Source organism: Ictalurus punctatus, chromosome 15 (assembly GCF_001660625.3).
Source record: "Ictalurus punctatus breed USDA103 chromosome 15, Coco_2.0, whole genome shotgun sequence".
NCBI classification, from domain to species: domain Eukaryota; kingdom Metazoa; phylum Chordata; class Actinopteri; order Siluriformes; family Ictaluridae; genus Ictalurus; species Ictalurus punctatus.
The window spans coordinates 1,409,441-1,481,529 of record NC_030430.2 but is presented as its reverse complement, the minus strand read 5'-3'; the positions used below and the strand labels follow the sequence as shown (position 1 = coordinate 1,481,529).

Below are 72,089 nucleotides of genomic sequence, written 5' to 3'. Positions count from 1 at the left end.
CAATCAAAATTATTCAGCCCCCATTGCAAATCAGGTTTATTGTCAAAATTATTCAACCCCCTGAATAGAATCCCTCACAACAGCACAAATATGCAAATCATGTGTTGTCTTAAGCATACCTGATGCAACTAATCAAGGGCTTCATTAGTTGCATCAGGTGTGCTTGAGCTAGAACACATGAAATACCTGAACTGACTAGGGGTTTGATGAGAGTACACTACCTGGATGGGGCAGAAAACGGATGCTATCAATGACTACAACCAGATTTCTGAGAAGGCAGGTTGTGAAAAACCCTCGAGTGACTGCAAAATGCCTACAGCAAGACTTGGTGTAACAGGCACTGAGGTTTCAGTGAGCACAGTAAGGTGTATACTAAATGCAGAAGGTTTCCATGCCAGAACTCCAAGACGTTCACCACTACAGCCCCAAAGCCCAAGAAAAGTTGGATCAGAAGCATACAAATAAGCCACAGAAGTTTTGAGATTGTGTTTCAGCACGATGGATCAGCGGTATGTCTGGAGGAAGAAGAATGAAGATAGAACACTCGGTCCACAGTCGAGCATGGTGGTGGCTCGGTGATGCTCTGGTTCTGCTTTGGGTCCTCTGGCACTGGAAACCTGCAGCGTGTGGAAGGCGAGATGGATTCAGTGAAGTATCAGGAAATCCTAGGAGAAAACATCACACCATCTGTGAGTAAGCTGAAGCTTGAGCGTCATCGGACCTTCCAACAGGACAATGATCCCAAGCGTACCTCAACTTCCACCAAGGTTTGGTTGCAGAAGAAGTCCTGGAAGATTCTACAGGGCCGTCACAGTCACCTGACTTGAACCCCATAGAAAATCTCTGGTGGGGTTTTAAGTAGGGATGCACCGAAATGAAAATTCTTGGCCGAAGCCGAAACCGAATATAATGAAAAGCTTGGCCGAAACCCGAAGACCGAAACCGAACTTTTCCCCATATATTTTGCCATTTTTTTCACCACTGCATAAATTAAATAGTCAAAATGTGCTTTTTACTATTCTGTCTTGCTTTTCAAAGAAAAAAAAATCAATTACAAAAACTACAATTTCAAAATATTTAACACTGAACATTTTTTTTTTCATTCCAGCAGGCATAGGCTACCAACAAGGCACAATATAACTTTAAATAAATAAATGAGTAAAATAAAAATATTTTGATGTGGTCATCTTTGAGCCCCCTTGAATAGCCGATGTTAGACCTATAACTGACTGCTGAAAGAATGGAACACTCTGTAGGCTACAACTAAAAAGTGCATTGACGAGTGCAAAAAATGGTTCTATTCGGTTATATACACGTCTGATTATATTGGGGATGTATACCGCTCGCGTCCCTGTACACCTCGCGGAGTATTAAAGTAGATATAGTATAGTTAGATACGTTGTTAAGGTTATGTTTCCTTAAATAAATACGTCTTTACCTGCTTCCGTATTCTACTCCCTTACGTCTCGCGACGTGACAGAATACTCCAGAACAGAAACAAAAGAAACGTGCACGTGTCCACAGTAAACAATGTCACGGTTGTCAACATCTGTAGAGCATGCGCTCGTGCACGTAGCTCACCGCTGCAAACATCTGAAAGTCTGTACATTTTCACAATAAACCTGATTTGCAATGGGGGTTGAATAATTTTGATTGCACCTGTATAGTATAGCTTCTTCGGTACAGTGTAATATATACTGTGAACTTGAGTGCTGTGTGGAACTGGCACCATACTTAGAGGAACATACTGTTTTGCAAGGAGGTATGTTTATGGAGAGAGAGGTTTAAATAATCATCAATAACTATTTCACAGATTTCAGATTAATTACTGAACTTAATGAACATCTGTTAAATCCCTGTGAAAGTCTTAATCAAACTTTAAAACGTGGGATGACATGAAGCACCATGACTGACATACGTTTGATGCATGTTCATATAATAGCATGTAAATTAATGTACATCTATCTGATTGCAAACCTGATTTGCTCAATTAAAAATTCCTCCATACCTGTGGCATTTATTGATCTGGTGTTTACAACTTACCACTTCGCTTAAACTTCTCTCCAGTAAGGTAGTAGGCAGCAGAAAAGATCTGTGTCTCTCCTTCAAACGCTGGTTTCTGTCCTTCATTGTAACCGATTTCAAATGGTGCTAGAAACTCCAAAAGACTCTGAACACCAGAAGAAATCAGTCAGCCTTGGTGACAGGACGTGATCTTGATGTTTAGCATGGTAGTAAAATTATACTTGAATCATCAAATTCATACATCAGAATTTTGTGAAAACAGAGAAACAGTGTAGAAGGTTTTCACAAACAGAAGGACGTTTCTCCCACCCCAAGAACACTGATTTCAAATGGTGCTAGATCACTGACAAAGACTCTAAGCCACCATCTGAAACCAGCTTCCAAGAGGAGTCACATTTCTCCACATCCTCTTTATGTCCTCCTGCTCAGCCGTTTGCTGAAACAAACACAAAACAGAAAAATGAACGTAAGACACATTGTTTAATGTTCTACACAATGTGCCATCAGCAACAAATTGTAACTTCACATGTTAAACAAATGCATAAAATCTTAACTCACATTTATGACTACCATTCCATACCATTCCCTAGTTTACATTTTTGACCAGACAGTGGATACTTGTTTCTCAACCTAGCTTGCACACGTTTCCTATATACATTCCAATGGATGCACAGGTACAAACCTCTACATTTCTCTTGTCTCCACCCAGAGATGATCCTTCTGAAATATGCAAAACATTCTGCCCCACCCAAATTTTCCCTACCCTTTTAGGACACAATGGCAAAAATACTGAGAATCAGAACGTCAAAATATAGCTATATAAATGACAATCATCGGGGTCTGAAACACTCCTTGGCAAGTAGCGCTGAATACTAGTTAGATGAGTGGATGAACAAACTATTAAAATTTTATAACAAATGGATATTGCTAACGCAATCAAATGCCTGATGAAAACTAATTTGTGCTTTGACCCCTAATAATTTACCATCAGATGTAGGTGCTGATTAATAAAGTAGAGGCCGGAATAACTATTGCAAACACTTTAATTGTACACTGGGCCTTCATTAATATTTATTAAAGCAATACTTGTGGACTGATGTAAAGAAAAACCTTCAGTTACCACTATGGCTCCACTATCCGAGTCTGTTGTATCTACAGTATATATTTAAAAGACGTGACCAGCCGACCACATCTCATGCTTTGTTCCTGTGGCCTATTTTGCTCTCTTTGACTGCTGGCCACAGATGACTGATCAGAGTCGAACTCATGATACCCAGGTGATCGGGCGAACGCTTTTCCGTTTTCTCTTCTATTTGGTCTTTTGGATGATATATTTACTGTTTCTACATATACAGTAGCATGAAACTGAATATTCAACTGCTCTTCAAATGAAGTGCTGGTGGTCAGTTTGCAATTTGCCTCCTTCCTTTCATGTCCCCCAACTATCACTGATTGGTTATAATATTGTCTGTGGCTTTGATAAGGGGATTTAAAAAAAATAAAATAAAAATCGAGCATGGCAAGATATATGTAACACGTATCAGCTATAGGTCATTACACCAAAAAAGGAAATTAAATGCAGGAAACGTTGCAGCTGTAACTGCAATCGCAAGAGTAGCCAGGGTATTTTTTTTGCTTAATTATGCATTAAGAAGGTCAGAAATGCTTGCAAAACTGAAGTTGAGGTCATTCTGAAAATGTTAATAAAACTGTATAAACTAGATGCGCATGTGCTTGTGGTGAATAGCAGTGAAAATACATACTAAACTCTTGAATAGCCAGACAAACAAAACATTGTGTAATTCCCCCCCAGTCTCCATTCATGTTTTGAAAGTGAAAACATTTGCGGTTTTATCTGTTTGGCAAGCGGGGACAAGAGAAGTGAAGTTACAACACAAGATGTTTTGTTACTCTGCTCTGAAGTCAGACAGCAGGTTATTAAAATTCGTATAGCACCACAAAATAGGTGAAAAGGAAATCGCACATTATTAAATAAAACACTTTTTTGTAAGAAATCTTAAAGCTGCAGACGTGCCGTTTTCTTACAGATATTTAAATCTTCCAACCTGAAAGATGCCAACTACTGTGAAGACTATATTCTGTATTGCCAATTCTATAACCAATTGTCCCTCAACTGTCAATCACAGGATGTTTTTCGGTTTTTGAAACATTCTATGTAAATTCTAGAGACTGTTGTGTGAAAATCCCAAGAAATCAGCAGGTTCTGTGATACTCAAACCTGCCAGTTCGGCACAACAACCATGCCACGATCAAAATCACAGAGACCACATTTTCCCCATTCTGAAGTTTGATGAGAACATTAACTGAAGCTATTCATAGCTTTCACGTGCTGTAGCATTCTTATAGGAACACCCAACTGGAGGGCAAAACAAGGCTTTCTTCGGCTGCCCGCCAGATTTGTTTAGCCAAAATGCCAGACAATTATTGTTCAGTTGGAACGTCAGCTAATTAGCACGCACCTTTGTTCCAACAATGAAGAATTTCTTGTCCTTCATGTCCCAAACGGAAGCATTATTGACCCACCCAGAACGAAATACAGCTAACTGTCTGCACTTTTGTACGCTTTCATCCTGGCGACAGTGTAAGGGGATGGATTCTCCACAAGATATACGTAAACATCGCCGAAGTGGAGCTCTGGCAGGGACTTGGCTGTTTACAGTGATTGAAATACATGCGGCGGGTGCTGTATATGGACCCACAAATACCCAAAACTTGCAGTTTGTTCAAATACCGTTGTTTCTCTTCTTTTGAGAGGTGATCAAAATATTCGTGGCTTAAAACACATAGGAAAATCGACAGGCCTGTGCTGCAGTTCCATGGAGTGTCCAGTGTTGGCTGCCATTGTTGAACGATGTTTTGCCCTCCAGGTCTTCACGCCAGTCACGTGACTGAAAACTATGAACTGACCTGCATCTGCAGGATTTTATGCAGTATGCTGCCGCCATATGACTGGCTGATTGGCGTGAATGGGCAGAGCTGTAAGTGTTCTTGTTAAATTGCCGGATGAGTGTACAGACCTAATATTTAGTGCCACATTCCCAAAAAGCCAGATATCAGGCTGAACCAGCATCGCTTCCAAAAACAAATGAATCATGAGCTGAGCCAGACCATTTCGCAACAAATTATTTGTGCATCACATGATTTGCCTGATAATGGAGTAAAAAGCTTTCTGCACCCTCAGTAATAAAAGTATCAAACTTTACTTTTCCTTGTTGCTGGGGTGGTACCATCAAGGGTGCATGTTTTATACCTTTAATATGCATCTGTTGTACGAAAGTACATGTGGCCTTGTACATGTGGAAAGTACATGTGAGTAGTGACCCTTAAGGTCCAATTACGTACAAGATATATAAAGGTAAAATATACATATTAAAAAGGTACAAACCATGTCCCCTTGATGGTACTACCCCAGTGACAAGGAAAAGACATGTTGATTTCTAACATATAAACAATTCATTTTCAGATAGACTCTTTACTGAAATGTGTGTGCAGGTAACTGCTCAGATTACATTTGCAAAACCAGCTGTTCTGCCTGCAAATTATGCGGGCCTGTTCACTGACAGCGTATTGAAATCAGTATCTGACAGATTATAATATCTCATATGGCAGAATACAAGGATAAGTGGCAGACAACTGACCAGTTAGCCAGTTCTTGTCAGGACTTGTAAAAAGGTAAAGGTAAAGCTACTGTAGGTAAAGGTACATTTCTCATGGTTTTCCCGTTCCGAACCAGATCCAAACTCAAGACAGATATACAAGAACTTAGTTCATTTCACTACTTTGCTGTTTGTGGTCACTGAAATCCAAAACCCAGCAAAATATGCATGCATTGTCCAAGTCACACACATCCAGCAATGTATATTTTATAGGCTTACAAGGTCAACGTGTATGAAAATTGTTATATACTTATATCAACATTAATTAAAGGTTTATACATCAGGCCTCAAACTTTGATACAACATATTATAGAAAAGTGACAACTGTTTAAGAAGATGACGGGACAACATGCAAATGGAAATTAGGAAAAGTTACAGTGCAAATAGACTAAAACACATTAAATACATGCTGTTCAGTAGAACCAGTACGGTACAACACGACAGTTACAGGCATGGCCGTGTAGAACATACAGTACATGCACTAGACAGCAACACTGTGTTATGAGTAAAGTGTCTATTGTGTTGTTTTTGTATTACAGGTAATCAGAGCATAATGTGTGGTGGACTGCGAAAATCCTTTAAATTTTGACGCTTCTACTATATGGTTTCTCAAAACTGCAGGTTTTTCTTCTCTTTTGCATGTAACACAATCAGAAGTTATAGTATTTTAAAGTGTGGTTATCCCCGAAAGCGAATAGGGAGAAATTCTGTATTTACAGATTCCAATCTAATTTCACTCATTCCAAGACATCCCTCCTACCATTACATTTGCTCCCCAAGTTACTACATCAGTCTCTGCCTGCACACCAGAAGTACGCAACCGTTGGCAGCTGACACCCCAGAGACTCGCTTCATTTTAAGAACTTTTTTTCTGCCGTCATCGATACAGCATGTTTAAGCGCTCTTCTCTGTTTTGATGTTGATGTGATGGCGCAGAAACAACGCAGATGATGTCGAAGACAGTGTCACAAACTGAACTGATGAGGAGTATATCTGTTTTGCTATAACCTTAACTATCCAAGAGCTTTATCAAATCATGAGAAAAGCACGGCCATCTAGAAAAATCTTTAGATAAAGCAACTACATTTACCATATTTACGAATCTGGCTCCTTACTTGACGTGATCTGTGCCAAGACAGCCAAGGCAAGGTTAGAGAAATAAACAACCTATATTAAAAACATTCCTGTCATTTCGGTCAAATATATTTGTTTTAAGTAGAATGACAAAAGTATATTACTGGCAGAAAAACTCATTTGGTCAAAACCTAAATGTCTTAGGGAAGCTCAGACCTTTGTCATTTTTAAAGCTCAATTTCGCTGTAGTAACTTCTGATGGGTTTTTCTGCACCCACTCACATATATGGTCTACAAATATGGTATGAAAATAAACATCATGATGTGAATATGATATGATGTATGAATATACCACAGGGCAGGATGATGAATGATAAGTTATTAGGTCCAGCATCTCTTTAGATCAGCTGCGCACAAAGTAAGTACCTGGTCCCCAGGTGAGGGGTAGGTGTCTTTGCTGGAACATTGCTCTGTGCCTCAACCTAGAATTCATTCAACATCAGAGTGGGACACTTTACCGCTCCAGGTATGCACTGTGACCTTGCGGTACATGATGGATTGAATACTCTGCCACATACATTGTTTATCCCTGGTGTTTGGAAAGTGGCCACAAATCTTCTGAGCATTTGTGTACTTTTCCGCTTTGACACAAGACGAGACAGGTTAGACCTCCCGAGTCCTGCCATGTCACCCGATCTGAAGGCAACATCACAAGCACTAGGCAAAGGCGGCTTCTCGGCCATGAACCATGGTTTTTGGTTTGCTCTTACAGGAATGTTCTCAGTGACAGTAGCCAGTAACAGATGATGTGAACTCTTCCAAGACAGTGGTATTGGCATTTGCAGCGGTTTCTTCGAAGACAGAACAGTTTGGTATAATCAATGCAGTCCTATATTGCTGGGGTGGCACCATTTGGCAATATTTTTACATGAAAGCTTTAGAATACTGGAGATACGGATTGAGCAGCCAAGGTGGGGATGATCTATCCTAGTTCAACATTTGTATACGTCATGTCCAATGTATTGCTGCCTCTGGTTGCAAACTTGATATTTTGGCAATATTTAGGCAGAACCAGCCTGAGCTTTGCTGATTAAAATCCCCAGCAACGATGAAGCAACTATCTGGGTGTTCAGTTTGCAATTTGCTCACAGACTCATAGATTTCCCTAAGTGCTATGTTTGGATTAGAGCGAACGTAGCGTTTGACTTTATAGCATACGTCTGTGAAAGAGTAATGGATCATAATTGCACTATCCGGTGTCGCCCAGAAGAGGATGGGTTCCCCTTTTGGGTCTGGTTCCTCTCAAAGTTTCTTCCGCATGTCATCTCAGGGAGTTTTTCCTGGCCACTGTTGCCTCCGTCTTGCTCATTAGGGATTTAAATCTGGATTTCTGTAAAGCTGCTTTGTGGCAATGTTCACTGTTAAAATTACTTTATAAATAAAATGTAATCCAACTGAAGGTACAAAAAAAAAAAACCCACCATCACACGCTTGTGGCAGGCAGAATGCCTGACATTTTACCATTAAAAACGCCACCACTGGTGAACAATGATACATAAACCACCATTTCCGTGAAAATGAAAAAAGCAGCAGCCCCACCACTCAGTGTTCAGTAGATTACCATAGTCAGAGATAATCCATTTTGTCATCAAGTGAATAGATATTGGCAAGTAGAATGGTAGGGATGGCCAGAGTGCTTAGGTTAGCCTTTAGCTTAGTTTGGATACCAGGCTTCATATGCAATATATACATTTCTCAGGCCTGCTGTTGACTCAATATTACTGCATATCACAATTATTGAATACTTGGTTAACAGAATATAATCTAATCCCCTCCACCCCTTGCACATGTACATGTTATTTAACAATTTTTTACTTATTTTGAGTACACAATTTTATGAAATTCTATTAAGAATGCATCTTATCATTTTAACAGAATATTGCCACAGCAGATTATGTGTGCACATTGGTCTCATTCACATAACTTTAAAAAGCATTTCAGAGATGTAACACAAATTTTCATTTTGACAAAGAGTGCTGGAGGGAAATGCTAATGAAAAAGAAACTATGGTACTTCCTTAAATAGTTAAATTAACAATCAGCCTATTGCTGCTATACATGTTCTCTCCATTCATGCCCTGATTCCTCTGCTCTGTCCAATTTTGTGAATCGTTCGGAGTTATACCTTTTAAACTGAAGATCAACCCCAACCCATGTCCTAAATGAGTGAGTTAAACACAAAGAAACCCACACACACACGCACACCACCCCTTTCGCAAGGAAACCCAACACCAGTTCTTCCTCTGAGGACTATTACGATGATCAGTCCAACAACTCTAGAGAATCTAGCAAAAGCAAAGGAAGGGCAGTTTAATCTTATTCATCTCCCCCACCAGACATCGATAATAGCCTCCCACAAGTGCTGAGAAGCAGGTTTACAATGTTCATTGTATAACAGGAAATATTTAATGTGACTTTAAAGAATGATTATTCTCTGTAAGACAATACACTGTGCACTGGCTTAGAAAAAATCATAGACAACTCAATTCCAAATTTATTATGGACAGGTTTATGTAAAAAAAAAATAAAAAAATAAAAATAATAATAATAAAAAAAAGCACTATACACTGAGCATCTAATTAAATATTTCTGTGTAAAAGCCAAAATGTTCGATTCAGGATACTTTGCCCCCATTTTGGTCATTTGCCACTCCCCCACTTACATTACAAATTTACTGTTAAGAAAACAATATTAAGTAAAATGCATTTTAAAAATGGATCACGTTTTGTCCAGCTACCAGGGGCGTGACCTGGCCTGGGCAATCGGGGCTGTAGTCCGGAAGATTTATTTCTTCAGCCCTGAATAATGCTCCACTTGAGTGGTTTGTCACTAAGTAACTGCATGTCAGTAAAAGAAGACGGCAGTGTTGTAATTTTATATCTTCGTTGAACAGAGGCGAGACCGATCAGACAGGGTTTACAGGAAAATACGTGGAAACACCCATGTCTTATTGGCTGACAGTCTCTCAATACTGCCGACGCTAGCTCACAGTCAATGTGTGACGCTTTTCTAGAAATCTCATTACAAAAAATAGTTTCTGCATCTGTCTTCCTAATCTTGAACTAAAATGTACTTCCAGTGTTTTTTATTTATTTTTTTTACCAAACATTTAGCCCAATTCTACATTATGGAGTATTCAACAATCCTAGGCCCTAGGGTCTTTAAGAATACTTTCCAGCAATGCACAAAAACAGCTCCTTTCACTAATGAGCTTTCTATGAATATGAAAACAGAACTGGATCAAGGTGGCACAGGATAGGGGCATACAATGCCGTTTCTGAACAGGTGTGAGGTGCAAACAATAAAAATAATTGCAACTGAGAAATCAAAATGGAGATGATAATGCAAACGATAGACTTCATCTAAGAACACAATCTTACCATGACTTATTAATAAATCAAAATTATACAATCAATATCCTAAAAAAGGCACCAAAGAAATAAATTAGAATAAACTTAAAGCCAGGTCCTAAAGTGTCAGATCTTAAAATCTCTGTACTTAACAGCAACATATGCTTCTTCAATGAATTCCCGTGCGATCACATGCATAGCGGCATAATCTGAATCACTATGGCAGTAACGCAAGGAAGCCTTGTGGCAAGGCCTGAAACGCAAAGCTGTACTACGGCAGGGCCTTTGGCTCACAACACTGAAGGCAAGTGTGTCTCAGCATACAACAGACAAAAGAATGCCTACCCCAACAGGTGAAAAGATTACTTCAGCTCACCCGAGGTACCTTGCACTAAAAGATGTTGTGCAGTTTCCTTCTGACTCTTATACACTTGCTTCAGCGTCCAATGTGTTCTTCCTAAAATGGAGTGAACTAGGGAAATGGAGAATTCTGGTAGATGCCAGTGCACCGTACCGGTGTAGTGCAACAGGTACTGGAGTCAAAACAATTTACCTGAATGCCTCGGAATGCCAAATCTCACGATACAGCACGTACATAGCACCAAAACTTCTGGCAGGAAAAAATGGACACTTGTCTTACCACACCCCAAGCCACTGATTTCCTCCTAGCTTTTTTTTTTTTTCTTTCTTTCTTCGCTCCTTCAGTACGGTGCCTGCTTAGAACACGCTTTCTGCTCTATTGAAGGAGATTGAAGGAAGTGGCACAAGTTGGTAAAAAATATTTCCCCTCCCTTTTCTGATCTGTTCAAACACTACGTGTTTGCTTTGGGCACGACAATAGGAGGAAGGACAGAGAGGCACACTGAAGGCTTTATCTGCTGGATGGGACAACGTTCAAGGGAGTTTCCTGGGCTCAGAGCGTAGAAGAGCTTGGTGACAGTTGCTGTTTGGAGGTATCTGGTTGCTTCTGGAGCTTAGCCCCCCTCTTGCTTTCTCGCTGCTGGGTTTGTTTGTTGTAGCCTGGCCCTCAGTGTGTTATGTAATGTTTATAAAGGATTTAAAGGAACAGTGTTGTTTTTTTTTTCCACCTCTGAAAAGAAAAAAAAAAAATCAATGGAACCAGGCTGCAGCAAACCCAACAGGTCATTAACAAGCTAAAACATTAAGCTGAAAGGAAGTTAAATCTGAAATGTTATAAATCAGTTGAAGGAACAGTGTTTTTTTTTGTGCAGAAGAAAAAAAAAGAAAAGAAAAAAAAATCAGTGGGATCAGGATATGGGAAAACATAACAGCTCATTAGGAAGCCAAAACATTGAGCTGAAATGAAACTTAAATATGTATTCTGTACTAAATATGCTATATATCTAAACATAATAGGTAGTAGATAACATCTATTACGTTAAACTACTGTAAACAAAAAGTTCTTGCCAGGGATCAAGAAAATAATATATTTTGGCAAATATTACCTTTTGGAATCTACCAAGCACATTTATCAAGTGTTTAATATCCTCGCTGATACGGTTTATCTTTCCTACTTCACCAAGTTCCCATGTCACCCTTAATCTTCAAACAATTAAAGGCAAACACAAAATCCCGACAAGAGCACACAAGCACACACACGTCATGGGCACGATGAACAACCCTAGCAGATTCAGGAAAATTACCAGCTTTCATTCCTATGTACATCAGAGGCCAAAGCCCTCAGCACACCACCCACAGGTTAATATTTATCAGTGGCTGGCCTCATCCGTAAGGAATGACTCACTTCTGTTGACCATGGTGCCACCACATTAAGCCAGCATGCCAGGCTGTGGCGTTGACTATAGCAACAACTGCACTGCGGGTGACCGGCATCAACGCAGACCTGTGTCTGACCTGCACTTGGCACTACAGCTTTCCTAATGGAATACTCAAGTTCTTGGGATGATGAGGGCATTCTGACAATCGCCACATTTATATATACAAAAATATAAAATAAAAAATGTATTTTAGTCCCAAGATGCAGCATTGGTTGGAAGAAAGCATAAACTGGTCAGAAGACCAAGACTGCAAGGAAGCTTCTAGAAACCCCTGTGGCCAAGGGTGAAGGGAGGGGAGGATCTCTCTGCTTTCCTTCCAAATCTAATATGTGGATGACGCAGTGCTTCTCTAAAACTGTGAAACAAATAAGCAAAGTGATAAAAAGACGGCATTCTAAGAAATCAAGGTGCAAGCAATCAGTCGCTCTAAACAGGAAGCGCAGTGGTCAGCCAGCAGAGGAAGAGGGGAGCTGATAAACACCAGAGCAACAGGCACAGATCAACTGCGTCACACTTCTCGCTGCCTCACGCAGCCATGTGACTGGCAACACAAAAACAGTACAGCACTGCACTTATGCTCTCATCAAACCAGCCAGAGGATGTCCACAAAATCTCAAACTTCTTCCAAGTAATACCACACCCAAAATCAGCTGTACGGCAAATTATATAAACCACATTACATTTAATATAATGCAAATCTAGTTATAATCTCCAACCTATAACAAAAAGCAATTTAAAACTCCACGTGTGTCAAAACAATTTATTCAGTATGAATTTTTGTTTTATTCTCCATTTAACCACTGAACAAAAACTGTAAACGAAAACATTACCTTGTGGCCAATGAGAGGCACCCCTCCACCTGTTTGTTTGAGCTTGCCCAATAGAATTGCTTCTGCAAAAGCTCTTAGGTAACCTTACTGGATGAGAGAGCTGTCACTCAGCTGCCTGACATGGCTTCTTTCTGGCCACCAGCCAGGACTCAGTCACCAAGAGAGCAAGGTAAACAATTTCTCTCGCTCTCTTTCTCTCTTCCTGATCTGCTGGCGTGACATTTAGAGCCTTTTCAGCACAGTCCTGTTTTCTCAAGGCATCCTTGCATTTCATTGGAGGAGGGAGACAGACAGAGAGAAACAAAACTGACAGAGAAAATACGTACACACCATGCACTGGAGTCTGAATGCAGCGGATATGGCTGAGTCACACACATTGCTTCCAGTAGCTATGCAGAAATGAGTGCAGTTGAGGGACATGCTAGAAGAATGAGCCGAAGTCCAATTCTGACGAAACCGCCCCAATTTACCAGAACATTCTGCCCTCTTGTGTGTGCCAAAAGATCACAAATGTAGCCCTCACAAGCTTAGTTCTTGTTCACGACACTTCCTGACACTCACACTTTTAACCCATTACAACATATCCCGACAGAACATCATCTAGCCTATACCTGATCCCCAGCTAAGATTGTAATGCCACAGCCCCAAATGTGAATGATTTGCATGGCAAGGCCAAATGCAGTATGAAGTGCTTCTTCCTCAACAGGCCTGGACTGTCAGTGGGCTGTGATGAAGTACGGCTCAACTGTTACTAAGAACACCTATTTCTATACAGATCACGAATAGCCTACACATCCACAACAGACTTACACACACAGTGCTCAAGGTACCAGCACTTGTTTCCTCATTGGTCCAAAATAATGTTGAGAGATAGGGTGTTGCGATACTATTTTGTACTTCGCTATCTGTCTTTGTGAAGCATGTTCATCACCTTTCTCCTCGAATATAGGAATCTTCCAGAACAGCAGCTCTCGTCTTCAACCCTTCACCTGCCCACCTGCTTACTAATACACATTCGACGCCATAGCATGCATACACACAAATATATATTTGCAAAAAAAGCTTCCTCAGCATCGGTGTCGGAACCCAGAGCTGCGATTCCGAAGTGCGGACTCGGGCTTCAGCGGCAGAGAGAGAGAGAAAAAGGTGGTTGAGAATGAGGATGGAGAGGAAAAAGAGTAGGATGAGAGGCGAACGAGTAGACAGAGGGCGGAGGCTCACTCACGGCCGCTCTTGGGCAGGAGAAAAGCATGCGACATGGACTCCTGTCCTCCTAGCTGCTGCTTTCCTCTCGATGTGAAAAAGTGACGTAGCAACTAATCCAAAAATCTTGCCCTCCCTGTGTGTGCGTCTCTCTCCTGCTCTCTCTCGTCACCCTCCCTCCTTCCACAATCACTCCTCCCTCTCCTGCTCACTCTATTTTCATTGGCTTGAAACACCAGAATAACTTGCTGTTTTCTTATGGATACACATCCATACAAATAGATGTCAAAGTCTTTGCGAGCAAATAATCGAATATCTGCTGCAAACACTCATGCTCCCACAATGCCTTTCTCCCCTGCTCTATGTCTCCTTCTTTCTCTCTCACTCTTTCTCTCTCTTATGCACACAGTGTGACGCAGCATTTAATTCTCCAGGCTTTTCTCCCCTCTCTGTTATGGCTGCACAAGCCATTCGTCATGAGAAGCTCAACCCAGCATCACAACGGCTCTCGTGCTACAGTGTTAAAAATGAGAAAGTAAATAAAAAATAAATAAATAAAAAAAAAGGGAGAACGCAATCGCTTGTTTACAATTAAGCGGACACGGACATCTCCCTCTCTCCTCTCTCTCTCCCTTCCGCTTTCATATCCTCCTCTTCCCTCTGCCCTCCTTTAACTGGGTATCTGCCCATCTATCTCCCTCGTTCTCTGTTCTTCCCTCTCTTCCTACAGTGTCTCATCTTTTTGTGTGATTACACACGCACGTCTCGGTGAACTGAGATGACTGCGCTTGCCCGATCACCTGACAACCCACAGCTTTTAAAGGCACATAGCTAAGCTGAGCATCTATTACGTAACAGCTAGGCTGCTCTGATTATTCTGTCCCTCTCTTGGGTCACATCCTTGAAGGACAGACACAATCTGTTAATATCAGACCTGCCATTTGCTGTTAATAACTAACGTAAGGCGAGACAGGTAAGGTGGAAAATCACTGCATTTAGAGTATAAATAAGAAGGAAACAAACCAGTGCAAAACTGCACACGTCAGTAAAATGTAATGCTCTGCAGGCTAATAATAACAATGAAATCTAACACCGGTCTCTTGAACAAAAAGTCTTTGTTCCTGTATGTGCCTAAAAACCAGAAATAGATGGGTATTATACAAAAAAAGGGACCTGGGAGGTATTGATTTTGACATTCTGAAGAGGGTCACTGAGTGTCAATACCAGGGAAGCTCTGCTACCATGGGACATTCCGTGAACTTTCCATAGACTTCCTCTTCCTATCCTGAGACCATGAAAAGGCTGTTGCATGACAAAGGACTGCGAAAGGATATCTTACGCAGTATTTACCTGTAGTCATTTTCCAAATAATAGCTTTGTTAGGGTTAGTTATAGCTGAGTTATTGGTTGAATTACTGGCACAATGTATATGTGGTGCATTTAGTCACATGATCTGCCAGTTAGGAGAAAATACAAGTCATTTCAAAGCAGAAGACAAGTATGCTCATTTGTTAAACAGACAAAAACTAATAAACAATTAGTTTACACTTTATTACAGTATAATATAATAATGGTACAATGCATAATGAAAACAAACCCTTCCCAACTCTGGGGCTGACACCTTTGGCATGACTACACTTCCCAGCATGCTACTCTCTGCGAGATTATGTTCAGAGAAGAGGCAGGGCTAGCAGGAGCAGGTCAGCAAGTATGGCAAGCAGCAGGCAGATCACACACCAATAAGCCTCTTAACGCTCAATTTAAGTATGACACTGCAAGCAGCACACCAAGGGCTCATTACCACAATGTCACACCAGTGAATTGAGAAATAACTTCTGCCAGTATTACAGGAAGTACTGCCAGAAGTCTGCTGTGTGTTGGAGCAGGAGCTGTGGCTCTGTATATCCGAGCAGAGAACATCAAAACTCTGCTGTAATAGATTTTTGTTGCGATTTATTTATCTGATGCCTAAAAGAAACCGATTAAACATAATGAATCTAGGGTGTTACACTGTAACCTTAGAAAAAAGCGTGCCCAAAGAGCTCACTGAGTCTAGCTTTATAAAATATGTTTACTACATATAAACTTTAAGGGTCAGAAGAAGCTTCTAGAGTTCAAGGTTAACCATTTTTTCTAGAAGTACATATCAGTTTAATTAAACTAGCTAAATATGGAAAGGCAAGAGTTTAGACTTGACTTGAGCCCTTTTTTTTTTTTCTTTTTTAAAACTGTGGAGGCTTTCCACCACCACCTTCACGCCTGTCAACATTAACGATGATATATTAAACACACGGTGGCTTAGTGGTTGGCACGCTTGCCTCGCACGTCCAGGGTTGAGGGTTCGATTTCCACCTCCACCCTGTGTGCCTGGAGTCTGCATGTTCTCCCCGTGCTTCAGAGGTTTCCTCCGGGAATTCTGGTTTCCTCCCCCAGTCCAAACACATATATTGTTGGCTGATTGGCATCTCCAAATTGTCTGTAGTGTGTGAATGGGTGCGAATCCTGTCCAGGGTGTCCCCCACCTTGTGCACAGAGTTCGCTGGGACAGGCTCCAGGCTTCCATGTGTTGGATAAGCGGTACAGAAAATGGATAAATGGATGGATATGCTAAACAACAAGATCCATGTAGCTTTGGAGTGATACCACACATGTTGAGCCGAGGTCAACCATCCGCAGCGCCAATGCTGATCACAGGGTCATCAGCAGGAGGCACCTGGTGCATTTCAAAGTTACACTTTTAATTCATTTTAAATATTACGTTACTTGATAGAACGGTATTACTTATTCTGACTGACAGACATGCCTTGACAGGACTGTGTTTTCGATCAGTCTGAGGCAGCAATACATTCGGGCACTAAACAGTCCCAAGTTGGTAAAACACTCTTCCCAAAAAGAGCCAGTCATAACCACCTAATTCTCCTCTCTTTGAAACTCATAAATTCTAATAATTTATTCTCCAGTGAGGGGTGGCCTGAAAAGGGAAGAGTGTATGGGAAGGACATATACACTAACCATCCAATCCAGCCAATCATGTGGCAGCATTACAATGCATAAAACCATGCAGATACAGCTCAAGAGCTTTAGTTACTGTGGCATGGTTGTTGGTGCCAAATGGGCTGAGTTGAGTATTTCAGAAACTGCTGATCTCCTGGGATTTTTACACACACAATAATATCTAGAGTTTACACAGAATGGTGCAAAAAACAAAAAAAACATCCTGCACGTTGAAACACCTTGTTGATGAGAGAGCTCAGAGGAGAATGACCAGACTGGTTTAAGTTGCTTGCCAAGAACAGAAATCTGAGGCCATCATGGGCAGACTTACCAAAACTGGACAGTTAAACACTGGAAAAAGACCAGGAGATGTCCATGGATGAGATTATATTTTCTTATGCTTACAAACATAAGACTTAAGGATGCAAGAACGGAAAACACCATACTACAGTGCCTTGTGAAAGTTTTCAGCCATCTTGGTATGTTTCCTATTTTGCTGCCTTACAACCTGGAATTAAAATGGATTTTGTGGGGTTTGTATCATTTGATTTACACAACATGCCTACACACTTTGAAGATGCAAAATATTCCCCTTAAACCACTCGAGTGTTGCTTTAGTAGTATGCTCAGGGTCATTGTCCTGCTGGAAGGTGAACCTCTGTCCCAGTCTCAAATCTCTGGAAGACTGAAACAGGTTTCCCTCAAGAATTTCCCTGTATTTAGCACCATCCATCAGATTCAATTCAGACTAGTTTCCCAGTCCCTGCCAATGAAAAACATCCCCTCAGCATGATGCTTCCACCACCATGCTTCACTGTGGGGAAAGGTGTTCTCTGTGTGATAAGAGGTGTTAGGTTTGCACCAGACATAGCATTTTCCTCGATGAAAAAGCTACATTTTAGTCTCGTCTGACCAGAGTACCTTCTTCCATATGTTTGGGGAGTCTCCCACGTGCCTTTTGGTGAACACCAAACGTGTTTTTTTTTTTTTTCCTTTAAGCAATAGCTTTTTTCTGGCCATTCTTCCATAAAGCCCAGCTCTGTGGAGTGTATAGCTTAAAGTGGTCCAGTGGACTGATAATCCAGTCTCTACTGTGGAGCTTTGCATCTCTTTCAGGGTTATCTTTGGTCTCTTTGTTGCCTCTCTGATTACTACCCTCCTTGCTTGGTCCATAAGTTTTGGTGAGCAGCCCTCTCTTGGCAGGTCTGTTGTGGTGCAATATTCTTTCCATTTTTAATAATGGATTTAATGGTGCTCCGTGGGCTGTTCAAAGTTTCGGATATTTATTTTATAACCATAACCCAACCTTCTCCACAACTTTGTCCCTGACCTGTTTGGAGAGCTCACTGGTGTTTCAGACTCTGGGGCTTTTCAGAACAGACGTGTATATATACACTGAGATCATGTGACACTTACGATTGCACACAGGTGGACTTTATTGAACTAATTATGTGACTTCTGAAGATAATTGGTTGCACCAGATCTTATTTAGGGTCTTCATAGCAAATGGGGTGAATACACATGCATGCACCACTTTTCCATGTTTAATTTTTTAAAAACAAGTTATTTTTTCCATTTCACTTCACCCATCTGGACTATTTTGTGCACGTTCCTTACATGAAATCCAAATAAAAAAATCAATTTAAATTACATTTTTTTAATGCAACAAAATAGGAAAAATGCCAAGGGGGTGAATACTTTCGCAAGGTACTGTATATGAACAACTAACATTTCATAATACTGAATCCCAAAAGGCAAGCATGAATCCCGAAGGCAGGATGAGAGACTAATTGCCATAGTGAACTTGTCATCCTGCAACAGATGCAGTGTTGAGCAGGAGACATTTCTGAGAAGTTCATAAGGAGCACCTATTAGAGAAGAGCAGAATAAAGGTTGGAACTGAAAGTGGAATTGAAGGTTTATGAATTCCTTTATGGAAGTTAATGAACAACTGGGCAATGTTGTAATTGTTAGGCCTATTCTGCACAGAGGAATCATTGATATGACAGACATCCAAATGAACAGCCAAGTCTGTCTCATTTACTTCCATCACAGACCACACAGACATTTCAAACAACGGAAGCTTCCGGCAAGGAGCTTTAATCCAACAAAGTTATTTAGAAACAGGAAATTTACCCTCCATCAGAAATAAACATCTATAAATAATGAGGTCACACATGGACCGTTATTTCCTCTATTGAGTGCCTTGTCAATAAAACACTCATTACACGCATGTTATTTCCCCTTTTCAGTGGGTCATTTCCCACTCTCTGCTGGGTTTTTTTTTTTTTTTGATGCAGCTCATGATAGCTAATGAGGCATGTTAACCCAGGGCCTTCCTTTCTGCTATTTCTATACTCGGTCATTCAGCAGGACGTGACAGGCCGGTTAATTTTAGCTGTGTCATCTCTCCACTTTCTGCAGCTCAATTCGTCAGCAGTAGAAGAGCCTCAGGACTTGGTGAAAGAAAGGCACTTCTTTACTGCCTTACTAAAAACCCAGGCCCCAAATGACGCACATGAACAGTCTCTGCCTCTGCCATTCAGAAAAGCCATGGACCATTAAGTTCTTAGTCAACATTTAAAATTCAACAATTCCAAATTGTGAGATTCAGCTTATTAGGCTGAATCATATTTATTTATCTATAATATATTTATCTTATTAGGTCAAAAATGAATAAACTGGAGACAAAAAAAAACAAATGGCACACTCCACAGGTTCATATTGCAAAGCTTAATTGCGTCGTAATACAGTAGCACGATAAAATAGCTGTGCTAGTGCAGCAACTATGGATTACTTCGATAATCCAGTATTCGACCAATTATTTGTTTGAATTCATTGAGTAATTGACTGAAAATATTTTTTCACATGGTAAGCAATTGAACAGTGCACAAACCACTTTGTTTCCTTTTACATTTTGATTTTCATGACCAACATATTTCAGAAGCATTTAACCCCAGCAATGTTGAAACAAATAATACAAACCATAATAAGTACACGTTAAGGATAGATTGGTGCATTTTAAGCTCTAACTGCTACTTACATCACTGTACATTATGCTTCTGTAGGTATTTTGGAGTGTGTGTGTGTGTACACATGTATGTATTTTGGAGTGTGTAGCCAGGCTGTTTGTACAGGAGAGGATGCTACGTCCTTGATTAAATGCGAGTGTGCCTCTGTGTTGTCATACTAACTAAGAAGAATTGGGCTCAAGATTTCTCACCAGGGTTTTGCCATCAGACTCACGCTTTCATGCTTCGTTTCGAGCCACGGAAAATAAGACTGATGAACAGATTTCGATGACATCTTGTGCCATATATCGAAAAAAGTGATTACAGAATCATTACGGAATGAATAATCTCACACCAGAGTATCTTTCAAAGTCAGCAACTGTGCGCTCTCAAACTGACTGCCACAAACTAACAGATTTAGTCTCATGCTAGCATGAGTAGACAATCCTGCTTACTATAGAGCAAGCTACTTAGTCATAACTCAATGCATGTTCTTAGTGTTGACTGGTGGTTCTGTTTTTATTTTGAACCTTCTATAATATAAGCCTCTACATTCTTTCAGTTATCTAACGCTCTCATTCTGCGTAAGTGCTGAAGCATACGTCATACCGTTGTGCTACGCTAGCTCCAATTTGCAGTATACACATTGTAATTATATATTGTTTAGTTTTGAAAGAATTCCAAATTACCGATAAATATTCGTCTTTTTTTTTAGCACCTCCCTCTAGGGTTGTTTCTTCATCAGTCATCTTAGTACGTATGCACGGTAAAAGCAAAGACTTTTATTTCGAAGAGTTTTTGCAAATAAAGTACTCGAATAATTCGAGGAATCGTTTCAGCCATAAAGACGTGTATTATTAAAGGACACTTACCCCGTGTGCCTGGAAGTGCTCTCCACTTCTGATCAACTGTAAAACATGAAATGCATCAAAGAACAGAGGAACCAACAAGCTTTCATAAGACATGAACAATGTGTTTAGTTCTTTCCTGTTATATTAATTACTAATGTTATGAGTTAAAAAAATTGCACCGGACTAATTTCAATAATCTATTAACAGCCCCCTTCCCCCCCCACACACACATTTCATTTCTCTACTCTTCCTGCCTTTTCCACCCATTTGGTATCATCAATATTTTGTGTAGCTTCAGATGTCAGTGTAACATACTGACATTACCTAGGGCAACAATGTTCACCTCTATGGATACTTTCCTAAACACAACGAATAGATGTCCAAGTTCTATGAAATATGAAACTTCAGGCGTGTGGATTGGTTCCAACAGCTCAGATTAAGTCATTACATTAGTATGCATAGCCTTTTGGTACATTCCCACCTGTTTTTCAACAACAGCACAGAAACTGAAGATAGACAGACCTGGCAGAACAAGTGATGAGTGCGAAAGTTTCCATTCCCCTGTAAAAAAAAAAAAAAAAAAGAAGACGACAACATTTAAAAATGTAATTTAATACCAAGAAAACTTTTAGCTTATTTAGTTTCACAGACATAAGAGATAAAACTAGTTGTTGTATAAAAAATTGATGTATAAAAATAAAAGTTAAAAGGTTTTGCAACTGTTTCTGTAATATTTGCCAATGTCTCATTCTTAATGACATCGGCATTCTTCAAGTCAGGTATGGAGACCAAGAGGAAATTTTTTCTTTCGTTTTATTTATTTTAACTTTAAAAACAAACAAACAAACAAACAAAAAAAAAACACTTTTTTTGCTGTATATTACCCTGTTGTTTTGGATGGTCTTGTTACGGGTTTGGTAGACAATAGTGAAATAGTTTTCACTCAAATCTGGGAGGATGCAAAGTTTTTCAGTCGACTGTCTTGACCCACACTGTGCCCAAAACCCCCTTTGAGAAACTATTCTTTCATAAGCAATAAATATATACACCACTTGTTTAGCTTTTTTAACACGAACTTGTAATGATTAGGAGTGTAACAATATGTCAGTCGTTAAAAATGAATGTATGAATGAACGTAGGGAGAAAAATACGTCAGGTACTGTATGAAAGACTTTTCACTCTTTCGCCATATTATAAAAGCAGGCATAAAAGTTTAGACAGAAGAGACTTGTGTGTGTTTGACCGATGATTCCTTTATAAATCAGATGCCTTCACCTGAAAGGATTCAGCCCAATATACTTTTCAAACTAGGCCTTCGGTGTCAAAATACAGGTCTTGATTGTATCAGGGAATCAGTGTTGTCTCTCGTTCTTGCCATTCATCCTGGGATGTTTTGTACTGTTCAGTTTATCACATGAAAGCTGACGTAACACAAAGTGTGCCAGAGGTTACGCACAACAGCGACACCTAGCGGCACGCCGTCCTCCACTCCAGCTTTGTTTACATCGGAAATACAAGGTGCGCACTTATGACCAACAATTTGGCCTGGACTGAGCATTTAGGTGAGCACTTCGGTGTTACTGTCCTGACATCGCTGCAGGGTTCAATAAAACATTATTTAATAATATATATACTTAAAAATAAATAAATAAATAAATAAATAAATACAAGCTTGTAACAAAAGTACACACAAACAGGTTAGGTTACATAAACCACATATATACACAGGCTATAGAACTTAATACCATGGCAGTATCTTTGACAAGATAAATCATCTGCTTTATAACTTAATAAAGGAAGCATTTGAGCGAAATGTGCAAAATGTTCCAGTGAGGAGAAGAGAATGGGGGAAATATGAACTGCGTAACACGCCATCAAAGCCGCGACAGGCATAAAGCACACGCGCGCGCACACATACATACACACCTATGTCGCAGCAGCAAACCCCACCTATAAGCGTGTTTTTATCCCCCGCTAACCAGATAAAAACAACAAAAAGGAAGAACACAAACTTACTCAGGGGCTTCCTTTAAAAACATCAGTGATAATCCATTACATTACCTACAGAGGGGATTTCTGCACTGCACTGACTTTGATGCGGCAAATGATAACAGGCTACATAGCGGGCGAAACGTTGAACAGTTCAACGCTGTATAACTCGAATCAAAGGTTTTTTTTTATTCTTCCAACCCGTATATAATTAACATTACATGTCGGTTACTATGCGAGCATAACTTTACCCACATGTGACTCTACAGTGTTCCTTCTTGAACACGACAGCCAGGAATATTGTGTCTTGTTTCGCACAGCAACATTTTCCACTCACCTGAATAACCTTGTTTATTATTATTATTATTATTGTTATTTCCTGGACTTCCCACGGTCATTTCACGTGCTGGCTTGCTCCCACGGCGTCGTCGCTTCTGCTCCGGGGTCCGTTCAGCATTTCCGAAACGTCCGAAACACCTTGTGAAGCGCATCAGAATTTCCACAGCGCCACATTTGAACCCCGCCCCGCTTTCACACACCCCCGGTTCCCTATTCGTCGCCACCTTTGACGTCATCGAAATCACATGCTTTGGACGCGTGTTTACAAACACTCGACTGGATCACGTGTCGCGGAGCCATTTTGACATGCGTGAGGCGCGTGCGGTGGGGGTTTCACGACATTTCTGCCCCGCAGCTGCGGTAGTAGAGCATCTGCACCGTGCTAAAGTGCATACTGATACACTGAATCGAGTTCGGTTCAATTCTATTTCATTTCTATGGCGTTTTAATCATAGACCTTGGCTTAAAGAAATCTAGTTGTAGAGCTACACTCACCGTCCACTTTATTAGGAACACCTCCCTGCTTGGGGGAAAAACAACAACAACAACAACAACAACAACAACAACAATAGAAACACTCATAGACTTTGTAAAGGTTTTAATGATTAGAATGGGGATTGTATTGGTTTAAATGGAAATTGTAATGGTCCCTGTGGATCTCTAGTTGGTAATTTGTTGCCATCGATTGGGTGGTGTGTTATGTCTAGTGGATACCATTAAGTACCAATAATGGTAATGGTTGTAATGGTTAGCTGATGGTTTTAATGGTATTTGTAGTGGAAAGCATTAGAATTTCTGTGATGTGTTCTGTTGGTTTTGTTGTTGTTGTTGGTTTTGTTTTGTTTTTCAGCAGGACTGTATACTTGCACATTCATACAGTTATCTAATAAGCCAATCATGTGGCAAAAAAGAAAACAATGCAGAGAGTCTGCAGATTGAAAGCCTACCACAGATTTCTGTTCTTGGCCTCAGCATCCGGTTCCTGACTGACAGGAGTGGAACCCAGTGTTGTCTTCTGATGTTGTGGCTTATCCACCTCACGGTTTGATGTTTTGTGCATGCTGAGTTGATTTTCTGCTCACCACAGTTGTAAAGAGTGATTATTTATATGAGTTACTATAACCTTCATGGCAGTTGAACGAATCTGGCCATTATCCTCTGATTTCTCATATCAACAAGGTGTTTCCACCCCACAGGACTCAGTGGGTTTTTTTTTTATTTATTTTTTTTGGTGCACCATTCTGTGTAAACTCTAGAGACTATTCCATGAGAAATTCCCAGGAAATTAGTAGTTTCTTAAATACTCAAACTAGCCATTCTGGCACCAACAACCATGCCACAATCAAAGTCACAGAGATCACATATTTTCTTCATTCTGATTTTTGATGTGAATATTAACTGAAGCTCTTTTCCTGTATCTGCAGGATTTTTTGCATTGCACTGCTGCCACAAGATTGACTGATTAGATAATGGCACAAATGTGCATTTGTACAGGTGTTCCTAATAAAGTGGATGGTGTCTGTAGATCCTACTGAGCCCCTAAAGTATCTTTAAAAAAAAACACACACACACACACAAACAAACAAAAAACTTTTGCTGTCTTCATTTCCTCTGTAAAGGCCCTCTTGGATCCAGCTCATTGATAATCAAACATATACTATATAACCAAAAGTATGTGCACACCTCAACATCACACCTAGTACAGTATATAAGATTGTTGGATGTCCCATTCCAAAACCATGGGAATTAATATGGAGTTGGCCCACCATGTGCAACTGTTACAACCTCCACTCGACTGGGAAGGCTTTCTACAAGATTTTCAAGAGTTTCTGTGGGAATTTGTGCCCATTCAGTGAAAGAGCATTTGTGAGGTCAGGCACTAATGAAGGCCTGGCTCGCAATCCACGCTCTAATTCATTCATGTTTCAGTAGGGCTGAGGTCAGGACTTTGTGTAGGCCACTGGATTTCCTCCACAGCAGACTCATAAAACCATGTCTTTATGGAGATCGCTTTGTATACCAGGGCACAGTCATGCTGGAACAGGAAAGGGCCTTCCCCATACTGTTGCAACAAAATTGGAAGCATACAGTTGTCTTAAAATGTCTTTGTATGCTGTAGCATTAACATTACCCTTCTCTAGAACCTTGGGGACTAGCCCTGTAACCCTGAAAAACAGCCCCAGACCATTAATCTCTCCTCCAGCAAACTTGACACTACTGTTGGCACTATGCATTTCAGCAGGTAGTGCTTCAAACACAGATTCGTCCATCAGTCTGCCAGATAGAGAAGAATGATTCATCGCTCCAGAGAAGCAGATTTCTACTGCTTCAGAGTCCAGCGGTGGCATGATTTACACTCCTCCAGCTTATGTTGGCATAGCTCATACTGATCTTCGACTCGTGTGCAGCTGTCCGAGCACGGAAACCCATTTCATGAAGCTCCTGACGCACAGTTTTTATGCTGATGTTGCTTCCAGAGGCAGTTTGAAACTCTGTAGTGAATGATGCAACAGAAGATAGGTAATTTTTACACACTACACACCTCAGCACTTGGCAACCCCACTGAGTGACTCCATCATCAAGATCACAAGTTCTTTTGTTTTAAAAAAATCCCCTACATTGCAGATTGCACTTTAGTGTTTATTAACTATTACATGACCATGTGTATTAAAGAATGATCATATATCTCGATATTTTAATCCAGCTTCAAAGTAAAATTTATCCATCATGGTATTTTACACTACTGGGTGCATGCCACGACAATGTCATGCATGCGGGGACTACAGCAAGGCTGGCAGAGGAACACAAATTTATTTAAAGAGAACACAATTATTGTGAAATAACTGAAAACTATTGCAAGCGGATGCAGACAAAATTTTCAAGGAAACCCATAAATATTGCAAGAGAATACAAAAATACTGCGAATGAATGCAAAAGTATTAAAAAAAATAAATCTCATTGTGACTCTTTAGGGGTTCAGTAAGATCTCTGCTGGGCAAACCAGAAAGAAAAACTTCATGAGGAAGAAACTCTCAGAGGAGCCAGACTCAAAAAGGTACCCATCCTCAGGGGCAGACTGGGAAGAAAACAAAACAAGCTCCTTAATCACACGGTTTGCCAAGGTTGCGGTGGAAGAACTCAAGTGACCTGCACAGAGCCTCAACCCCAATGAACCTCAACCCCAATGAACACTGTTGGGATGAACTGGTACACAGACTGTGCACCAGGTCTTATCTCAGGTGCTCAACCTCACTAATGCTCTTGTGGCTGAATGAGCACATATCCAATGTAAAGAAGAGTGGAACAAATCTGTGTTAATGCCCATAGTTTTGAATTGTATGTTCAACAAGCACACAATGGTGCTTATGATCAGGTGTCCACAAACTTTTGGCCATATAGTGCAGGGGTTACCAAACTTTGCCCTGCTGAGGACCCCCAGATAGCAATGGCCTCTAAACAGGGTCCCTGCTGTGAAACATCTCTATGAATCATTTACATTACTTGCATAGCAAATTTATTTAACAATCTTAAATTTTCTTTCAAAGCATGTTTTGTGGTTCATTTAATTTCTCATGTATTATTATCTGCACTATTTCCATATTCCACAATTCTTTCGTCATTATTATTGTACAATATGTGTTTGTGTGTTTGTGCTGTGTCTGTCTATGCATAATCTCACCAATGGGAATGAGTTGGCTTGAACGCTCCTAGATAGTTTGCCTTCCCGTATTCCTATATATTGTATGTATTCCGGATCATACTTGCAAATTTTACCAGCTTTTCTGTGTTGGTTTTCCAGGCTGCTCAGTTTCTGGGTGTTTTCACTTCAGAAACTTTGTACCATATCTAGTTATAGCTAGCTCGCTATATCTCAGGCAAGTTAAGATGGACACGGTAACTCAGTAACAAACACCTTGGAAATGTGATGCTGTCACACTGTTACAGAAATTGCACAAAACAGTTATTATTATTCTTATTTATTGTATATTTGTATTTTTAATTATTGTTCATTTGTCAATTTTATTTTGTTTATTGAATTTCTCTCCAATTTTCACGCCCTTCCCAAGGCTCTCTGGCGCCCAGTTTGGGAACCATTAATACAGCAGTGGTTCTCCAACTTTTTCAGCATGAGAAACCCTAACCCTTTTTTTTTACATGCTAAGTTCTTCTATATTAACTTTCTCAGCTAAGAGACTTTGTCCTCTATCTGAAAACGTATCCATTTTAAATAGTCTTAGGTTTTATCAGTGTGTGGCTAACAATACTGTACACTAGTATATCAGCGGACATCTCAGTTTGGTGTGTGTCTTAGTGTGGTGTGTATAATGTGTTTAATTTATTAATATTTCTCATTTTTATGTACTTCATAGTTCAAAGGTTGACAATCCCACCTTACATACAGGTCAAATTAAAATAATAATAATAATAATAATAATAATAATAATAATAATAATAAAGTTCTAGAATTTCTATGCGGCCCCTCTGGCGGCCCCCAGATCGATAACCACTGCTGTACAGTATATACCTGCTTGTTTAAGTTAACAGATATCATTTGGGACTGTTGGTAAGTTCATGTCACAGACCAACATACAGTATTTCTGTATTCATTTTAACTATTGCTGTGTATTAAATAATTCCTCATCAATTTGATATATTATACCCCTATAGTGCACCTATTATGTTTTTTTCAAATATTACCTTTCATGTAGTGTGTTATAGAGATGTTTGTGAATGTAAAAACGTCTGCAAAGTTTCAAAAATCAAAGCGCACAACAAAAGGTGTGATTGACTCCCAAAAGAAGGAACCGATTCTGAACAGCTTAAACGAGTCCTTAGTGATTCCAGACTTACTTCCTGTACAAACCTGTAGGTTTGTAGCAAAAAGCCCCGCCTCTGGTCGTCATTGGCTCCTCGCTGACAGCGGTAGACCAAACACAACAGACTGGGACGTCTGACCTCTGTATGCTCTCTGACAGGAGGAGTTTAGAATGAATCGTTTATAACGGATCATTTAACGAGTCGTTTGTGACATTGGGGAAAAAAAGGTAACGCTGCAATTTAAATTATGAGTACATTAAAGTGTTTTTTGACCTCGGATGTGTGTAAATCTATTGTATGCGACATTTAATACAAAATTAGGCACGTTTCAAAGCCATATTAGGTGCGATTTATGCAATGTTATTCTATATACGACCGCTGCACATATTGCAATTAAACAATATGCCATACATAAAAGCAAGTTTTTCAGGTAATTTTTGTATACTTGAATAATATCTTTTATAAAGTATTGAGTTGAATGGTTCGGGATGCCAGTTATATATATATATATATATATATATATATATATATATATATATATATATATATATATATATATAACTGGCATCCCGAACCATGTATATATATATATATATGTGTATGTATATATATGTGTATATGTATATATATATATATATGTGTATGTATATATATATATATATATATATATATATATATATATATATATATATATATATATATATATATATATAATATTATTATACATTATTATTCTTCTTGAATATGTTTCACCTTTCGACTATTCTATAATTTGACCAGTAGATGGCGGGCAAGTAGTTATATTTTTAGCGGCACACAGACAGGCCTGTGACGGCTTGGGATGGGAGATACCACATATTTTCAGAGGGGTGGGCACATATGCTAAACCAAAACACCGCGTGATCTGGACAATTAAATTAATAAGCCCGAGGCATTCGTGTATTTTGGGTGGATGCAAGATAACATTAAGAGCTGTGACAGAGCGAATTTATTTGAATTATTTAAGGTACGATCTACCGTCATCCAATATGACCATATTAATAAAGTCGCCATAAAATACCTGTGTAACAGTTCTACTGAAATGATTATAATGAGATGATAGTAATAGGAAGGAGATTATAACTGATCTTATAAAACCTGAGCTAGAATTATTTTTCTCCTCCTGCAGTTAAACATTTCATACGTCACGTGTTGTAATCTCCATATGGAGTATAGAGGGTGTGCATTGACGTCACTTTCCCGCCAGAACACGCCCCCTCAGTTGGACTGAGTGGCACAAGATCCAGCAACATGGCTGGTTTTAATAGAGGAAACTGTGAAAACGCTATTATAACTAATGATTATCAGCTTAAATTAAAGGCAGTTGGACTTGACAGTGACCCTTACAACTTGTCCAAGAACTTGTATATATAATATATAAATACATACATATATACACACACACAGTCAGAGAATGAATGAGCCCCCGTTATTCATCAGTGGAAATAGCCAGTGTTTAAAAAGAAGTATGCAGCAAATTATTCATCATTGTACAACATGAATACCACACGCCAAAACAACTTACACTGCTTGACTTAGTAAAAAAGGACTGAATGTTTTTTTGTGAAAAGATAGCGCTGAATTCTTGTTGAATCTGTTAGCACAGTCAACCGCACAACAGCTTTTTCCCATTTTAGATACGTTTTTTCTGTGTTTTTGCGGAATTCACGCTTTTTGCCACTCAGTGGGCGTGACCGCAGTGAGTCACAGCTACTGTGATGTCACATGCATACCCTCTATAACTGAAAAAAAGAGTCTAGTTTTCTAGCAAAAATGAGAGGAAAAAAAGGTATGTATTCTGATTGGCTAATCCTGTTTGTCTTCACAGTAGCTAATAGCCAATCAAATATCCATCCATCCATCCATCCATCCATCCATTTTCTGTACAGCTTATTCTTACTGGGTCTCGGGGAACCTGGAGCCTATCGCAAGGGGCATGGGGCACAAGGTGAAGGGAAATCCTGTACGGGGTGCCAATCCATCACGGGGCACACTCACACACATACACACACTACGGACACTTTGGACATGCCAATCAGTCTACAATGCATGTCTTTGGACTGGAGGAGGAAACCCCCAAAGCACAGGGAGAACATGCAAACTCCACACACAGGGCCACGGTGGGAATCAACACCCCAACCCTGGAGGTGTGAAGCAAATGCGCTAACCAAAAAAAAAAAAAAAAGGGGGGGGGGGGGATTTATTCGGCGTTTTGGGAAGGTTAAATAGAGTAATGGTAACTTATTGAACATCATTTCAGCGCAATTACTGTGCAAAACATTTACGTGACATTGCATAACATGTTTGCGCATTAATTTTGCTGTTTATAATAGGTGTATGTCAACCATCCATTCCGACGTTCTTTTACAATTATTACTTGTCACGCTGTACGACAAGATCCCACTAAGAATTCTTTCATAGACTGTGCAATAACATGTTCTTCATGTTAGATTAAATGATGATGATAGCTACTATTCTCTGCCATACTGGGTTTGCAGCAACGCAACACAGGTTTGTAGCTCTTTCACGTTGTCATTTGTAAACAATATGAACAGAACGTTTGCGTGCTAATTAGCTAACTACACACCTGGAAGCTGTAATTCATCCTCTGTTTCTTCCAAAGGTTGTCCTTTATGATGTGGAATTGTGCCTGTGACAGCAAAGTCACAGTGTAAAGCCGGTGCAAAATCCTGTAAATTCAGGGGGGATGTTTGTATCCTACTACATCTCCTGAGTTGTGTAAGTTTACGCATGTAATTTATGATTAATGATGTAAACCTCGACTTGGTCGACTTCAATTCATATAATTTGCATGGATTACTGCACTTTCATACAGTGCCCTCCAAAAGTATTGGAACACCAAGGTCAATGCTTTTTTGTCGTTGTTGTCATACACTGAAGATATTTGAGTTTGAGATGAAAATATGAATATGAAACAATACAGCAGAATTTCAGCTTTTATTTTCTGATGTTTACATTTAGATGTGTTAACCCAATTTAGGACATGGCACATTGTATTGGAACCCACCATTTTTTCGCAAAATGATAAAAAATATTGTGCAGTTGACTGGCAGGTGTTTCTTGTTGCCCAGGTGTGTCCTGATATATTGATTGTTTAAACAGTTATTAGCTCTGAACATCAACAGTACTCTTGGTTTGAGCGCTGGGTTTCACCTGTGAAGACTGCATTTGCTGGTAAAAAGAATAACCAATGTGAAGTCCAGAGAGCTGTGTATGGGAGAAAATTCAAGCCATTATAAAGCTGAGGAAAAAAATAGAAAATCGTTCAGAGCCATTGCACAAGCATTGGGCATAGCAAATACACCAATTTGGAATGTCCTGAAAAAGAAAGAAACCACCGGTGTACTAACAACCAGACATGGAACATCACAATCCACCATTCGTAGAAGACTTCGAGAGGAGAAATATAGAGGTCATACCACAAGATGCAAACCACTCATGAGCAGTAAAAATCGGAAAGACAGATTGGTATTTTGAAGGAAATACGGAAATGAGCCACAAAAGTCTTGGAACCAAGATGACCCTCTACCAAAGTGATGGAAAGGCCAAAGTGGGGATCTAATCATGATCCAAAACAAACAAGCTCATCTGTGGAACATGGCGGAGGTAGTGTCATGGCTTGGGCTGCTTCTGGAACAGGCTCACTAATCTTTATTGACGATGTAGCTCATGATGGCAGCAGCTGAATGAATTCAGAACTCTATAGAAACATTCTGTCTGCTAAGTTACGGAGAAATGCATCAATTTAATTGGGAGGAACTTCATCATGCAGGAAGTCAATGACCCAAAACACACTGCCAACACAACAAAGGACTTCATCAGGGAGAAAACATGGAACATTTTAGACTGAACATGTCAATCATCGGCCCTTAACCCAACTGAGCATGCATTTCACATTTAGCAGACGTCCTTATCCAGAGAGACTTATAGAAGTGCTTTGGTGTTTATCAAAAACACATCATCATGCTAGTTCACTAGGTCACGGACCACTAAGAACATTTTGTGAAAAGCGATTATTTTATATTATTGCCGTCAATTAAAGAATATAAAAATTAAAGAAAGTACAAACCCATAAATGAAGACAAATGAATCATTCAATCACGACAAAAGAAATGGCACAGTATAAACAGAAAACAGGCTGGTCTGTCTTTGCATAGACATAAGCCATAAACAAATGCCTCAGCTGATAGTAAGATTTCACACTCGCTTATTATTATTATCAATATTATATATTATGAAATATTTTTATTGGCTCAGAAATTAGTCAAAATAACTTCCCTTTCTGCCTGTCAGGCTTTACCATCACCGTTCATTCTGTGCTCCCAGCTGTCTGTGTATGTGACCTTTTATGGAGTTTTGATGGAGTCACATGCAAATTAGCTGTATTAGGAACATGCTTTTACTTTACAGGTCATCAACATATGCATACGAATGCGGAAAAAAAAGTGAAAATCAGTACAAAAAATAAAGAAAATGTAACATAAATTCCAGCAGTCAACATTTACACTCAATAAAACCTACATGTTGAGGAAAAAATTGCTGTGGACTGTGGAGTGACTTGTTAACCCAGGGGTAATCAAAGCCTCACCCGAATGCAACCCGCGGAATGGTTTTAATTATCCTCTCTCTTAGAATGTATGATACGTGGCTGGCCAATAGGTTGCGATTTTCCCTTTCGCTTTACACTGGTAAGCTTTACGGTGGTAGCTGCACCGTAAACTTATGTTGTGTTGCGCCACACTGTGTTAGCATGGTTAGCTACAATGCAATATGAAAAATAAATAATTAGTCATTGCTGTAGCCAAAAAGTGCACAGTTGGTGAAGATAACAGGTGATTTCAAGAAAGCTGGAAATCAGAACACGCAATTTTTTCATAGCACAATAGAAAAAATGTGTGCCTCATAGAGATCCAGATCCTTTCTGCCTCTGGATGGAGTTCAAATCTTCTTTAATTCCAGACTGCTGGGACTACGGCTGCTCCTAACGCCATACAGACTTCATATAAATCCATCATGAACTTTTTCACACTAACTGTTGTTACCCAGATGAGGATGGGTTCCCTTCTGAGTCGGGTTCCTCTCAAGGTTTCTTCCTCTTAAAACATCTTGGGGAGTTTTTCCTCGCCACCGTCGCCACTCAGTGGCTTGCTCAGTTGGGATAAATTCGCACCTTTAATATCTGTATACCGTGTCGATATTTCTGTAAAGCTGCTTTGAGACAATGTCTATTGTAAAAAGCGCTATACAAATAAAATTGAATTGAATTGAATTGAATACGTGAAGAGGCTGTTGCAGTAATCAAGCAGTTTAATATGAAGAGACTTTATAAAACAAAGCATGGGCATTGCATTAAACGTTAGATAAAGTGGCTAGAAGCTACCCTAGTAGAAGCAACTTTCTAGTTAGTTAGAGCTAATTAGTGGCGATGCTAAGCACATCTTGAACTGAATTTGTGAAAGAATGTTTAACTAAGTTAGTTGTTAATTTAATGTTATTCACAAGAAAACCTCATCTTGCTGTCCATTCATACTCTACTAAAGTTATTCCACTGACATTAAATGCTATTTGCTAGTCTTTTCCATGTTTTGCATACTGGAAATAAAACTCCACTGAGGGTCTGTTAGAACAGTTAACAGCAGAACAAGACATGGCTTAGCTATAAAACTATCAAGAGCTTTAGTTGTATATTGTACGTTCAAGGCTCAACTGTCATCGCTTCATCAAGTACCATGCGTTTTATTATCAAATAACTGGTTATAAAACGCTTTTATCATACGAAAAAATACTGAAGAAGATATATTGACAACTGAACTTGTAGAAATGACAGCACACTACTCCTAAATATTAGTTTGTGAAGATCTAACTTCAAATGTAAGTGTAGGTCTATTGCCATTCACTAACATGGGAATGGCTGGGGTTAAAAATTGTAATGCAGCCAGCCACTAGAGGACCTCAGAGACATTTTGGGTTCACTTTTGAATCCCTTTTTAGGATGACCACCCGTATGTACAGTACAGTTCAGTCCAGTGTACAGTCGTTGGTTTTTCACTGTGCCTAAAAAAAAAAGCAGAGGGACATAACAGTGGGATTTATGGCGTTCTTTTTTTTATTTGTTTATTGAAATATTTCATTAGCAGACAGTGTACACATTCGGTCTGATAAATAAATAGACATATCATAGAGATAATGTTATGTTAAAATCAATTCTTAAAAAGAAATGCCAAAAAGAAAAGGTACTTTATGTAATTGTCTTGCAACAGTCATTTAGGTGCATCAACTGAAGCTCTTGATTGTATCCGCATGATTTTTTGCACTGCGCTGCTGCCACATGATTGGCTGATTAAATAAATGCATGAATGCAGTTAAAGGTGTTCCTAATAAAGTGGATGGTGGGAGCAATCTTTATAGCGTTATCAATTTACGGTCCAGTGATAGCATAGAGTAGTAACCGAAGACAATATAAAGTGGCAGTTTTGCCATAAAACCATACAGCATCCCATTTTAATTTGAGTAACTCATTTGCTTGATAATAGATGGACGTAGAAATGCATACACAATTATTTATGCCACCTACACTGTATTTATGAAATTAAAATGAAAAATTAGTATGTAATAAATGTTGCACATTATAAATACTGAAATTGCACAAGAGTATGGTCTAATTGTAAAAACTACAGTACAGTATACACACACACAGAGCGAGAGAGAGGGATAACAATACTGCTGCCTAATTTATAAGTAGATGTATTTTCTTTCAAATAAAGGTTAAAAAAATGTCCATATTTTTGTACGCAGTTGGAGTTCATCTTACGTGACTAATTGGCTACAACTAGGTTTCTGCTTCCAGCAAGAGAAAAGCTGCAAAGAATAAATTCCAACAGAAGCAAAACAACATCACAAACAACAGAGTTGTGAGAGCAGCTTGAATGATATAACTACACCACCACAGATAATTCCCAGATATTTGACAATGGGGCTATGTCTGTGGATGACTGGGAACTAGAAATCTGGCTCAGGGTAAAGTGGTTTGAGCCGGCCCCCTCTGCCTTGATATCTGTCATTGATCTTGCAAAAGTGGAATAGATGTAGATTGTACATTTTGTGCGCTACTTATTGAGAGAGTGGAGGGGACATAAAAGGTTCAAACAATAGCTATAGCCCATATCTAACCAAACATTAACCATAGCAAATATCTAAACCTATGTAACTGCTGGTCAATTAAATGAAAAAGAAACACTTAATTATGACATCATGATATAGAAGACTTATAATGTATTAAACAGATACTGCAGTTAATCATAATCAAATAGCTATAGTTAGGTCTTTGCTTCTAGAAGCAAATGATTGGGAACTAGGAATCTGGCTCTGGGTAAGGTTGTGCTTAACTTTGTGCTCTGTTTTATTGAGAGAGGAGGGCACATAACAGGTTCAAACACTAACTATCATCTAGATCAGGGGTCGGGAACCTATGGCTTGCAAGCCATTTATGGCTCTTTCGGTGATTGGCTATGGCTCAATGGCAGGAAAAGAAAATAGGTAGTGTGTCAATTCAGTCCACATTCTGCATATTACATATTTTAAAATATTACATAATTCATAATCGATTCCCGTTTGTCATGCAGACTTCAACCTGCGGCACAACATGCTCAATTTCCAGTGTGAAGCAGAGCGGTAATTTCCCAGACTAATTCATAAATCGATTGAAAACTACATAGCCAGTCTGTTTTCTTTCTTTTCTTTCCTTTTTTTTTTAACAAAGGTGAAATGGCTAAAAGAACAAAAATGACGAGTATCGTTCTTTCTAGACCGAATGGACAGACGAATCTGCATATTTGGAAGTTGCATTTATGGTAAGTAGTGTTCAATTTACTCTTACTTGGGTACTGCATCTTGTATTGATTTACCATTTGATGAAATGATCATAACTGGTTAAATGATGTTCAAGTGCCACCTACAGGCCTATTAGGTGAAGTGCAGGCTGTTAGGTCAAGAACTCTCAAACTGCCTGTATTACATTACCACTTTTTTATTTTATTTTTATAATTATGCAATAATAGTAAAGATAATAACTATAATAATAAGAAGACATATATAAAAACATAAACTTTTATCTGGCTCTTTAAAGAAAAAAATCATAACTTTTTTTTTTTTTTTTTTTGGCTTTATGGCTCTGCCAGCTGAAAAGGTTCCCAACCTCTGGCCTATATCTAACCCTAAGCAAATCCTACTCCTAACCGAACATTAACCATAGCCAAGCTCTAACCCTATATAATTTCTGGTCGACTGAATGAGAGAAGAAGCACTTCATTATGACATCATAATATACAAGGAGTTTTTCCTTGACACAGTAATTGTACAATTGATATAATCACATTTGGGCCAATAACCCAAACTCAGGATCAAACCAGGGACACTGAAACTGTAAGGCATTAATGCTACCAACCATGCCACCATACCACCTTATTATAAATGACAAGTAAAGCTTATATAAGTCAACTTCATTCAAAGGGAATGCACATGGTGCCCACATGTGACTCTTCTGACAGCTAAAAATGCGTCCTTGTGCAGTGGGTGATATTTAGCAAATGCATCTCTTACCAATACAGTATTTCATCAAATTCCTCATGGGTCAGTGCTACGAGTTGAGCGTAAAAAGTTCAGTCTGTTCCAGTGTTAATTAAGATAAATCCAGTTATTGATATGTTACACACTCATATGTCTATTTGCAAGTGTTTCTCTGCTTGGCAGCTGAAATGTCTTGTGTTCCATGAATAAATAATACACATTGTTATGATTTGATTGCTAATGTCTGGAAACAATAAACAATATGAGTTACGTAAATGGAGCTGGGAGCAGTGGAGGACTGGGCTGAAGTGACGTTTGTCTTGAGGGAGTTGCAGCGAACAGGAAATGAAAGCACATTGCATCATGCTGAAAATGTGGGAGAGACCATGTTTTCCAGATTCCTCTGGCTCCCACATTTGAGGCACACACGCTTAGCTGTTCTTTCTGTTAGTTTAATGACATCAGACATCTTGTATTTGAGAAGGGGAAGAGAGTGGAGAATGCCTTGCAGTGAACTTAAACTATACTCTTGGGCAATAGTGTTATGACAACCAATAAAACCTCAATCTCAAAGCACTATTGCATTAAAATAAATAAATGAATTATATATATATATATATATATATATATATATATATATATATATATATATATATATATATATATATATATATATATATATAGTGATGGAAAAAAGTATTTGTTCCCCTGCTGATTTTGTACGTTTGCCCACTGACAAAGAAATGATCAGTCTATCATTTTAATGGTAGATTTATTTGAACAGTGAGAGACAGAATAACAACAAAAAAATCCAGAAAAACGCATGTCAAAAATGTTATAAATTAATTTGCATTTTAATGAGGGAAATAAGTATTTGACCCCCTCTCAATCAGAAAGATTTCTGGCTCCCAGGTGTCTTTTATACAGGTAACGAGCTGAGATTAGGAGCACACTCTTAAAGGGAGTGCTCCTAATCTCAGCTTGTTACCTGTATAAAAGACACCTGTCCACAGAAGCAATCAATCAATCAGATTCCAAACTCTCCACCATGGCCAAGACCAAAGAGCTCTCCAAGGATGTCAGGGACAAGACTGTAGACCTACACAAGTCTGGAATGGGCTACAAGACCATTGCCAAGCAGCTTGGTGAGAAGGTGACAACAGTTGGTGCGATTATTCGCAAATGGAAGAAACACAAAAGAACTGTCAATCTCCCTCGGCCTGGGGCTCCATGCAAGATCTCACCTCGTGGAGTTGCAGTGATCATGGGAACAGTGAGGAATCAGCCCAGAACTACACGGGAGGATCTTGTCAATGATCTCAAGGCAGCTGGGACCATAGTCACCAAGAAAACAACTGGTAACACACTACACCGTGAAGGACTGAAATCCTACAGCGCCCGCAAGGTCCCCCTGCTCAAGAAAGCACATATACATGCCCGTCTGAAGTTTGCCAATGAACATCTGAATGATTCAGAGGACAACTGGGTGAAAGTGTTGTGGTCAGATGAGACCAAAATGGAGCTCTTTGGCATCAACTCAACTCGCCGTGTTTGGAGGAGGAGGAATGCTGCCTATGACCCCAAGAACACCATCCCCACCATCAAACATGGAGGTGGAAACATTATGCTTTGGGGGTGTTTTTCTGCTAAGGGGACAGGACAACTTCACCGCATCAAAGGGACGATGGACGGGGCCATGTACCGTCATATCTTGGGTGAGAACCTCCTTCCCTCAGCCAGGGCATTGAAAATGGCTCGTGGATGGGTATTCCAGCATGACGATGACCCAAAACACACGGCCAAGGCAACAAAGGAGTGGCTCAAGAAGAAGCACATTAAGGTCCTGGAGTGGCCTAGCCAGTCTCCAGACCTTAATCCCATAGAAAATCTGTGGAGGGAGCTGAAGGTTTGAGTTGCCAAACGTCAGCCTCGAAACCTTAATGACTTGGGAAGATCTGCAAAGAGGAGTGGGACAAAATCCCTCCTGAGATGTGTGCAAACCTGGTGGCCAACTACAAGAAACATCTGACCTCTGTGATTGCCAACAAGGGTTTTGCCACCAAGTACTAAGTCATGTTTTGCAGAGGGGTCAAATACTTATTTCCCTCATTAAAATGCAAATCAATTTATAACATTTTTGACATGCATTTTTCTGGATTTTTTTGTTGTTATTCTGTCTCTCACTGTTCAAATAAATCTACCATTAAAATTATAGACTGATCATTTCTTTGTCAGTGGGCAAACATACAAAATCAGCAGGGGATCAAATACTTTTTTCCCTCACTGTATATAATAGCAGCACTTAATCCTAATTAGCAATGTTTGTAGTCTAGTGCAGTATTACACTAAACAATATTTACAGAATGGCAAATATTGAAGAATGGCAACAGCGCCAATTTCCACTGTTAATCTTTTACTTCATTGTTATAGGGCAAGACAGAAACCCAACATGCATAAAGATTTAACCATCCAGCTAAGAGGCTACAATGAATGATCTAATTTTAAAAAAAGATGAAAGGATCATGTGACTGTGTCTTACAAAAAAAAAAAAAAAAAATCACAAAAGAAGGGGTATGGCGTGTATGCGTGTATGTGGCGACGTCTATGTGGCTATTAAACTAGCAATATAATATATATTTTTTTACACACAATGAAATTGAAAGCCCAAAGTGGACCAGCAGATGTCACACAGACCCTTGTGTGCATATATGTTTCCTGGATCAGATGTGTTTGTGTGTTTTTTTTTGTGTGTGTTTGTGTGTAGCCAATTCAGGACACACCCATGTACACTGAGATCACCCTGGACTGATATGTCTGTAAAGGAAGGACAGAATTCTGCTCACGCCTTCCTTTAATGTGCCAGTAGGGACATCATAAACCACTGCACACACATGTGTGTGTGTGTGTGTGTGAGAAATTACACATATGGATCCTCAGCGTGTGAATTTGTGAAGCAGGAACAGCCAGGCGATGGCTACCACAGTCGGGTGCTCTACAGAAATGTTCCACTGTATGGATTGCTGTAAGGATACTTACGCCATATTTTACCTACATGTTAAATATGCTTACTGGTCACTTAAAGTATATTTAAACATTATATACTTGTATATTCGTCATCCTGTAATCTATATGCTACAAAAGTCTACCAGGTTCAACCTGCATCTAATGCAAACTCTTGCTTATCTCAACCTTTCTGAACTTCTCCAACCCTACACACCTGGGCATACTTTCAGGTCCTCTGGCACTTGGCTCTTGGTTGACTCTAAGTTACATTTGTCCAGTTCACTACCTATGTTATGGGAGGCAGGTCTTTTAAACTACTTCAACTATTAGGACTGTTCTTTTAAAGCTGAACAGAAACCTGTCCTGTTCTCTAAACACCTTCTCATCTCATTAGTGTTTTTGTCCTCACCTTACTAAATTATTATTATTATTATTTTTGCTTGAGCGTTTATCTTTGATACAGTTTCTCAGGAACTTTAATAGTGATTCTCATTTGTTTCTGAAACTTAAAATATATATATTTTTCCTCCTTATAACCTACTCAAGTTATTTTTCAAGTGTTGGCTGTAGAGTTTCTCCAAATACAATTAATGGTTGATAAAATCTAAATTGGGAGGGCGCATTGTGGCTTAGTGCTTAGCATGTTTAACTCACACCTCCGGGGTCGGAGGCTCGATTACTGCCTCCGCACTCTGTGCCCAAAGTTTGCATGTTCTCCCTATTCTCTGGGGGTAGCACTCCAATTTATTCCCCCTGTCCAAAGACATGCACTGTACGCTGACTGGCATTTCCAAATTGTCTGTAGTGTATGAATGGGTGTGTGATTTTGCCCTGCGATGGGTTGGCACCCCGTCCAGGGTGTCCCCCTTGTGCCCTGAGTTCCCTGGGACAGACTTCCTCGGGACCTTGTGTAAGATAAGCGGTATGGAAAATGGATGGATGGATGGAAAATCTGAATTGTAACTAAATCTGAGGGTTTAGCATACCTTAATACTCTTCATACCTGTATTATTAAAAGTAAAATAATGCTCTTAGCACCTTTTGTACTTCACTTCAAGTATATTTCAGTAGTTATAATTGGATATAAAAAGTAAGCTAGTGTTAATCTGTCCAAGTACTTACAGTGCTGTGAAAAAGTATTTTGATTTCTTCTGTTTTTGTGTATATCTCATACTAAATAGTTTTAGATCTTCAAACAAAATACAACATAAAACAAAGGCAACCTGAGTAAACACACAATACTGTTTTTTTATTTTATTGATGCAAAAAACTTATCCAACACCTATCACCAATGTGAAAAAATAATTGCTCCCTTAAACTTATTAAACCAGAAAATCTGATTGTGCCACCTTTAGCAGCGATAACTGCCACCAAACGCTTCCAAAAACTGGAGCTCAGTCTTCCACTTACTTCTAGGACTAGGATTTACTCCTATGCTTTGGATGATTGTCTTGCTGCAGAATCCAGTTGCACTTGAGTTTCAACTTACGGACTGAAAACCAGACATTCTCCTTTAGGATTTTCTGGTAGAGAGCAGAATTCATGTTTCCCTCAATTATTGCAAGTTGTCCAGGCCCTGAAGCAGCAAAGCATCCCCACAGCATCACACTTCCTCCACCATGCTTGACCGTAGGGGTGACCTTTTTGTGGAATTCTGTGTTTGGTTTAAGAGAGATGTAACGGGACCCCTGTCTTCCAAACAGTTCTGCTCTCGACTCAACAATCCACAGGACATTCTCCCAAAAGGTTTGAGGATCATCAAGGTGTGTTCTGGCAAAATTTAGACGAGCCTAAATGTTCTTCTGGGTTAAAAGTGGTTTATACCCCAATATCTGAACCCCATTATGAATGCAGTTTAATAGATTTGGGGAATTAGTAACTACGGGGGCAAATACATTTTCACACAGCCCTAGTTGGTATTGGATAACTTTTTTGCTTCAGTAAATAACATTATCATTTAAAAAACTGTATTGTGTGTTTACTCAGGTTCCCTTCGTTTAGATTTTGTTTTCATTTCTGAAACAATTTCGTATGATATATACACAAAAACAAAAGAAATCAGGATGGGGCGAATACTTTTTCACAGCACTGTATATACACAGTAGGGTCCAAAAATCTGAGACCACGTTGAAAATCTGAGATTTAAAATGGGAAATAAACAGAAGGGTTTTTTTTAACCTTGATATTTTGAGATATTTAAAACAAAGAAAGTCAATGTTTAATAAATATAAGATTAATATTTATTAAATATAAGCAAATTTGTGATATTGACCATGTTAACTGCTTTGTACAAAAGGTCAGATGTTCCTCATGCTTAAGCAGCATAATTTAAGCACGTGTTCAGACGACCCTCTGATAGATTTGATCTATAATGGATCATAAGGTTTTGCACAAACTTGTGGAGTCCATGCCAGCTCGAGTGCACAGCTAGGCAAGGCAAGGTAAGGCAAGTAAGGTATTGCCTTACCTGACTAATTTAAATGTCTTTAGAACCTTGTGAACGTATCATACAAAAGCCAGATTATTGTTTTTATCTCAGTCGATGCTATAATAATTGCTATAATTGTGATGATTATGAGTTTCTTGATTGTGTATCCGCTTGAACAACAGTTTTGCCATTTTATCTAATGAAATTAGTAGATTAGTTAGCATTAGTAAATAGCTGTGTAAATGAGAGAAGAACACACGTAATGACAAAACTGTGATGCGGTTAATTACCACCGTGGCCTTTTAGTTACTACTGTTAAAGACAAGGAATTGTTCTAATTGATTAAATGCTTTTGCTATTTAGATGGAAAATTCATTATGTGTGTTGTCCTATGGAGATTCCAAGTCAGTGAATATTGCAGTCATGGTTGAGGCATGGTTATGTTCCATGGTTATTTGTTAATTTATTGTGTAGTCAAACTCTTGGATCCAAACTGAGTTATAATTTTGGAAAAAAAGTTGTTGCTTCTCTGTTATTCAAAAAGGGAGTACTCACTCGAGAGCATTTGAATCATGAGAGAGGAACCCAGCTTACCAGACACTTTCCTGCTTGCGTGCCTAAGGCAAGATATTTGACCTTTTCCTGAGTGCACATATAAGGGCTATGTCAATATGCAGCTGGAATGCGTGATATACACAGGAAGTTTGGAAGTGTTGTGAGACCAGTGGGATATTTCTGTGAGTTCAGCCCATCCATGCGACTCTAACGAAGCCTATAACTGGCAAGTTAACTCTATCCACCTTTTTCCTGGGGGTGCTGCTGTAAAATGATTATGGGTATAACTTCCGGCGGAAGTAGTAGCGCAGAGATAACTAGCTGTTGTTTATATTGTGATTCGTGTGTGTTAAAACTAATACTGCTTCAGGCGGGAATATCATTCGTTCCACAGTATTGCAGCTGTGTGACTACAAGAGCACCCCGATGTCTGTATGACACCTGGCGTCGACACTAAAACCCAAGCTTTATGGTGTGACACGTTCAGGCTTTTGATTAGGCGCGATGTCAGCTTTTAAGTACACAAAGTCACTACCCACATCCTTCAGTAACACACGACTGACTTTATTGCTGTGAAGGTACTGCTAAGCCTCCGAGCTCTTCAGATTACTCATTGCCTTAACGTCACAAGCAACTGGATCAACAAAATAGCTAAATATGCTACCGTAAATGATCAATGGCCACGTTTTAAATTGTCCTCACATTCTCTATTAAGGAAAGGACGGGTATTCTGATGCCCTTTATACGCTCTGTCAGTGTGCGATTCCACATCTTGATACGAATGAATTACTAGTCACACTGCAGCGAAAGGTTTGTTTACGTCTTAACAGAAGTTACTCCCATAATTTGCGCAAAGCACAGGGAAAAGGTGGGTCGTAGGAAAAAGGTGGGTAGCAATGGCTATAAATTCTTAAAGCATACAAAATGCTCGCTGCTCTGTACATGTATGTTGTGCTATAAAATATGTACGTTATCTCAGTCAGGGCTAAGCTGTGCTGTCATTGGAAAATAATCAGTAAGGACACAAAGCGGATTTACTGTTACCACTCAGAAGTTGATTATTTCCCAATAACGGCAAGTGTTTTAATCATCTTATATGGAAGCAAATGGTCAATGATTAAGATTTTTAATTTGTTATCAAATGACATGTCACACATAATATTTCAGGCCTCCAGGATCACAGTACAACATAGAATATTGGGGGTTTGTACAAGGCACTTCAAAACAGTGTAAAATACGACAACTTTATTTTATTTATCTGATGTCATGTAAACTTATAGGAAATGTATGTAGATGAGAGTAGAAAATGTGAATCGGGACCTGCTGATGAGTCCTGGAGATGTGGGTTAAGTACTTTGTAACAAGTAACTAGTGCAACGCAGTACAATGCATACCTATACTCTTAAAAATAAAGGTTCCAATTAGAACCAAAAAAAGTTTTTCAGCCTGATTCCATAGGAGAACGCTTTTAACCTTTTACTCTCAAGTTCTTCAGAGAACCATTTACTGGTGCTTTAAAGAACTCAGAAATGGTTTTTCACAGCAGTGCCACAAGGAACCATGTGATCATAAGTTATCTAAAACCCCTTAGTTTGTGCTTTAAGGAACCAAAGTAAGGTTCTTAAGAGTGATGCCAGGAGAACCTTTTCCAGTCCCACAAAGAACTTCATAGGGTTCACTTTAACCTGTTAAGGGATGGTACCTTAAAGAACCAATACACTGCTCTGAAGAACATAGAATGAAACATAAAGAAATTATATTTACTCTCCAAAGAACCATATAGCTCAACTCAAGAACCCTATACAATGAAAAAATAGTTCTTGACAAGAAGAAGGTTCTTTGCAGAACTTATGGTGCTGTAAAGAACCATTGAAGAACCTATATTTTCAAGAGTGAATGACAGCATGGTACACGTAGCATTAATTCCACTTTAATTAACAGAGGATAAACTACATAGTGTAATTATGCAAAGCTGAGCAAACGGTGAGACTGGATTTGACTGGAAACCTTAAAAACTCACAGCATATGTAGCAGCATAAAGATAATAGATAGTGTTCCCAACTAAACTCATGCAATAATTAATGTCTTCGAATGGATGTTATAGGTGGATAGATGTGTTATTGTAACCTGCTTTTTTTCGACGGTATTGTAAAGCTAGTAATTATCTTCACACTGGGTTCAGACTGGAGTGTGAACATCCGGTGAGATCATTCACATTCCACTACTGAGAGTTAATGATCATGAGTCTTTATTGGTCACATATACAGTAGAGCACAGTGAAATTGTTTTCTTCGCATACCCCAGCCTGTCAGGAAGCTGGGGTCAGAGCACAGGATCAGCCATGATACAGCACCCCCTGGAGCAGAGAGGGTTAAGGGCCTTGCTCAAGGGGTCAACAGCGGCAACTTGGCAGTGCTGGGGCTTGAACCCCCGACATTCTGATCAGTAACCCAGAGCCTTAACCGCCACGCCACCACTGCCCGAGTTATGATGATATCTGATACAGAATCAGCTCCTGGAGGCAATACTATACTTGTGTAACATTATCTATGATCCCTGGTGTTGTATTTATGTTTATCCAGAGCATTCAAGTCAAAATACCACTGGATGAAATTGCCATAACTGCTTCCCCTGGGCACAGTTAAAATCCATGTGATTCTAAGCCATTGGTCCCTTTATCTCTTCCAGTATCTCACTCAGCATCTCTCACACCCTTTCTCTCTCTTGCCATTTCACTCACACAGCAGACTCTGGGTGTTCCAAGCTCATCCGGCAAGGTCGGAACCCTGACACATCCCTAACCCTTTTTTTCCTTCCCCTGTCCATTCCTCTGGCAATCTGTGAAGAGTGAAAGTCAACATGACAGGTCTCACAGCTGCAACAACATGCAATGGCCCTCACCCTATAAGAAAACTCTGTCTTGTTGTGTGAGCAAGTGCATGTGTGTTTAATCCCCACTCCTACTATGACCTGTATTCACACATGCAGCCCCAAATCACCCTCCTGGACAATGATTTGAATCCAGCAAAGCAAGTTCAGATAGCCCAAATAGGGCACACTGTATATTTTTTAATGATATGACAGTGATCATTGGTTTCATCAATGAAGTCTTGAACATTTTATCTAGTCATCTTGGTCTGTTTCTTTTCATGTTTTCATTTGGCTTGCTTTATACAAAGCTCACAAAAACCTTGATTTCACAATCTCCCTTTGACAAAACCATTTTTTTTTCTCCAGTGACACTGCAAAAACAACATTGCATTTAATATATAATATTAATATATCGTTTTGCATTTAAATGTTATAGCATTATTGCCTGAGGTCCAGTTAGAAACCCCTGCTGATTTCTGTGAGCTTGATCGATTTATATTCTTGAGGCGATGAACTTATGGCCTTAGGGAGGTTTTTGTGATGTGCTCTTGTTGTTGAGAGTGACAAATTTATGGTGTGTGCTAAAGTCTGGCTAAGGTTCCAGAGATCATGTGAGCATCCTGTGATTGTTGGGGAGAGATTCTTATCAGTCCAGTTATAGAGGATTAAATGATCAATGCTTTTTCTTTAAAACTTGGGTGTAACCATTTGCCTTCTATATCATGAAAGGATATTTATTCTGATTAAAAACAGGGGAAAATTTATGCATGCTGTGTAAATCATTAAGGAAACGATTATGAATGATGCCAAAATGTTTTCCCCACCCAGTTTCTGGGGGAAAAAAGTGGAGAGGTTAATTCAGATAAAAACACACATGGATAGCTGATCTTGCTGAGGAGGTCTTACTGGGGTTCATTGCAGAGACAAATCCCTCCACCATGATGTCATCACTCATACTTATACAGGCCAGCTGTTTGCACTTAAGCTATAGAGCCTTTCCAGATCTGCAAGCTATTTTGCTTTATTACATTTTATTTTGAATAAGCATGTGTTCTTTATGTTTTTACGTCTGCGTGCACGCAATTGATCTAAAACGGTATTCTCTCAATAAATATCCTTTGCTGCAAATAGTTTAAAATGTCATATAGCTTTAAAAATTAATTGCATGCTCATTTAGTTTCCAAAACTTTATTCATATTCCAAACTTACATCACAACAAGTTCTTCAGTTTATAAGAATTGTACTACGCAGCGCACAAGACCCAGAACGGTGGAATGTTAAAAATAGGAGGAATTAAATTAAAGAACAGAACATTAATAGTCATGGTTTGCGTGCTAAAACAATTGATAGCATTATGCCTATTGCTATGGGAGTCTATGTACACATTAAGCCAACTGCTTGACTGCTCTGTTCATTGTTTTCCTTTGGCTAATTAGCAATTAACAATCACAAATTGCATTCAAATAGCAGAAGAAGGACAGGTTTCAGGATAGACCACTATATCTAAACAACTATGGAATTCCAGAGATATTACAAAAGAGCATAATACTGGTTTAGGACAAACATACAATTCCAAAGTGTGTATTGGTCCATTGACAAGGCCTACAGTATAAACCCTGGTTGTTTTACAGGGTTTTGAAGTCCGGTTTGAGCTGTGGTTTGCAGTGATGAAAAGGAGTTCATGGTAATTGTTATCCAATGAAGTCCAGCACCATACAAGTGCTGTACAATCACCTCAACTCTGCAAGTCATCACATTGTCACATTGATTTATAAACAAAGGTTGGGCAGTACTGTTAACATGGGCACTCATGCTTATATCAACACAACGAAATATGCCATCACTCATATTTATAATTCACACATGACATCATTAGAAATGAAATTCACACATGTGCATAAAAAAAAACAAAAAACAAAAAACAAGCAAACAGAGTTTGTTTCATTTTGAACATTTCTTCATTGAATGGCCAAAGAAGACGTGTGCTCTTGGACAGACATCCGTGTGGAGGGTTAGGAAACTGTGGACCACTGGAACATGAACAGGGACTAACTCTGTCCAAGTCTGCATACACTTATGGAAGATAGCAATCAATCGCATTGAAGGATACCCACCTAAGGCCAGTATTCAACATCAGCTCAGAGAGCCACAGCACTTGCACTCTTCACATTATAATAGACTAATATTGTATAATATTATATAATAACAAAATGATAAAACATTTAAACTGCTGTTTTTAGCATAACTCAAACAACCTAACTTTATTATTTTATGTACTGTAGAACTTAACTACTGTAGCTATGTTTAAAAGGTTTGATTGTGTGTGGGGAAGGTAAGCGATATAACCAGGTAACAAGATAAGAAACTTGGGTGGGTTTCCCAATAACGATGAATCTTAGTGAATAATGAACAACTTTAAGAAGGACATACATTACTGTAAGTATGAGCCTATTTTGCGAGTGTTTCCTGGGCACCTTCATTATCAGATATTTAAAGATTGAGTTGTAAATGATTCTTTGTTGGCTCCGCCCACTCAAAGTCCAAACATTCAATTCACAGTCTGGAGGTAAATTCATAAGATGAATCAGCAACTTAATTATAAACAGCTGCAGATGTTTATAAATAGAGGACGATATACATAAGCATAATCAACGATTTACATTAAAAATGATGTTTGTTTGGAAGAGCAGCACTGAAAAATGCAATATGTCAGAGTTAAGAGAAAATGTATAATATATAATGTACAGTTTGCGTATTGTGGTGCTGGAAGTGCCTGATTGGCTTTAATCACTTAATTATTCATGGCAGTGCATTCTGGGTGTCTGCCCTCTCCGTTTGGTGGCACTGAAACTTTTTATTATTATTATGTATTAAGTTTCTGAACCATTTTTTTTCTTTACCTTTCTTGACTTAGTGAGGTTCAGTTACTTGTCACACAGTTGCTGCTTATGCTAGGTTTAATCTAATCTTTAAACTTGACTTATATGGAATGAGCGTGAAACTTTATCAACTCCCACTAGTATTAAACAAATGTAATTAAACAGTGTGGTATGGTAGTCTAGTAATGGTAATGTCACTCAGTCTTTCAGATCCAGAGCCCTGGGATCTATCCTAAGCTCTGGTAACTGTGTGGAGTTAAAAAAGCATTCCCCCCCCTCAAGGCTTTGAATATAGCCTTCATTAACAAATCATTGTGACTGTTAAAGAACAAAAACAACAACAACAAAAAACTGTGTTAAATCAATTAATTCACATGGAACCAGTGTACACATCTGAAACAAGTAAATTTCAGTGAACTTTTTTCATTGTACAAAACAACAGTGACAAAGGTGGTACAAAAGCTACATTTAAAAAAGTGAATTGAATTGACCCGATTCAAATGCATATATTAATTCCACACAAATGAAGTATGTTACATTAACATACATTTACACTTGTTGGTTCCATGTGAACTGATTTACATGAGCACAGTTTTCAAATGCAGTTTGCTTCATTTGCTTTTGTATATCTAACATCAACAATGTGTAACCCCACATAGACAGTCAACAAAGCTGTGGATTGAACTTACTACACTAGCGCTCTGAGAAGACCAATCTACCCACTGCATCACAGATGCTAATTAAGCAAGTTACCACTAGGGCAATAAATCACAGTCACTCCATAAAACTGTGAGGCTTTATATATATATATATATATATATATATATATATATATATATATATATATATATATATATATATATATATATATATAGGAATGAGCAGTCTCTGCCTTTTTTGAGGTAGAACTGCATGCAAGCTCTGAATAACAAAGTACTTGAAAAAATAATGGGTCAGATTACTCATTCATTTACAAACAAGTTTATGCACTACGTTAATAAAGCATTTCAGTAAATGCTTGTTAATTAAAGAGCATCCTTATGAATAAGATAACAAAGTATTTACCATTACAAACATTTTGGGAAACCCACCCCCTGGTCATTATCATCTTAGAAGCCAGGTATTAATTCGAGTGAGATAAAGATGGAGAGAAAAAAGGGAGCCTGTGCATTTGTTTTGTCAGTTCCCTAGTGTTGTTTGTAGGTCTGGGTTGGTGAACTTTGACCCAGAGCATGTGTAGGTGAGACGGACTCTCACAGCTCAGTGTCAGCTTTGGTGGTAGAGTGACCATTGGTGGCAGCAGGAGGATTTTGGGTCTTCACTGCCTCTAGAGACTCGCCATTCTGGCTTGGCTTCTCCTGGCTCTCAAGTGGGTTCAGAGGAGCCACAGACACTAGAGTGTTGCCCTGGTTATCTTCATCAGCCATGTATGACTCCTCTGCCTGGGGGAAAACACATACCACGCACTGGGTAAAGAATAATTTTCTCCCCTTGCTGCATACCCATGATAAATAAGAATGTCTTTCAGTAAATCCATTGTTAGTACCCATTTAACCTCTTTTATATGAAGCAAACATTGTTAGTACTAAAATACTTTCATTAATCAGCAAAACTTCAGCTTCATTTTTTCAGTCTCTTTAAGAAGTTAAGGGCCTTGCACTTTTTTAATGAGCTTCATTGCTTGGAAAACATGTACCAATTTGACATGCATATAAAAAGGTAATATTTCACTCTGATAATGCATTTGCTCTGATTTAGAGGTGTGTGGTGGGGAAAAAAAACCCCTCTTCTGATGTAGTGTCAGGTTCTTGCCACCTAATCACAAGCCTAACACGTTTCCGGAAAAAACTTCTACACAAAAATCCACTTGAAAATGTCTTGCAGCTTAAATCAGTGGGCTCTGATTAAAACACCCACCAGCTGATGTAGATACAGGAAACATTTTCACTGACACACAGAACGTCTAGTATTAGATTATACATGTTTGTTTTAATCTCTCAATTTCACAACGGCAAATGTGAATTAATGTGTCTTCAAAGAGGTTGGACTTAAATTGAATGTGCTCAGTGGAGGAAAATACATGTAGTCATTTAGGGGATTAGTACTTATGTATAACTGACAATGAATACTTGCAGTCCTACTCAATAACCTCTACATGAAAAATAAACTGCCTTGTATTAATTAGACTTTTATTTACACCTTGTTATAAATCTTGAACTTCGTTCTACTCAAATGATTTCTTCTATCAGTTGTGACTCAGTTAATGACGATATGAATTGTCGTAAAATTTGCAAGTGAGTCCATGTTGTAGAAAAAGTTAATGACTTCTAATTTCAGTCAAAAACATTCTATTTTATTTGAACATATTTCCGTACATTTAAATTCATTTAAACTTTTGTAACTGTTTGGGTTGTGGACTATTCTCTGCACACCAGACACAATGGCAATTGGTGATATGGTATTGTGTCTAATTATTACAGTCTCATTCAGTCATTCACCGACCACAGTTGATTGGATATTTTAATGAAGTTTTTAAAAAAAAAAAAAAAAACACACTCACAAAAACAGCCATGTTGCTGTACCTGATACACTTAGACCAGTGCAACTATGTAAGTTGTCGAGAGTGGTTGAGCACTGTGTGTCATATGGTCATTAGGGTGAATAAAGGATTTGATTTATTGGAGTTAAAAGAAGATTTTGTGTTTGTGTGTGATTTGTACTCACTAGTTTCATGCTATTGGCATTTGTGCGACAGTGGTTCTTCCATATATATACTCCAACCAGGACAGCAGCAAGGATTATCCCGCTCACCAATAGGGACGTGAATATTGGCAAACTCCTCCTATCTCCCTCCTGCACACAAAATGACATGAATTAGCTATAGATATTTATATTTATAGAAATCATAGGAACTTACTTAGTGACACTTTATTGGTGCTCATAACCTTATACATTCAGTAGATATGCACAGATTTCTTTTAAGCCACTGCAAGTATGCCTTTAAGATTAGAGCCTGCAGGAGGACTGTTATTGTCACTGAGTTGTATAGAGAGCTCTTTAACTACTGTTATGCTCTCTTTGTAGTTTAAACACCAGGCACAAGCACCTGGGCATGGAGCCTAGAGCCCATCTATATTGCTTGGCAAAACATTGGGCCTCATTTATCAATCTGGATATGAATGGATTTATTCATAATTTATTAGTATGAGTGTTTACACAAGAAATTTGGTATTCATGAAAATCCTGTAAATTTGGAAAAATGTTCGTATCCTCCTCCTGCTCCCGAGTGTGTGTAAATTCATGCACGAGAAGACTACCTAACGTAAACCTCGACTCGATCGACTTCAAATCATGTAATCTGGGTAATGTGTAAATGTGTAAAGGGAATATGGTGAGAGAAATGAATAAAGTAATGATTGGTGCTTGCGGAAAGCTTATGTTGGGTGCATTTGATGTCAGCAATGGGTCTTTGGGTGGAGAAGGTTCAGCCAGGAGTTCTCTCTGAAAATTCTCACCCCAGTGAATACACACATCATGTCATACTTCACTCAAGGCTTCATATTACTCTAAAGCAGGGTTTATATCGACGGCCGTACAAACTCAGTCTCTCAACTGTCAGTAATGTTTTGGATATGGCATTTACTTCACATTCATACCTATGACTTTGAGGTTAAGCATACATGTGTCTTGGCTTTGTAAATATTACTGCGAAATTTTTCATAAGTACATATGGCGGCTGTGGTTCAGGTGGTAGAGCGTGTTGTCCACTAATCATAGGGTTGGTGGTTTGATGACTCCACGTACCGAAGTGTCCCTTGGCAAGACACTGAACCCCAAGTTACTCTCGATGGCAAGCTAACGCCTTGCATGGCAGCTCTGCTACCATTGGTGTGTGAGTGTGTGTGTGTGAATGGGTATATGAGAACCAGTGTAAAGCGCTTTGGATACAAACGCCATATAAGTGCAGACCATTTACATTTTTTTTTTTTTTTACATTGAAAAGAATAAGGGCAAAAAAGATATTAAAAGATGCATATCGGTCAAATGGGTTAACTAAACGGGAATGATTGCGATAGGAAATGAAGAATGTGTAGTTCACTTTGCAAATTTAAAAAAATGTTTAAGAATAAGGTGATAAACAAATATAAAACTCAAAAAATTAATCATTCGTGTGTGTGATATTGAAACTATCCTATTGATGTATGAACGGTGTATCCTGTAGTTATGTCTAAAAGTTTTGGGAAATGATCTAAGTGACTGTTTTTGTGTATTATTTGGATTTGGATTTGGATAGATCAAATCTAGTAATGAGAGTGACACTTACTAGATTTATCATGAAAAAAGGGTAGGCATAATAAGCAAAGGCTTCAGCCTACACCTTTTCCGGTTAATACTTATACTTACTTATACAATTTATCATGGGTAATTGTTTATGAGGACTGAAAATGAATGTTGTTTTTGTTGTTGTAACCCTAGCCATTGCTCTTTTTTGAACACTGTTGAAAGGTTTACTGTTAAATAACACCATGACTGCTGCTTCTTGTGTAATCTGTTCTGAAGACTGATTCTGTAATAAAGATATAAGGTATACTCCATAATTTTTATCAGGACAGAGCTTCTTGAATTGAAATGAGTAAGCATAAAAGGCTAATACGGCTTTATCGATGTCCACCCATCTGCACTGCGTTATTATGTCTTTGATAGGACCATCTAAACTCTACTGCCAGTCTTAGTCTAAAGAGAACAGTGGAGAACAATAATCTACAAAAGCACAAGGCTGTAATGTAACAATGAGTAACATATATTCTTCATTAACATACGGAACAACAAAGTAACACTTCGGCCATTGCTAATGAGTTTCAGTTTATTGTTTATACTGATATCCATATATTTAAAATACATGCAAAAAACATTCTGTAAATTTTAACAATAAACCTGATGTGCAATGGGGGTTGAATGATTTTGATTGCAACTGTATATACTATACTATTCTTTATATTCTGAAGTACTGAATTATTGTGTTTTCAGTGTTGATAAATGAGACCCCTGATATGGAGCGCACCACAGTTTGGGTCGACGTGGTGAAAGCAAACCAAGACCTAGACCAATTTCACAAGCCGTGGGGATTGTTTCTCTGGGCATTTCAGAGGAAAAAAAAAACAAAACAACAAAAAACAGAATTCACACTTCATCAGTTGTACTGAACTTTGAGCTCCAAGGACCAAAATATGCTACTGTGAAAACAACCTAAGAGGTCATACTTCTGTGTCTCTCAACACACACCTCTTGCTGTAAGTGTTACCTATTATTAAGCTTGATGTACACCTTCCCGTCATATTCTGCAATCACTATTCCTTAACTGTTACAATAAAATTGAAACTGATGAAAAAACTACATTGTGTTTTTGCCTTAATGCTGCAGTTTTGTTCATTAAGTAAAAAACTGCAGTAGATATTGTAGTGGGGTGTGTGTCGGGGTTAAAACATCACCCTTATTAACTACGTGGCCAATGAGCTATCTTCGTACCACAGTATATAAGTGGGTGTTTATGCCTCCCAGAATGCGTCATTGTCGAAAAGCCGCCCCTAGCTGTTTGATGCTAGCGTTGTCCATTTACCATGCGATTTACTTGTTTAGTGTGACGTTGGGCTACTGAGACTGTGTGCAAGTGTGATGTGCTGCTCACTCTCAGTGCGGAGTGACGTCAAAGCTCCCATCTGTATAGCATGGTAGTTTGACGTAGTTCCGGTCGGAGCGGCAGCTGTTGACGTCACAACTATTAAAGACGCTATCATGATTTTCGTATGTGCCATCGTGAGTGTCATGTCATTGGATCACGGTAGGTAAATCGTTTAGTTCTGTTACTCGAGCTAAACTACCTTGCATGCTTTTCCAATTGAGGTTGTAACACTTGTTTGTTGTTAGGTCCTCGATTTTGCATGCGTTAAGGCGGACTGAGTGAGGTGTGGGCATATCGGTATAGCTCCTCCCCCTCACTCACTGGTTTTGGACTGCTTTGCTTGCTTTTGGCTGCCTTGGGCTGTTTTATTTTTTCTTTATTTTGCTTTGCTTTGTTCTGCTTTGTTTCGTTATTTTGCTTTGTGGTGGTTACTGTCACTAAGATCAGCTTTCTTTAATTCAACTGTGTTGTAACAGTCTTTATCAATTATGCTGATACTGCTATGTGGTAGTAGTGGTTTTGGTCAGTCTTGGTAAATTTGCTACCTGTAATCAGTTGGAGCTCAGGGTTATCTGTGTTTTTGTGACACTAAGTTTGTCTTTGTTTTGTTTTGTTTTATTTTTTTTGTTTGTCTCCTTTGAGGATATTGTAATTCGCGTTGTGTTTTTGTTTTCTCCTTGTAAGAGCTGAGTGCTTCCTGAGGCTGGGGGGAGTTCTTTGCTGCACCTTAGGCTCTACCTAGCTAAGGGTCGTTATTATTGCTGTGTTTATTTGCAGTGAATTTTGAGTATGATTCAGATTGGTGGGATTCTTTTCCCTTTTGTATAGCTGGTGCTGTCATACTACCCTGCCCTTCATACAGGAAGCCTCAGTCCTCCTATGATTGGTAATTTTTTCTTGTGACTGTTATTTATTTTTTTTTTTTTACCAATGCCTGACTGTGTTGGTTGCTTTTTTTTTCTTTCTTTCTTTCTTTCTTTCTTTCTTTCTTTCTTTCTTTCTTTTTTTTTGTTTTTTTTTTTTTAAATAATTCTTGGCCAGTCTTTTTAACTTCAAAATAAAATGTATTTTTGGGTGGAAACCCATGCCTCTTGCCTGTTCTAAGTGTAGTAGTAGTATTTGTGGGTTATTTTCCCCCGTTTTCTCGGGGTGGCATAGTTGCTGCGAAAATGAGCCACATTGCTACCCTATGAATAGACAGGATCACTTGATTTGGATAGTCTATTTTAGACACTCTTCAAACGACTTATAGACTGTCAAGAACCATCTTATCTACTGATTCTCAACAACAAAATTTAAACAAATGATGATTATCTGTTTATCAACATGTCATTAAATATATAAAAGGGACAATGAGATTTGGGTGTGTATACAATATCTGCTAAATATCAACAACCATAAAACAGTGACATAGTTTTAGAATAACTTAATAGACTGGTTGAAAGTCACATGACAGACTTTTGACATTCTACACATGGTTTGTTGACTGGTCTTCTGGTTGAGTGTCTATAGTGGACTATCCAATAAACGTGGTACTGAATAACCTAATGTCATAATTAGAACTGTAATGTGTTTGGTTTGGCATCAACATGCAGTGGCACTTCAAATGTGCACTACATGAACGTCTGAAGACGTTTTACCAGTATTTAATATGAAGTAACTAATTTAATGTGGTAAAAATTGTGGTATAAGAGAGAATATGATCCAGATTTGGATATCGGCGCTGACATGCCTCTGGAAGCGTTTATGAATCACGTCCTCATTTTGAAGTCATAAGGGTTGGGGATTATAGGGCTAGTGGAGACAGTTTATCATTTTCTCTCTTTCTGTCCCTCTTCTTCTCTTTTACTCCAAGGACCATGATCGAGAAAATATTGGAACAGTATGTGCATGAATCTGTATGAAAACACTGCAAACGCTTCCAGAGCTTCACAGTGAATCCATTTTTGACACATATTACTTTAGTCACAGGGTGGGACAGAGCAGACCACAGTCCAAACCCATTCCCTACCTAGTAAACTACAGTTTGTAAGCATTTGTGACTTGACTTACTTGTGTGTACTGTATAGGTTATCTTGGAAGAGATAACTCCTGTTTGGATAGAAATGTTTCATAATATGAGCAGACAGAAAAACCCTTGTATTGATTGTGACTGTATTGACTAGTGATTGCAGTGACTCTTCCCTCTAAGAGAACAAGCATAACCCACCTAAACATGCGATGACAGGTACATCAATTCTACTAATGTGTATTCTCTTCAGTGTTTAGCTGGGATGAGGTTAACTCTCCTGATACATTCCTATCATCAGAATATTTCTGACCACCCCCTTTTCCTAAAAGGCACCATGCTTTTCGTTTACGGCTATTTCCAGTTCTTAGTAGTGCACATGTTTAAATAAAGGTTCCATCGAATAGCAAACAGTTCACCACTCTGTGTGAAGCAGCGTATGTCCAAACATCATTGTAATGTATGTCTACAATATGGTTCCTAGCTGGGGAATGAAATATGAGATACAATAATAGAAATCACTGCTGATTCCTTTCTCTAGTAAGCAGGTGTTACATTCCATACGAAGAGCCTCTGCCAGTCCTCCACAAGGACATCTGTGAGGCTTTCACTGTGGTCAGATGAAAGCCCTAGAACATTCAACATCCTGTCATAATGAAAGTTATAGTCAATTGGACTTGATGAAAAATTTTCACATAGGGTACGCAATTTTACCCGTAAAGGGAAAACAGTTCTTTTCTTTGCTGTTATTCTCACCAGCCTTAACAATGGGACAATGTATTGTACAGATTCCATATCTTACTCCACAGACCTTCACAGACCACTTCCTGTGCCTTGGTGGTCATAACCCAAGGCCACTGGGAGTGGAAGCACCTGTTCCTTCACTGGCTAAACTGTTGTGTGAAAAGATAATTTAGTGCTGCCTTAAAGTGACAAGTGGAACAGAATCTCCATAGTCTGGCCCCATACACTAAATCACCCCAAACCGCCTTAGCCCACGCATTAATCTTTCCTAACTGAAGCTTCCTTCCCTGACAGTGTGCAAAGGCGTACATAGAGACTATTGCAACTGAAAACAACCCAGGCTTACATCCATTTTAAGCTTGCAAGAGATTAAAACGATTCATCTACTTCCCGTTGCCTCACACTATGCTGTTGGTGTTTAAGAGCGGTGACATATAGTATATTTCAGTAACATATATTTCTAGCTATATGTGTTCTTATTCTTGAATGCAAAGGGATTTCTAATCGCCTACAGCATCTATTAAAAAATAAAGCAAGAACAAAATAACCATATAAAGCATGTATCCTCGTAATTATCTCAGTCCTACAGAAATTGAAGTAATTGTTATATTTTTAACAGTTTCTTGCATGCACTGATTTTTAGATTTCGTTTTCTATTAAATCATGCTGTTAGATTATTACATTAGATTAAGTAAGGAATACATGATGGACTTGCTCCTAACGCCATACAGACTTCATATAAATCCATAATGAACTTTTTCACGCTATCTGTTGTTACCCAGATGAGGATGGGTTCCCTTCTGAGTCAGGTTCCTCTCAAGGTTTCTTCCTCTTAAAACATCTTAGGGAGTTTTTCCTTGCCACCGTCGCCACTCAGTGGCTTGCTCAGTTGGGATAAATTCGCACCTTTAATATCTGTATACCGTGTTGATATTTCTGTAAAGCTGCTTTGAGACAATGTCTATTGTAAAAAGCGCTATACAAATAAAATTGAATTGAATTGAATTGAACTTGTCTTTATTTTTATTTACTTGTTTGAAGAAATTCACATGTAACCTTTAATTCGTTTTGTCCGCAATATTTTGTACCGTAACAGCTCCAAGTTGTGTGAATCACTTAAGAATGTTGTTTGCATATACTGAAACTATATGGATATGAGTTTAAACAATAAACTGAAACTCATTAGTAATGGTTGAAGTGTTACTCTGTTGTTCTTTTTCTGTTAATGAAGAATGTATGTTACTCATTGTTACATTACAACCTTGTGCTTTTGTAGATTATTATTGTCCATCGCTCCCTTTAGACTAAAACTAGCTAAATAAAAACAACACTACAACCCTATGCCCTTCCGAGGAGACCTGTAATAACTCATATAGACGTTTACATTTTAGACACTGAAGTATTGGAATAGGTTGTAATATATTAGGTCGGAGATCTCCAGACGGAATGCAAGGCTTAGCTAATGGGAATTAATGCTAGTGTGATCAGTAATTAATCAATAAGTTATTATAAAAGGAACACAGTTAGCTAGTATTACTGCAGGGAAATGTAAGACTCAGTAATAATTACTTCTAAAGACTCAGTAATTACTGTATAGTTACTAGTTTACTCCTACTAACATATTGAGGAATTAATTAACTAATTAATTAAGAATAAGTGTTAATGAAGAACTACTATTCGTTCTTCCTTAGTTCCTGCATAGTTACCTGTGTGTGAGGTGTTGGATTCACGTAGTTGGGAGATTGGTGCTTCACACTTATTACACTCTGAGAAAAGAAAGTAATTGTAAAAAATGTGAGTGCATATTGTGGTATATACATTCTTGTTTGCGCGGTGACTTGAAAAATATTTTGAAGGAATACACACTGCATGTGAGAATCACTCACCGTTTCATTTGGACCGTTATTCTCTGTGTTGTTGTTGTTGTTTTCGCTGCTTTTAGGATGGTCGTCACCGTTTGTTGCCATGAGTTGTGATGTGGTTTCCTCAGAAGTAGATAGGATTTCAGAAATTTGTGTATGTAGGGGGTGTATGTCTGTCTGCAGTTCTGTGAGTTTTAGGAGTGTATCCTTGGTTGTACCTTGAGAAGTACCTTGAAAAACTGTATATATATATATATAAAATATAAAGATATTAGGAAATAGCCTATATTATGATTAACAATGTGCAATTGTGATTAATAATCACCAGCTTACTGTATTCTCACAGAGCAAGACTAGTTGACATTGTGTAGACACATGTACACATAGGCGCATGAACAGTATTCACGTCTTTAATATTTATCTTTTCTCTTTTTAATGGACGATTTTCTGCAATATATTCACAATTCCTTTATACTAATTTATATATAGTGCATATGGCATATTGGTTATGCTTATAATAAAGGTTAATATGCTCAGACTCATATAGTATGGCTGAATTTGTATAAGCATTAGTAAAAGACCTGTGCACATGGAAATTGTGTTTAGGAGAGTTCTTACCCTCAGTGGTTGGTCCTTCCGTGGGTTTATTTGTGGAGTTTGTGGTACTTGGATCACTTGGATCAGGTTCTCTGGGGAACGTCTGCGTGCTGATAAGCTGTGTGACTGTATTTGCTTGATTTGCCACTGTAGTCTCAGTCTTCCCCTGGTAAGCTAAACAGAAAATGTTGGATATGAAAAGCTAAAACAAGCCCGGTGTTCCAATAAGGAATGCAAATGCAATACTAAAATCTGAAAGGATAACGTGATAATCACCTATGCAGATATAATTGTCACATGAGCATTTTAGAAATGAGCAGTATTGTGAAATCAGGGCAGAGAAAGCTGTTAGATTGTACATGTAAAAATCACAACATAAGACAGATTGTTTCTAAATGTTGATAACTTACTGATCTCTGGTCTCCAGGTGTAAATATTCAAACTTGCTTTTCAGCCTACGTTCGGAATTTCTCCAGTTAACAAACCCCAAAATGTTCTTCATTAAGGTGTTAGTTCATACTGTGTTGATCATTGCTGGTTTCATTTCACTCATTAAGGATATAGAGTCTATAACCAACGTCCAACGTTAACCAACGTCGATACTATAGACGTTGGTTAACGCAGGTAATTATTTAGGTTATTTAGTTTATTATCTAAAAACATCAATTGTTAATGAAGCGTTAGTTACTTTGCTAGTGTGGTTTTTCTTATTGTGTATTAATGCTGAAGGTGATGGTTTGTTCACGTTAACTATTGTGTTAAATATTGTCAGTTAAGGGAATCTTAATGTAAAATAATACTGATTTCTTTACAGTGTTACTCAACCTGCTTACTTGAGTGTGAGAGATAATTACTGAATTCAAATAGTTTTCATTAACTTAACTCATCGTCCTTTACATAATACTGTAAGTGTCACCTGGGGGACAAGGGATGACCCACCCATGTTTCTTCCACAGATAATAACATTTCTTTTTAATGTGAAATTCTCCATACCCTGAGCTTTTTAAAGACATTAATCCATCATTTGACTTCATCTTCTTTCTCTCAGCACAACTTTTTTAAATCTAACTCAAATTTCACATGAAGGAATGGAACCACATGCAAAGCATCTGTATACAAAGCAGTCTAATGAGCTGTTGCACTTTTAGTGTTTCGTTCACAAGGGTGGCATGTTTACTTTGTGGCTGAGGTGAAAGAAAACAATGTGGCATGTTTTTTTTTTCTTTTTTCTTTCCCCCCCAGTAATGTGTAGGCTAACATTCTCATCATGACATTAGCCTAAAAGAGTCAAGACCTTTAGCTTTGCCACCCCAACAATGCTCCTCTGGGCAAAATATTGAGTCAAATGAAAACCTTAAACGTGTGACATAAATTAGGTTTGAATTGAAATTTTTCTGGAGAATTCCAGGTTTCCCCGTGACCTTGAAAAGGATATAGAAGATGGATGGATGGATGGATGGATATATTGGGGATAATGTGGAGAAAATATACACTTTTGTGATACCTATTTGCAATAAACAAACAAACAAAAAATGTTGACTAACTTTTGTGCATTGTCTCTGTAAATTTATCACTAAAACACGAATGTAGTAAAGCAGTCATGCTTGTGATGACTGCATTGCTCTCGGATTATCCTGTTTGTATTTTTTTTTTTTTTTTGTGCGTGATTTATTCCCTTATTATTACTTTTGGCAACTTGATAAACTGTAACAGAAGGCTGATTTATTAAAACCTTTTCCAGCTCTGAAATGAGGACATTGAGAACTTTAAACATTAAAACAAGCTGCAATACTAATGTTCTGAATGATGCATATAATAATGAGCCCTAGCTGTTATTCAAATAAATGCCACAAATGTGACATTTACCCTTGTCTGTAATTTTAATCCAACGATTATGGATAAAAACAAACAAACAAACAAACAAAAATCGAATGTATTCATCAGCAGATCATTTGCTGTGCTGACTCTGAGCCTTCTAAAAGGAAAAGCCTTGCTTAAGACATTCCTGGCATTCCCTAATCCTCAAACTCATTGTCACCTAAGCTTCAGAATTCTGACTAGGACACATGCTGGGTGGCTTGCCTTTCTCTTATTAATATCAGAGAACACACTGCCACACCAACAGCTTTCCAACTCTTAAAATCTCCACTGAGGGAATCAGTTAGGCTTCACAGGAGTCAGTCCACATTTAGTGGATATATCGACCCATACTTATATAACACTTCGCAGTTAAAGTGATTTGATATTAACAATCCCATAAAAATTCGAAAAGTGTTAATCTTGCTAACCATGTGGAGTATAGAGAAGACCTTTATTTTAGAGCTCATATACCACATATATCACAATTACTAAAATGACCTCAATAAACACACCATTCTTCAAAAAACCTACAAAAACGATATGTCTAAAAGATTGCGCAAACATTCTTAAACAATATGTTCCTTGTATACAACTGTGGCCCCACTCGGGGTCACGGTAAAATCACACTGTGTGATACTGGCTGGACTGGACCTAATTCTGAACTGTTCCTAACACAGCACGCTAACTCATATAGACCAGAAGCTGGCATGTTTATTGAAGCTATAACTTTTAAGAAGAATGCGCACACTCTTGCAAGCCTCGGACAAACAAGCGAGTGCTTCTGTTACCTTGTAAGTGCACAGCACTCTAGTCACATTCTGAGTATATGCTGTGTGTTGCGTTAAAATAATTACTACATTAGTAAATAACTCTACATCATGACATCATAAAAACTGTGACAACATATACATAAAGACAGACTTTCCAAATTAAAGGCAAATTATAATACATCGTGAAGGGTCTTAAGTTTTGGGGCTATAACAGCTTCAATGTGTTTTGATAGAGATTCTGTGAACCTCTGGAACTGTACTGAAGAGATGAACATAATCTCTCCAAAAGATCTTCCCTCCTTGTCTAACATGGTCCAATGGGTTGAGATCTGGTGAAAGCTGTAGGATATGATTAACATCATTTTCATACTCATAACAGAGCCTTCTGTTTTTGCTTTAATTTGGCATCCATCTGTACATTTAATACAACTTCTTGGTCATTTGAATGGCTGAAAAAATAATAATATATATAACCAAATGCCCACCCAATTGTTGATCTGTATGTTCTCTTTATGTTCTCATACTCCATTTCAAGACTTGGTCTCTAGTTCTCTAACCACACCCTGAGTGTGAATGAGACACAATGTGTTGAGTTGCTTCAAAGTACAAAGCTGGCTGTGGTTCTCTTAGTCACATCAAAATATAGTTCGCGTGCATGTCCATGATTTCTGTACACTTAGAAATCGAATAATAATAATAATAATAATAATAATAATAATAATAATAATAAACACAATTTGATCATTTCAAAGGACATAAGTAGTAATCTCAGTCCAGTTTAACATGTCTGGAATGTCAACACAAGATGTTTTTAATTAAGATGAAGTTTGTGTCATTTTATACATCGCATAATCAGATCTGCCGATGTTAAAAATCAGCTATCATCCCAGAGAGATCATTTTGCAAGTCCAAGTACAACTGTACTCCCTACAGTGTGCATCAATCCATGTGTGATATGTGACATATTGACACTACCCGAAGACCCTCAGTGTTCATCAGAAGCCCTGAGAGATGTAACATCTAAATGTGTTTTCCAGATTGGAAACAGCACACAGGAGAGCCAGTGCGATGTTGAAAAAATATACTTGTTCCACCAGTGTTATTATATTATTCCCGCAAAAGACGCGAGGAGGTCCCTTGAAAGTACTGAAACTATCCCCAGGAATTTACAACCGTCCCAGAAGAATTTGAAATGATGTCTGATATTATCCAGAACAAGTAGACCACTGAAAACTTAAAAAAAAAAAATTAAATAATAATAATAATAATAATGAAAAAAAATATATATATATATATTAATTCAAAATGTCTTTAGATACAACATCCACATGTAAATTCCTCATTTATAACAATATGATAGTGCTATTGAGAACACCACTTGTAGATTCTCTCTCTCTCTGTCTCTCTCTCTCTCTCTCTCTCTCTCTCTCTCTCTCTCTCTCTGTCTCTCTCTCTCTCTCTCTCTCTCTGTCTCTCTCTCTCTGTCTCTCTCTCTCTCTTTCGTGAAATGGTTACGATTGGCTTCTAATCATAATCCCTCTCTTCATACCATACCTTTGGTGTCAAGTTTCAGTAGTCTAATTGTGAAAGCCAAACAAACAAATGACCTAGGGCAGAGAGGAATTAAAGGTCATGCTGAGAATCATTATGAAGACTAGTCTTGTAATCAGCTCTATGTTTCACTCAGAGAGAACTAAACATGTGGCATCTGGCAGGGAGTAGTTTCTCCACTGCGGCAGATGTGGAGGTCTCCATGGAGCTTTTCTCCTCCTTGTGTACTCTGCACTAAAATCTCAGACTTGGCCCTAAGCCTGGGGCTCACACAGCTGCTCCACCCAGGATCTGAGAAAGAACATCAGCTTTCCTCATCCTTGTTGTCAACCCCTACTTCCAGATGTTTGTGCAGCAGTTCAGCAGCTTCCTTTTGTTCCATCAGGAACCAGTGTTTGAAATGCAAGCTCAAATTCCACAAAGTAAGGTTACATTTATCTACATCCACACTTTGACTGAAATGTTAGCCACACATTGGTTATTCTCTCCACCAGGAGTGAGAGACCTATTTATGTACCTGGACAGGCTAATTGTGAAGGTTTGGAGTCTATACTCCAACTGTTTATATTTTAAATTAATAAAACTAGAGTCAACGAATTAAATTACCACCAGTCTAGGAATGTTATCTAAGCCCCTTGAGTCCTCAAACAAGCTATGACGTCAACGCTTTTAGGTATGGTCAGACCAGGCCATGTGGGAGTGAACTGGGGCACTCCCCATATTCCAACACAGCTCTCAAAATTTAACCACCCAATGCATTGTCTTAAAACCTTTACAGAACATCTTCAGTTCATTATACGTAAACCCTAAGACATGCAGTTTTTAGCATATTCGGATTGTTATGATATGTTAGGCCAAATGCTAGGCTTCTTGTAAGCACCTAGGACAGAATTCAAAATCTGCAAGTGGGATAATTAGATGTTATTTATTTATTTATTTATTTATTTATTTATTTCAAAGTTGTGCCTCAAACCCTTTTCTTATGCAGGACCCCCATTTGTAATCCAGATATGGGCTTACTCTTGGTCAGAATACTAGCTACAACCCCCAACACCCCACACCCCATTGCTCTTAACAACGTGCACTCATGTGCAAGGATTGCATCCAAGCTCTGGTTCTTTGACATATGTGTACAGATGAATACAGGCATCGGCTAACTGGATATCTATAAGTCCCCTTCACTGCAAACTGAACCTACAGAATGCTTTTTGAGAAAGACATAGCAGACAATTTATAGGGCTTCAAGGATACTTTTATTCCCCCTACAAAAGAAAACTGAGATTGGGGTTTGCACTCTCCCTCCTTTTTGGCTAACCATAACAAATCCCCTGGGGTGTTTAAAAACGGTGGTTATGGGGGGGAATGGCAGCCATGAGAAAGCTCTGGTGCTCTCAGAGGCAGGAAAAGGATACAATCTTATGTTTTCAATTAGGGAACATTAGATCAAATAGCCCCTGTGTTCTTTGTTCACCATTAACTACCTAGGGCAATTACTGCAGGACTTAAAGGGCCGCTGTGTGTTTATTCCTCATGCAAACCTTATGCTTGTACCAGCATTGTTTAGTCAACTCTCTTTATTAACAAGTTATTAGTAAGGAAAAAAAATACAAATGTAATGACAAGCAAAGAAAAAACTGCATCTTTGTGATTAGTATTTCCCTGTGCTTATTATGCAGAATTACAAATCATTTGTTGTTACATAAGCTGGTTGTAATGTCCTTGGGGATTCACTCAGGTAAATCTATAACCTAAACTTCTATAGCTGTGGAACTACTGGATTTGATGCAAGCACTAGACTCTGATGGCTTGTGATTTTCCACTGCTCAGAGTTGTGTGTATCTTTGGGCTAATTACACTCTAATGTTTTGACTTAGGTCTTTGGATGTGCGTGTTGCCAGAGCCTGTTGAGCCAGAGTTTCTCATTCGAAATGAATGTGCAGTGTTGGGAGCATGCATGGGTTCTGTTAAACGCCTAGCAACTGTAAAATTGTATCACTATGCCAACAGTGACGGGAACAAAGGATTATGAGGAGAGCAATTACTGAGAAAGAAAAAATGAGTACAGATGCATGTTTTCTCTTACTACCACATGCTGTTGTTTCAAACAAGCATATATTTATGATATGGCCTCTTAGTAATATCCGTACCCTTGATGTTTTTGAATCTCTCGAACGTTGGGTAAGTTGTGTGTTCTTGTTGCTAACATGTACCAGCATTGCCGATAATGTAATGTTGTTGAATATAAGGTGTGGTGCTGTTTCGTCTTATTGTATAAAAATACAGAACTCATTCAGAAATATCTCTTTCATCCATCCATCCATCTTCTCTACCATTTATCTAACGCAGGGTCATGGGGAGCATGGAGTCAGGGGACTCGGGGCACAAGGAATTGATTACCCTGGATGGGGTGCCAACCCATCGCAGGGCACAATCGCACACAGACAATTTAGAGATACCAATCAGCCTAAAACACATGTCTTTGGACTGGGGAAAGAAACTGGAGTACCCGGAGGAAACCCCTGGAGCACGCGGAGAACATGCAAACTCCGTGCACACAGGGCAGAGGCGGGGATTGAACCCTCTCAAGATCTCAAGACTCAAGAGCCACCACAACCATTAAAGCTATTAGCGAAGTTGAATGAATAAATGAATAAATAATCATCTCTGCTTGTGTGAGTTCAGCTTGAATTGCCAAACTAAGGCCATCACCTCTCATCAATTATAACTCTATACCTTGTTTTGTTGGGTCCCTTGAGATAAAGCACACCCAAAGAGGGTGACCTTATGCACTTCTTTTTTACATAATAGTTCCACAACCGAAAGTACACAATGTTAAATGAATTTTGCCAGAACGGTCTGAGACTGCAGAAATGAATAGCTGCAGGCCATGAGAAAGTGAATGGCAATTTTTGGCTCATATTTATTTTGGCTAGGGACTTGACTGTCTGTCAGAGAGAATGTTCCAGCTGAGTGATATGGGGCTGCATAATGATCTCACTGTTCCTTATGGGATGCTTTCTGTATTGAAATTTGCCATCTGTCTTGCTTTTATTACAGAAAGGTGACTCAATAATGTACACGGACACTTGCAGCCAAGGACTTACCTTCTGTTTGTGCCAAGATTGTGTGATTTTTGTGCGGCAAAAAACTAGTGAAAGTTAACATCTGCTTTTCACTGAATAGCTGACCAGTGTTGGTGGAGCCTATAAAAATGTCAGTTAGGTCTCATCTATATTTCGATAATGCTAAGCTGCTTAATAAACTTCAGGGAAGCTAGATGCTTGGATGTGGATTACGTCCTGTGCTCCTCAATGTTTCTCCAGACTGGCCCAGCTGTTGCCAAGGGTGTTGTGCATGTAATTGGAGCTCTGGACTGGACGTTCTCCTTGTGTGTTGCAATAACAACATTAGCAATGGAAACACGCTACTTCCTGATCACACTGGGTGTGGATATAATCTTCAAAAGCCAACTAGGCCAAAATAATAAACAAACCAAAACTAACGACTAGACAAACTTATCTAGACAAAAAGAGATAACATACACATTCTCCCCTTACTCCCTAACCTATCATGAAGAGAAAACTTTTTCAATAGAAATGGCATTGACTTTCTTCTTACCATTATTTACACTGTATCTATTCACAAGCATACTATATACAGTTTGTACACAATGAAAGTCAAACTGAACTAAATCCAAAAAGAGCAAGGGGAACACAGGCAGATGGTCACTCATAAACAATCAGAGGAACCAAGCAAGCGTCCTACAACACAGGAGAGACGAAGCATGGTTTGCATACAGTAGGCATGTAGTATGGCAAGTCAAATTAAAATGTGAAAATTTAGGATTCTGTCAAATCCAACTACAGTTTGGCTTTCCTTTGAAATGCTTCCACAAGGAGACCAGGACAGCGCAACATCATTTCAGTTAGACAGCTACCGCTCTGCCACCTGACTGAAAAATTCAGGTTCAGGCTCGATTCCAGCCCATGGGAAATGAACTGAAATAGTACTGATGCAAGCGTGAGAAGAATTTGATCTGTTCACACATTCTGCCTACAATTTTAAGATCAGTCCATGTTTTACTCTCGTCTACCCGCTTTACTAACAGCTGAGAGCTAATGTCTCTCTAATATAGGTTTTCAAGTTGTCAGTGGAGAGATCTTTTATTTTGTGAAACTGTCCAAGAAATAGTGAAACTGCCTTTTCCACTCATGTGTTAGATTTTATTAACTAATTCAGAAGTGGTGCTGACCGTCCCACCTACACCTGCCATCTTCTTTATGATGCATGTCAACTTTGATGAACCTGCTTGCCGTCCCGAGCTTTCTGAAAATTCCGTGATCTTTCCATGTTTGACTGGAAAGTGAATATTGACCACCAGAATCCCTCACATTAGTGTCAATTGCACACCAGTGTCAGCAATGTAACACACCGGTGGGAATGATCATATGTGTTAGTCTGTGTTCCAAGCAAGGGAGGGGCAGCTTAAAAGTTTTTTGAAGGTTAATTAATTGGGAAACTCTTCAGCCTAGGCTGTGAAATAAACCCGTTCAGCCTCCGTTTTTATTATTTCAAGCACTATTTAGAATATATAAAGACATGCTTAATATGTTCGAGGTCATCTTGAAGATTTTGGGACCTGTAATCTTTACCCGACGTGACATTTACAACCTAAGCCAAACTCTGACATAAATATAACATAAATATCAAATTTGTGTGTGTCTTGTAAATGTGTTTGTGCTGCTTCAACCCACTGCTGCGTTTCCCTCACTATTGGCAGTGTAGTGTTGTGTTTCCATAAACTTCTTGTTGCCAAGTCTACTTTCCTGGTAAAGGCTACCTTGTGCTGCCACCAAGCTTTACAGAAGTTGTTCCATTGGACTACGAGAAAGAAAAAAAAAAAAAAAAAATCGACCTTGGGCCCTTACGTGTAGAGCGTCCAAGTCAAACCTCACCCTGCAATTACCAGTAGCGCTGCTAGCTACCTTCAATAGAAATGGGCAGAGTAGAAGAGACTAGAAATGACTCTATGAAACCACCGAGCATGCCTGCTGCTAAATTGAGTGTCACTTTCAAGTATTTTAATCCAATAAATCAACAGACATGCACTCACTTGCTTTGTTACAAAACATACACACAACCTCGTCCATCACAGTGACTGGTAAAGTAAACACTCATTTCCTCTGGATGAACATGCGGGAAGGACCCCATCCTTTGTGCAGCATAAACAAAGGCGCTAAGAATTTTTCCTTTTGAGATGGCGTGTTAATAAGAGAAGAAAATGGCTGTGTATTGCCTACTGTCTTCTATATTTCCATCACACACACACACGCACACACACACACACACACACACACACACACACACACACACACACACACAAACGCCTGCCCGGCTCCACCCAGTCCATGAGTAGGATAAACTCCATAATTATGTTAACGGCAAGTTTCCACTCTGAGCCAGCCCTCTTTGTTTCATCTTCCCGCTACTTTTTAAAACAAGCCTACTTGGGTTTAATAGTTACAAGCTACTTCTTCTGCTTAATGAATGTACCTTCGAGAGCACAATGTAAAGTTATAGACCATCCCAGTGAGATGAAATCATTCTGTACTATGAGTTCTGAAAAAAATAAAATAAATGAAAAATAGCCATCCTGGCTGAGTTCCAGTCTTCTAATCATTTTTAGTTAACATAAATGAATTAAAAGGTTTAACGATCAGAAACAGCTCCAAAAGTTAACATGTGGGAATTAAAAAAAAAAATAAATAAAATAAAAAATCAGAATTCACTGAGGCGTTCAGCTTGTACTTACTGTGAAACAGCAGAACATAGAAGACTAAAGTTAGAGCCATCCTTCTGCACATTTCATTCATTCTCCTCATGGCCATCCTCTTTGTGAGCACGCTGCAGTGCGTGAGTGTGTGAGAGAAGACAGCGTATGTTAGAGTGCTGCTGGAGAGCTTAGGGGTTTCCTGTGACTGAATATGTTCTGCGCAGGACACACTGGCAGGTTAAAGCATGGTTTGTGCTCGGGAGGTTTTATATCACCCCACCATCGCCCCCCTTTCCCCTCCACTCTCTCTCCCTCTCCCTCTCTCTCTCTCTCTGTCTTTCTCTCTGTGTTTCTCGCTCATGATCTTTCATGCTCCACACCCACTTTCTCACTGACTTGTGTAAATTCTCCTCCGTCCCCTTCTCTGTAAACAAACCCGACCACCAGCTTATTTTGTGAGATTTTTCAGTAAAGAAACAAAAGAGGTGCATGCCTGTAACCGTATTTTGTGTTGGAATGTACAGTCATTATATCATTATACACTCATTTACACCATACCTTCTCACCAGACCCCGAGCCTGTATGATCTTTTAAATTCACTCACAAAGGAAAATATAACTTGGGCAGTCATTTTTAAGGCATGTTGTCAAAATATTTGCATATATATTTATATATCTAGCACATTTATTTGACACACACCTATGGGGTTGGGGCTTCAATTCTTGCCTCTTCCCTATGAGTTTTGCATGTTCTCCCTGTGCTTTGGGGGTTTCCTCCGGGTACTCCGGTTTCTTCCCTGTCCAAAGACATGCATTGTAGGCTGATTAGCATCTCTAAATTATCCACAGTGTGTGAGTGTGTGTGTGTGCATTTGTGCTTGTGCCCCATTCAGGGTGTCCCCTGGGCTAGACTCCAGGCTCCCCCGCGACCCTGTGTAGGATAAGCGGTACAGAAAATTGATGAATCAATTACATCTTTTGTGTCAGTTTATTGTATTTGCACCTGGTCAAAAGACCAAAAGCTGCCTGGAATCGGTCTCATATTGTGTGCACAGCAGAGAGGCTTGTAGAAATCCAAACTGCACTGGGATGCATTTTTCATCTTTACAACTCTAACACAAGAATGCACACATGCAAAAATGTGTATTGCAATTACTCACCATAAAACCTGGGTTTGTTTCCCCCAACACAGGATAGTGATTTCTCACATGAAGCAGTGTGTGTGTGTTTGGGTGGGGTTTCTCTTAGGCTAGAGAGCATCTGGAAACAGGGCTCTGGTTTATTTTTTCTTGGGGACCACTCACAAGATGGCTTGTTAAACAGTTTGGCCAGATGGGTGCACACAAGTCTCCCACAATACTCATTTTCTTTCCTCAGTTGTTTAAAGAAGGCCACAATAATCGAATCCTCTTACCCATGAGGAGAGCAGCTTGTAAGTACAAACTGACACTTCCATAAACGTATTCATCTGAATAACACTTGTTTGCATACGGTACTTGCTGGTTGTCCATCAAATCCAATAATGACATCGACTTCAGCGGGTTCTATATAATCGAATCCCCAGATCAGGAAATGTGATACCCATTAAAACCTTACAAAATGTTTTAGATCCTTCAAAGTAACCTTCAGTTGATCACAGTTGTGTTATTTACTCCTGCGTTTCAAACAGTTCTCAAGATGTTCCTACATGACATGCTAAAGTTTGAAGCTTAAGTCAGAAGACTTGTCATTACTTTCATAGAATGAGCATATGTTTTGGGCATATTTTTCAGAATTGCAAAGATTGGGAGTTTTTTTTTTTAAACAAAAAAGAACAAAAAACAGGCTTGGATAAGCTTAATATGAGTCTAATGTGAAGCTTTTATAACCAAATTATTTGGTTACCATAAAAAAGTGAATTCTTGCAAAACACTGAAGGTGAGTGTTTATATCCTGATATCCAGAATATCCTTAACTGCTGGCCATATATGAGCAATTAATCAACACTATTGTATTTCTCATGGCAGAATGAAGATGTAATTAAAATGCCGTCAATGTAATTGTCATGTAAGTAATCAGGTGGTATTACTTGAGGTTCATTTGAGGAGTGATAACGTGCTGAAACTTCCCACATGGTTCATTGTGGTCATTGCATCAATTCAGCACCAAGGGTTCCTGACATTCAACTCAGCCAAGAGAAGGATCTTATCCCTGTTGGAGCTGTGATGAAGGGCCTCATAGAATAGGTTCCTGATATCATTCTCAGACAGTACTGTTGGGGCTTATACACTGAGAACTGTAGTGAGTGAGCTTGTGGTTCCTGGCTAAAAAGATACAATGGAGTTTTTCAACTGTTCCCACTGAAGTCATGGGGAGGCTAGAAAGGCTGCTTTTTATCAGTAATCCTACACCATTCTAATGATAATCACAGAGCAGAAAACCTTTCTTGGAGCAGGGTGTCTTTTCTCTGCTCCATCCAGGACCCTGCTTGACGAAATCTCAATAAATCATATAAAGTACAATAAAGCAAAGCAGTATTGTGCCAGTTCAGATTTGGAAAGGATTTCACATTCCATGTTGCCAGTTTCAGAGGGAATCATTTCTTGTTTTGACTGCTAGTTAATTCCACTCACGCTTGCTGCTTATATCTGCAGTGTTTACACCCCACTGCACTACCACATCACACTCTTAATCTTGTTTTTAAACTGTATTCTTTTCTGATCTCCGTACGGCTTATCCTACACATGACTGTCGGGGAGCCTAGAGTCTATTCCAGGAAACTCGAGGAATAAGGCAGGAGATACCCTGCACAGGGTGTCAACCCATTGCAGGGCACAATCACACACACTACAGACAATTTGGACAAACCAATCAGCCTACAACACA

The 72,089-nt window shown here is 38.9% G+C and overlaps 1 protein-coding gene and 2 long non-coding RNA genes across 3 annotated transcripts in view; 1 reads left to right on the top strand and 2 right to left on the bottom strand.

Moving 5' to 3' along the window:
- LOC128635130 (uncharacterized) overlaps window positions 1–23,388 on the bottom strand; it is a 28,586-nt gene extending 5,198 nt beyond the window's left edge. Inside the window, exons 1-4 of the long non-coding RNA XR_008398013.1 lie at window positions 23,200–23,388; window positions 21,396–21,434; window positions 20,895–20,930; window positions 1–2,461 (exon numbers count right to left, since the gene is read on the bottom strand). The exon at window positions 1–2,461 is cut by the window's left edge and continues 5,198 nt beyond it. This is a non-coding gene — a long non-coding RNA (uncharacterized LOC128635130). The remainder of the gene's footprint in view (window positions 2,462–20,894; window positions 20,931–21,395; window positions 21,435–23,199) is intronic.
- An 11,178-nt stretch (window positions 23,389–34,566) lies between these two features.
- LOC108275673 (uncharacterized) lies at window positions 34,567–53,503 on the top strand. Its single transcript, XR_001814735.3, has 2 exons — window positions 34,567–35,929; window positions 53,409–53,503. It is a non-coding gene; the product is annotated as an uncharacterized LOC108275673 (long non-coding RNA).
- cd34 (CD34 molecule) lies at window positions 46,674–69,503 on the bottom strand. Its single transcript, XM_017486588.3, has 6 exons — window positions 69,265–69,503; window positions 59,293–59,445; window positions 58,699–58,913; window positions 58,519–58,578; window positions 51,105–51,233; window positions 46,674–49,822 (listed from the first exon to the last, which is right to left on the bottom strand). Exons 1-6 carry the CDS (start codon window positions 69,338–69,340, stop codon window positions 49,634–49,636), a joined length of 822 nt encoding a protein of 273 aa, XP_017342077.1. The 5' UTR covers window positions 69,341–69,503; the 3' UTR covers window positions 46,674–49,633.
- Window positions 69,504–72,089: the final 2,586 nt, after the last annotated feature.

What these genes read in the sequence shown, in the direction of transcription:
- cd34 (XM_017486588.3), bottom strand. Translation starts at nt 69,340, where the DNA reads ATGGCCATGAGGAGAATGAATGAAATGTGCAGAAGGATGGCTCTAACT. An exon ending in CTATGTTCTGCTGTTTCACA is followed by an intron (nt 59,446 to 69,264) that starts GTAAGTACAAGC and finishes TTTTCTGTTTAG; the next exon opens with CTTACCAGGGGAAGACTGAG. An exon ending in GGAAGGACCAACCACTGAGG is followed by an intron (nt 58,914 to 59,292) that starts GTAAGAACTCTC and finishes ATATATATACAG; the next exon opens with TTTTTCAAGGTACTTCTCAA.